Source organism: Grampus griseus, assembly GCF_964374135.1.
Source record: "Grampus griseus genome assembly, chromosome: X".
NCBI classification, from domain to species: Eukaryota; Metazoa; Chordata; class Mammalia; order Artiodactyla; family Delphinidae; genus Grampus; species Grampus griseus.
Genome location: NC_138999.1, coordinates 102,558,008 through 102,629,736, shown reverse-complemented (window position 1 = coordinate 102,629,736; position 71,729 = coordinate 102,558,008). Strand labels below are relative to the sequence as shown.

General features: G+C 43.0%; 3 protein-coding genes across 3 annotated transcripts; 2 read left to right on the top strand and 1 right to left on the bottom strand.

Moving 5' to 3' along the window:
- Positions 1–14,416: 14,416 nt before the first annotated feature.
- Positions 14,417–33,566, top strand: NKAP (NFKB activating protein). The gene is made up of 9 exons (XM_082681580.1): positions 14,417–14,934; positions 17,896–17,976; positions 22,458–22,528; positions 22,710–22,847; positions 24,964–25,027; positions 26,970–27,079; positions 27,177–27,252; positions 28,611–28,760; positions 31,813–33,566. Exons 1-9 carry the CDS (start codon positions 14,546–14,548, stop codon positions 31,985–31,987), a joined length of 1,254 nt encoding a protein of 417 aa, XP_082537706.1. The 5' UTR covers positions 14,417–14,545; the 3' UTR covers positions 31,988–33,566.
- A 26,583-nt stretch (positions 33,567–60,149) lies between these two features.
- Positions 60,150–64,005, bottom strand: NDUFA1 (NADH:ubiquinone oxidoreductase subunit A1). The gene is made up of 3 exons (XM_082681583.1): positions 63,801–64,005; positions 62,669–62,758; positions 60,150–60,302 (listed from the first exon to the last, which is right to left on the bottom strand). Exons 1-3 carry the CDS (start codon positions 63,900–63,902, stop codon positions 60,282–60,284), a joined length of 213 nt encoding a protein of 70 aa, XP_082537709.1. The 5' UTR covers positions 63,903–64,005; the 3' UTR covers positions 60,150–60,281.
- Positions 64,006–64,111: 106 nt separating this feature from the next.
- Positions 64,112–65,294, top strand: RNF113A (ring finger protein 113A). The gene has a single exon (XM_082681581.1). The coding sequence runs from the start codon at positions 64,213–64,215 to the stop codon at positions 65,242–65,244; it is 1,032 nt and encodes a 343-aa protein (XP_082537707.1). The 5' UTR covers positions 64,112–64,212; the 3' UTR covers positions 65,245–65,294.
- Positions 65,295–71,729: the final 6,435 nt, after the last annotated feature.

Below are 71,729 nucleotides of genomic sequence, written 5' to 3'. Positions count from 1 at the left end.
AGAAAAAAGTGAACAAACTAAAAACTCTTCCTAGATCAGAGAATTGAAGTCACAGGGCAAAGTGCTGCCCTGAAAACTTGAGAGACAGACGGATAAAGAGAAACACAGTTTACCAGGAACAGAAGCCCAAGAGCAGAAACCCACAGTTGGAGCCAGTATGAGTAGGGACACAGTACACTGTAATTGAGGAATTTCTAGAAGCTCAGTATGGACTACCTTGAGAGCTAACACTGAGGGCAGAGTTCCTTAAGGGGACTCCACACTCTCATGACTTTTACCTCTAGGAAGCGCCACCAAGTGGTCACTGTAAAGATTGGAGAAAAATCCCCTCTGGCTTACAGCAAGGGGAGAGGAAAACTAACCTTCTTTTTTTCTTTTTTCTTTTTTTTTTTCTTTTTTTTTTTTTGCTGCACCCCATGGCTTGTGGGATTTCAGTTACCTGACCAGGGATTGAACCCAGGCTCTCTGCAGTGAAAGCAAGTAATTCTAACCACTGGACCGCCAGGGAATTCCTGAAAGGTAAGCATTTTGAAATATGTCCAGAGCTCTGTTTTCTTCAACAAAGACTTGCCCCGAAGGGAAGTTATTGTACCAGAGCCTAAGTGACTTGCGTTTCACCAAAGCCCAGCTGACCAGGGGGCAAGGAAATACCCAATTCCAGCTCCTTCTAGCCTTCCTGTCTCAGCTAAAGGGAAGGGTGGGAAAGCTGAGAAGCACCTGTAAAGGTCACAGCCCAGGGAGATAGGCTCACTAAAAGACTGAGATCTAATCATAGGACTATAGACTGCTTCCCCTCTCCACAACCTTACCACCACATCAACAGTGCTCCTGTATAAGAGTGGATGGTAGCTGAAATAATCTGCAAGCATCAGACTCTATTTAAGAATTAGCCTTGAGGGCCTCCCTGGTGGTGCAGTGGTTAAGAATCCACCTGCCAATGCAGGGGACACGGGTTCGAGCCCTGGTCCCGGAAGATCCCACATGCTGCGGAGCAACTAAGCCCACGTACCACAAGTACTGAGCCTGCGCTCTAGAGCCTGCGAGCCACAACTACTGAGCCCGTGTGCCACAACTACTGAACCCCGCGCCTAGAGCCCATGCTCCGCAACGAGAGAAGCCACCGCAATGAGAAGCCCGTGCGCCGCAAGAAAGAGTAGCCCCCGCTTGCCACAACTAGAGAAAGTCCGCGTGCAGCAACGAAGACCCAACGCAGCCAAAATTACATACATTAAATTAATTAATTAAAAAAAAAAAAGAATAAGCCTCGGGACTTCCCTGGTGGTGTACTGGTTAAGACTCAGTGCTCCCAATGCAGGGGACCCGGTTCGATCCCTGGTCGGGGAACTAGATCCCACGTGCGTGCTGCAACTAAAGAGCCTGCCTGCCGCAACTAAGAAGCCCACCTGCCGCAAGTAAGACCTGGTGCAACCAAATAAATAAATAACTCTTAAAGAAAAAAAAGAATAAGCCTCTAAGGAAACTCAAAGATGACAGGGGAAACAAAACAAGGACACTAGTGGAAATTTTAGCCTCTGACACCTACTACTAACAGTAAACACAGCCTAATTCCTAGCCAGATAAACACAAAACCTCACACCAAAAGACCATCTACTTCAGTTCTTCAGTTCTTTTATCCAATACATCATGTCTGGCTTTCAACAAAAAATTATAATGCATGCTAAAAATTAAAAAAAAAACATATTCTGAAGAGCTAAAACAAGCATCAGAACCAAACTCAAATATGGCATAGATATTTGGAATTATTTGATCTAGAGTTTTTTTTTAATTTTTTTTTTTTTTTGGCCGCGCCATGCAGCTTGTGGAATCTTACTTCCCCGACCTGGCATCCAACCTGCGCCTTTGGCAGCGAACGCGCAGAGTACTAACCACTGGACCACCAGGGAATTCCCTGATCTAGAATTTAAAATAACTATGATTAATATACTAAAGGCTGTAATGAAAAATGTGGACAAAATGCAAGAACAGGTGAGTAATGTAAGCTAAGAGATAAAAACTCTAAGGAAGAATCGAAAGGAAATGATAGAAATCAAAAACACTGTGACAGAAATGAAGAATGCCTTTGATGGGCTTATCAATAGACTGGACAAGACAGGTAAGAATCAGTGAGGTAGGGCTTCCCTGGTGGCGCAGTGGTTGAGGGTCCGCCTGCCGATGCAGGGGACGCGGGTTTGCGCCCCGGTCCGGGAGGATTCCACATGCCACGGAGCGGCTGGGCCCGTAAGCCATGGCCGCTGAGCCTGCGCGTCCGGTGCCTGTACTCCGCAATGGGAGAGGCCACAACAATGAGAGGCCCACGTACCCCCCCCCAAAAAAAAATAAGTGAGGTAAAAGATATGACAATAGAAACATCCCAATAGACAATAGAAACATCCCAAAATGAAAAGCAAAGAGAAAAAAGAATTTTTTAAAAAACAGAACAGAGGGCTTCCCTGGTGGCGCAGTGGTTGAGAGTCTGCCTGCCAATGCAGCAGACACTGGTTTGAGCCCTGGTCTGGGAAGATCCCACGTGCCGCGGAGCGACTGGGCTTGTGTGCGACAACTACTGAGCCTATGCGTCTGGAGCCTGTGCTTCGCAGTAAGAGAGGCCACGACAGTGAGAGGCCCGTGCACTGCGATGAAGAGTGGCTCCTGCTTGCCACAACTAGAGAAAGCCCTCCCACAGAAACAAAGAGCCAACACAGCCAAAAATAAATAAATAAATTCATAAAAAAATAAAACAGAACAGAATATGCAAGAACCGTAGACAATTTAAAAGGTATAACCTAGTGTAATGGGAATACCAGAAGGAGAAGCAAGTGAGAAAGGAGTGAAAGAAATACTTTAATACTGGCAGAGAGTTTTTCCAAGTTAATATCAGACACCGAACAACAGATCCATGAAGTTCAAAGAACATCAAGGAGGATAAATATCCAAAAAACTACACTGAGGAATTTCATATTCAAACTGTAGAAAATCAAAGACGAAGAGAAAACCCAGAAAGAAGCCAGATGAAAAACATATTCCTATGGAGGAGCAAGGAGAAGAGCCACATCAGACTTCTCTTCTGAAAATATGCAAGCAAGAAGGGAGTGAAGTGAAATATTTAAAGTGTTGGAAGAAAAATACCACCAAGTAGAACTCTGTATCCATCAAAATTATCCTTCAAAAGTGAGGAGAAATAAAGACTTTCTCAGACAAACAGCAATTGAGGCAATTTGTCACCAGTATACTTGCCTTGCAAGAAATGTTAAAAATAAAAAAAAAAAAAGAAATGTTAAAAATGCTTCAGAGAGAAGGAAAATGATAAGGGTCAGAAATTCAGATCTACATAAAGAAAGGAAGAGTGTTAGAGAAATAATAAATGAAGGTAAAATAAAATAATTTATTTTTCATAGTCTTAATTGATCTAACAGATACAGTTTGCTCAAAATAATATTAACAAAACTGTATTCAGTGATCATAGCATATGGATAAGTGAAATGAATGACAGCAACGTTATAAAGTACAGGAGAGAGGAATTGGGAATACTGTGTATAAGGTACTTGCACTACCAGTGAAGTGATATAGTGTTATTTGAAAATGGACTTAGGCTCATTGTAAATGTATTTTTCAAATTGTAGGGCAACCACTAAAAAATTTCCTTAAGTATAACTGATACATTAAGAGAGGAGAGAAAATTGAATCATAATAAAAAGCTCAATTAAAACCAAAGAAGGCATGGGAATTCCCTGGCGGTCCAGTGGTTAGGACTCCAGGCTTTCACTGCTGAGAGCCTGGGTTCAATCCCTGGTTGGGGAATTAAGATCCCACCAGCCTCGTGGCCAAACAAAACAAAACAAAACCAAACAAAACCAAAGAAGGCAGAAAAAGAGTGGAAGACAAAACGGAAACCAAGAACAGTGACAATGAATAGGAAACAGTTACAAAAATGGTAGCTATTAATCCAAATATATCAATAATAATTTTAAAAGGGAGTGATGTAAACATGCTAATTAAAAGACATAGAATGTCAGATTGGATTTAAAAAAACAAGACCCAACTATATGTTGTCTATAAGAAACTCACTTGAAATATAAAGACACAGATAGATTAAAAGAGACAGAGAAAAATATACCATGCTAACACTAAACAAATAAAGTTGGAATAGCCATATTGATTTCAGACAAAGCACACTTCAGGACAAGGAAAATTATCAGGGATAAAGAGGGGCATAGCATAACAATAAAGGACCTCAGTTTTCCAAGAAGACATAATAATCCTTAATATATACGTGTTTAACAACACGGTCAAAATACATGAAGCAAAACCTGACAGAACCCCAAGGAGAAACAGACAAATTACTATTGTACTTGAAGACATCAACACCCCTCTATTAGTAGTTAACAAATACAGCAGGTAGAAAATCAGTAAAGATATAGTTGAACTAATTGCACCATCAGTAAACTGAATCTAATTGACATTTATAGACTACTTCATCCAACAATGGCAGAATGCACATTCCTCTCAAGCTCACATGGAACATTCACTAAGATAGACGACATTCAAGGCCATAAAACAGACCTCTAAGTAACACATGGGTCAAAGAGGAAATCTCAAGAGAATTTGAAAAAATATTTTGAACTAAATGGAAATGAAGTACAACTTGTCAAAATTTGTGGGATGCAATGAAATCAGTGCATAAAGGAACATTCATCATATTGAATGCATATATTTTTAGAAAAGAAGATCTAAAATTAATAATCTAAGTTTCCACGTTAGGAAACAGAGAAAGAAGAGCAAATTAAATCTAAAGTAAGCAGAAGGAAAGATATAAAAACCAGAGCAAAAATTAATAAAATTGAAAACAGGAAAACAATGGAGATAATCAATGAAACAAAAAGTTGGTTCTTTGAAAATATTAATAAAAGTGACAAATCTCTATTCAGGCTAATGAAGATAAAAAGAGAGAAAGTATAAATGGCTAATATCAGAAATGAAAATGGGGGACTTCCCTGGCAGCCAGTGGTTAAGACTACGTGCTCCCAATGCAGGGGGCACGGGTTTAATCCCTGGTCAGGGAACTAAGATCCTGCATGTCGCGTGGTGCGGCCAAAACATAAATAAATAAATAAATAAATAAATAAAAGGGGAGGTGCTATCAAGTACTCTTACAAAAAAAAATAAAAAGGGGGCCATCACTAATGATCCCATGGATATTAAAAGGACAATAAAAGAATATTATGAACAACTCTATGGCCACAATTTGCTAACTTAGAAGCAATGGACCAAGTCCTTGAAACATACAATCTACCAATACTCCTACAAGGAGAAATAGACTATCTGATAAACCTAAATCTATTTTTTAAATTGAATCAATAATTAATAACCTTCTTAAACAGAAAGCACTAGGCATGGATGGGTTCACTAGGAAATTCTACCAAACATTTAAGGAAGAAATGATACCAATTCTCTTCAATCTGGTCTACAAAATAGAAGGAGAGGCAAAGTTTCCTAACTCATTCTATGAGGTAAGCATTACCCTAATACCAAAACCAGACAATACATTACAAGAAAGGAAAACTGAAGACCAATATCTCTCATGAACATAGATGCAAAAATATTCAACAAAATATCAGCAGATCAAATTCAACAATGTATGAAAAGATTTATATTCAATACATGATGACCAAGTGGGATTTATCCCAGGTATGCAAAGCTGTTTCACACTCAAAAGTCAATTGTTGACTTTTGAGGCTAAAGAAGAAAAATCACATATTCATATCAACAGATGCAGAAAAAGCATTTGACAAAATCCAACACCAATTCATGCTAAATACTCTCAACAGGGAATTCCCTGGCTGTTCAGTGGTTAGGACTTGGTGCTTTCACTGCCGTGGGCCTGGGTTCGATCCCTGGTCGGGGAAATAAGATCTCACAAGCTGCGCGGGGCAGCCAAGAAAAAAAAATACTCTCAACAAACTAGGAATAGAGGGGAAGTTCCTTAACACAATAAAGGACATCTATAAAAAACTAACAGCTATCATCATAATGGTGAGAAACTAGATGCTTTCACCTTGAGATCAGAAACAAAGCAAGAATGTCCCCTCTAACCACTCCTATTGAAGAACATACTGGAAGTCCTAGGTAATGCGCTAAGACAAAGTGAAATAAAAGGTATAGGGGGCTTCCCTGGTGCCACAGTGGTTAAGAATCCACCTGCCAATGCAGGGGACAGGGGTTCAAGCCCTGGTCCGGGAAGATCCCACATCCCATGGAGCAAGTAAGCCTGTGTGCCACAACTACTGAGCCTGCGCCCTACAGCCCACGTGCCACAACTACTGAGGCCTGCGTGCCTAGAGCCCGTGCTCCGCAACAAGAGAAGCCACCGCAATGAGAAGCCCACGCACCGCAACGAAGAGTAGCCCCCACTCACTGCAACTAGAGAAAGCCCGCGCACAGCAATGAAGACCCAACGCAGCCATAAATTAATTAATTAATTATTTTTAAAAGTTCACTGTTATTTAAAAAAAACAGGTATAGGGACAGGGAAGGAAGAAATAAAACTGTCTTTGTTCTCAGATGACATGACTGTCTAGGTAGAAATTCCCAAGGAATTGACAAAAAAAAAACACCAAAAAACCCTCCTGGAACCAATAAATGATTATAGCAAGATTGCAGGACACATTCAATCATTTTCCTATATACCAGCAATTAGCAATTGGAATTTGAAATTAAAGACACACCATTTATATTAGCATGCCAAAACTGAGATACTTATGTATAAACCTAACAAAATATGTGCAATATCTCAATATCTATATATGGAAAACTATAAAACTCTGATGTAACAAATCAAAAGATCTGAATAAATGGAGAGATATTCTATGTTCATGGATAGGAAGACCTGATATTGCTAAGATGTCAGTTCTCCCCAACTAGATCTACAGATTGAACATAATCCCAATCAAAATTCCAGCAAGTTACTTTGTGGAAATTGACAAACTGATCCTAAAGTTTATATGTAAAGGCAAAAGACCCAGAATAGTCAAATTAATACTGAAGAAGAACAAAGCCAGAAGACTGACACTACCAACTTCAAGACTCACTATAAAGCTACTGTAATCAAGACAGTGTGGTACTGCCAAATGCATAAACAAATAGATGAATGAAACAGAATAGAGTTCAGAAATAGACTCACATAAATATAGTCAACTGATCTTTGACAAAGGAACAAAGATATTACAATGGAGAAAGAAACAACTGGTGCTGGAACAACTAGACATTCACATTTCAAACAAACAAAAAAACAAATCTCACATCTTTCACTTCTAGAAGATAATATAGGAGAAAAATCTAGGTAACCTCAGGTTTGGCAATGGGTTTTTAGATACAACACAAACAGCACAATCCATGAAGAAAAACTGATAACTTGCACTTCATTAGAATAAAAAATGTGTGCCCTGCAAACGTTGTTAAGAGAATGAAAAGACAAGCCACAGACAGGAAGAACATGTTTGCAAAACACATATCAGATAAAAGACTTGTATTCACAATATATAAAGAACTCTTAAAACTCAACAAAACAAACAATGCTATTTAAAAGTGGGCAAAATGTTTGAACAGATAACTCACCAAAGAATATAAAAAGTTGGCAAATAATATGAAAAGATGCTCAATATCATTAGTAATTTGGAAATTGAAAATTAAAACAAAATTTCACTACACACCTATTAGAATGGCTAAAATCCAAAACACTGACAACACCAAATGCTGGCAAAGATGTGCAGCAACAGGAACTCTAATTCATTGCTGGTGGGAATGCAAAATGGTTCAGCTACATTGGAAGACAATTTGGCAGTTTCTTACAAAACTAAACATACTCTTACCATACGATCCAACAATCCCACCCCTAGATATTTACCCAAGTAAGTTGACAAGTAATGTCTACACAAAAAAATTTCTCTTGAATGTGTGTAGTAGCTATTCATAATCACCAAAACCTGGAAGCAACCAAGATGTCCTTCAATAGGTGAGTAGATAAACTATGATACATTCATACAATGGGATATTATTCAGTGATAAAATGAAATGAGCTACCCTCCTACACTGTTGGTGGGAATGTAAATTGGTACAGCCACTATGGAGAACAGTATGGAGGTTCCCTAAAAAACTAAAAATAGAGCTACCATATGATCCAGCAATCCCACTCCTGGTCATATATACAGAGAAAACCATAATTCGAAAAATGCATGCACCCCAATGTTCATTGCAGCACTGTTTACAATAGCCAGGACATGGAATCAACCTAAATGTCCTTCGACGGATGAATGGATAAAGAAGATGTGGTACATATATACAGTGGACTATTTTAGCCATAAAAAAGAAAGAAATAATGCCATTTGCAGCGACATGGATGGACCTAGAGATTATCGTACTGAGTGAAATAAGGCAGACAAATATCATATAATATTGCTTATATGTGGAATCTACAAAAAAATGGTACAGATGAACTTATTACAAAACATAAATAGAGTCACAGATGTAGAAAACAAACTTATGGTTACCAAATGGAGAAAGTGGGGGAGGGATAAATTGGGAGATTGGGATTGACATATACACACTAGTATATATAAAATAGATAACCAACAAGGACCTACTGTATAGCACAGGGAACTCTACTCAATACTCTGTAATGATCTATATGGGAAAAGAATCTAAAAAAGAGTGGATATATGTATACGTATCAATATAAGTGATTCACTTTGCTGTACAGCACAAACTAACACAACATTGTAAATCAACTATACTCCAATAAAAATTAATTTTAAAAAAAGTAAATTAAATTTTAAAAAAAGAAAAGAGCTACCAAGCCATGAAAAGACATGGAGGAACTTTATTTTTTTAATATTTATTTATTTATTTATTTGGCTGCGCCAGGTCTTAGTTCTGGCACGCAGGATCTTTTAGTTGCAGCATGCAGGCTCTTGGTTGCAGCATGCGGGATCTAGTTCCCTGATCAGGGATCGAACCCGGGCCCCCTGCATTGGGAGCACGGAGTCTTAACCATTGGACCACCAGGGAAGTCCCGACATGGAAGAAGTTTAAATACATATTGCTAAGTGGAAGAAGCCAGTCTGATTCCAACAATATGACAATCTGGAAAAGGTACAACTGTAGGGGCAGTAAAAATTTCAGAGGTTGCCAGGGATGGGGGAAGGGGAAGAGAGCGAAAGAGTAAGAATGAATAGGTGGAGCACAGGGGGTTTTTAGGGCAGTGAAACTATTCTGTATGATACTGTAATGGTAGATACATGACGTTAAGCATTTGACAAAATCCATAGGAATCAGGACACAAAGAACTGAACCCTAATGTGAACAACAGGTGTTTGTTAATTACAATGCATGAATGTGGTTCATCAACTGTAACAAATGTACCAATGCAAAATGTTAATAATAGAGGAAACTGTGGGGGGCCGGGAGCTAGCTAGAGTGGAGTGGGAGTGTATGAGAACTGTCAGTACTTTCTGCTCAATTTTGCTGCAAACCGTCTAAAAAAAATAAAGTCTACTAATTTTTTTAAAAAGCAAGACAAGATCAAAGCGTGAATATTGCTAGCATCTCCGCTTGTTTGAATCCAATGTTTTCAAGATGTGCCTATTTTGGATTTTCGGTTTCTTGGTGTAGTTTATCTGATAATAGATATAAAAGTACTTCGTGTGGTGTTGGTTAAATTTTGCAAAACCTCATTCTGGGAAACTCGTGTTCTTTCATTTTTAAAGCAAAGGAAGGAGGAAGGGAGATGTGGAGAAGGAGAAGGAAAGAAGAAAAGAAGACGGCAGCCCGAGGAAATCAAATACCATATTTAACATTTGCCCTTAAAGGAATAGCAAATGTGCAGCACATTTATCTTTTAATATCATCACAACCAAAGTTTTATACCTTAAATGCCACAAATAAAGACATCAGTGAATTGGAATTAAGCAATGCAGGAGTGGAGGGCTGTATCTTCTTTGCCTCTGTATTCAACCGTCTTTCCCTTTTCTCCTCTTTCACACAGAGATGTGAATTGATAGTTGTTTAATTTTATTTGGAATCTGTGATACCACAACCATTGGCTGTGCTTCAGGATCTGAGTTATTTGCCAAGTTTTGCGGCTTCCTCGGTCTCCACCCTTCTCAGACATTGAGGATGAGCTTTCCCACGCTCAACACTAGCCTCTAGCAAAGCTGGTCAACATCCTATTCCCCTAGGGGCCTGGTGGGCAGCAAAACACTCAGATTCTCCATCCAAGCCATGCTCTGTGCAGTGTATTGTTCATTCTTTCCTCTATCTTTTGCATACACACACACAGACACTTTAGCTCAAATATATCCTGCAATGGTCACATCATTCCATTTCATCCTGTGTTAATTTGGGCCATCAGAACACTCCCATAAGCTCCAGCTGCTTTTCTACCTGTTGGCAGACATAGCTCCTCCCAGTGAGGGTAAGCTAGAGATAATTGTCCATTTACGGCACAGTTTTCCAATATGAAATTTATATTGGCTGACCCAAGAGTTTGATAAATTTACCATACATCTAGAGGCCTAATATCGTCAAACTCCTTCCTATAAATGGAGCATCAATTCATTATCAGAGAAGAAATCCTGGTGTTAGAGGGACTGACAAAGCTGGCACCATAGCAGAGTTACTAGAGACCACAAGTATGTATCAACCAAGAAGTATTTGGGAAGAAAAAAATTTTTAAGTATGTAGTTCAGCTTTTGAGCCTGCAAATGCTTTCAAAACAGATTAGTAATTTAAAACTTTGTTTTAGTCTTGGAACTTCTTAAACAATCGTTCGTATAATTGGAAAGCACCTACAAATTCAAATGGACGCAGACTACAAAAGAGTCCCCCTAACTTGTACCACCTCAACCCCCATTTCCACAACCCAGATCCCAGCCTTAGTGCTCTGGGTGGTAGTCATGAACCTGTCCAGGCAGCTCAGATTATGAAGAGAAGTAGTTAGCGAAAGCCGAATGCCCTCATAGCCCATAACACACAAATGATTTAACTCCTGCAAAGAACGAATCAATGTGAGTGTGAATGATTCCTTGTCTTGGCTGGGCTGGGCTTCCACAGGACTCAACATCTGCCTGACTCCATTCACTACCTACACCTACCTGTGTGCTCTGGCTTCTTCCTCACTTCCTAGTCAAAAAACACAGGCTGCTCCAAGGAAGCTGAACAATAAGCGTAACATGCAAATCAGAGGTGTAGGGGTAGGATTTCTCATTGGAACTAAAATGCATGCCTACCAGCCATTGGGCAGGTAGACCAAGCACTGTTCCGAAGTTGGCTTTTACAGGCAATTGATGTGAAAGTGTACAGCCAGGTGTCACAAAAGTTAGGCATAGGTTTTCCACTGAAAACTGTCTTATTAGAAATTTCCCTAAATCCCCATCCCAAATAACATAACTTCTCTTACTCAATTCAGTTATTGGTCCTCACCCCATGGCTAATTGTAGTTACATAGAAGATATCCAGTAGTGTGGTCTGCTTTTTCCATTTAACATTATATTGTACATCTTTCTCTTAAATTCCAAAAAAAGGAGATTTCCAATAATCAATGGCATTAGTTTTCCTGGTCTGATAGGTTACTTCTTAAGAGGAAAACCCCAGAGGCCATCTAACTACTGATAGACTGGATTCAGAATTTCCACAGCAGTGGCAGGTGAGGGGCAGGGCAGGGAACTGAGTATAGGACGGAAGAAGACAGGGAGGGTGGAAGAGAGATTGATTGAGATTAGAAAGGGGAAAAATGTTCTACCACCTTTCATTGACCTCTAAGAATCTGGGCTTTTTAGATATCTTGGTTTGCACCTCAGCTCTGCCATTTACTTGATTTATGGCACATTTGTCTCTCTGAGACTAATTTTTTAAAAACATTTGAAATGTAGAATATTAACCCTGGTTGTTATACGGAATACAAATAATACATGTAAAGTGCTGTGCACGTAGAATGTGCTCAATATAATGGTGTCCATTACTATCATCATTATTGATTTCCTACCATTAAATGTACTTTACAACTGGAAATAATTTTAAAAAAATAATTTCCAGAGCAAACTCATTGTGCCTTCAAAAATTAAGGTCAATAGAAAGGAAACCATCAACAAAGTGAAAAGACAACCTACTGAATGGAAGAAAACATTTGCAAATTATATGACCAATAAGGGGTTAATATCCAAAATATACAAACAGCACATACAACTCAATATCAAAGAAACAAACAACCTGATTTTCAAATGGGCAGAGGGGGGCTTCCCTGGTGGCGAAGTTGTTAAGAATCTGCCTGCCAATGCAGGGGACACGGGTTCGAGCCCTGGTCCGGGAAGACCCCACATGCTGCCAAGCAACTACGCCTGTGCACCACAATTACTGAAGCCCGTGCGCCACAACTACTGAAGTCCATGTGCCACAACTACTGAAGCCCGCGCACCTAGAGCCCGTGCTCTGCAACAAGAGAAGCCACTGCAGTGAGAAGCATGGGCACCGCAACGAAGAGTAGCCCCCGCTCACCACAACTAGACAAAGCCTGCGCAGCAATGAGGACCCAATGCAGCCAAAAATAAATAAATAAATATTTTGGAAAATGGGCAGAGGACCTGAACAGACATTTTTCCAAAGAACACCTACAGATGGCCAACAGACACATGAAAAGATGCTCAACATCGATAATCATCAGAGAAATGCAAATCAAAACCATGAGATACAACTAATATAATATTGTAAATCAACTATATGTCAATAAAATTTTTAAAAATAAATTTTAAAAATTAGTATAGGGGCTTCCCTGGTGGCACAGTGGTTGAGAGTCCGCCTGCCGATGCAGGGGACACGGGTTCATGCCCCGGTCCGGGAGGATACCACATGCCGCGGAGCGGCTGGTCCCGTGAGCCATGGCCGCTGAGCCTGCGCGTCCGGAGCCGCTGCTCCGCAATGGGAGAGGCCACAGCAGTGAGAGGCCCGCGTACCGCAAAAAAAAAAAAAAAAAAAAAAAAAAAAATTAGTATAATTAGTGTCTTAATGCTCTTTCATTTAAAACAGTATAAAATGAATAGAAATAATGACCATTAATCATGTATTGCTGAGCTAGTATATATCGACTGAAGAAAAACACACAACCTAAAAGTTGCCAGTTATGTTTCATTTGGGGACCTTACTGAGGACTATAGCCTGGGAGACAGCCTCTCGGAGAGCTCTGAGGAACTGTTCCGAAGTGGTAAGGGAAGACCCACGATATATAGGAGTTTTTGCTGAAAAACAAAAACAAAAAACCTGTAGTTGAACATCAAAAGATTACTGCTAATCAAAAAACAACCAGACATCTCAAGTTAATGACTTTAGTGCTTTTCTCTGTATGGGAAGATGCAAGAATCTGGGCTCATTGCAATTATTCCTTAGATATGCATCTTCCCTATCTAGGGCCACTATCCTGTTTTTTCAACACCCTGAATTCCCCTCAGGGTTAGGGTGTGGGGGTCAAGGCGGCTGCAGTGGCTGGTGGCTTGAGGGAGGGCAACATTCCTAGTTTATTGGTATGGCAGGCAACACTTCTTTTTTTTTGTCCTCACATATGATGGGACTAGTTTAAGGAGCTAGACAAGGAGAGGATTATAAATTCCTTTTGCTGGAGCACATTGGTGGCGATGGGTGGCTGAGGGGTAAATATGCAGTTTTCCTCTGTGCTGCGAACCTAACTGGAATGTTAACAGGCTCAAATCAGTAATACAGAATTTGTGACCTCTAAGCTAACTGGCCAATATGGGGCTTAGACATTGTAGCTCTCCACCAATTTAGATAAACCCCCTTTAATTTGCTTGGAATTGTAAAGAAAAAAAAAGTGTGTGTGTGTGCACGCGCGCGTGCACGCGCACTTATACATACATACATAGACACATTTATTTATTTACTTATTTAGTTACAATGTACTTATTGTTCATACGGCCGCTCAGTGACATGTGTCCTGTGGTCTGTCGTCCTTCCCTTCAACTATTTCAACTCAAAGCTGAAAAAAGTACAAGGTCTCGGGCTTCCCTGGTGGCGCAGTGGTTGAGGGTCCGCCTGTCGATGCAGGGGACACGAGTTCGTGCCCCGGTCTGAGAGGATCCCACGTGCCGCGGAGCGGCTGGGCCCGTGAGCCATGGCAGCTGAGCCTGCGCGTCCGGAGCGCCTCTCACTGGCCGCAGCAGTGAGAGGCCCGCGTACCGCCAAAAAAAAAAAAAAAAAAAGTACAAGGTCTCCAGTAGAGCTTAGATTTGAGCAGCCTCAGTCGGAACCCGAAGGATGAGCCGATCTAGTTGCCCCACGGCTTCTTTATACGGATACACACATCCCGTCCCATTGGCAGGACCGCCTACGTCCGGGGAAGGAATTTGCCGACGTACTCGGAACTGTTTCCAAGGTTTTCTCGGGCTCGGGTGGTGTCGCGGTTGCTGGTCCTGGGAGCCAAGGCAACGGTATCTTCCCAGCTCGCGAGAGCGCCCCCTTCTCCCACGGCTTCGGGGACCCAGCAACAGCTATGGCTCCGGTGTCTGGCTCCCGCAGCCCGGAGTGGGAGGCCTCGGGCTCCGGGGGGAAGAAGCGTCGCAGTTCTTCGAAGAGCCCTAAGCCCAGCAAATCCTCTCGCTCCCCGCGGGGCCGCCGCTCTCGCTCGCACTCTTGCTCTCGGTCCGGGGACCGGAATGGCCTTAGCCATCAACTGAGTGGCCCCAACCAAGGCTCCCGAAACCAGTCCTACCGCTCCCGCTCGCGGTCACGCTCTCGAGAGCGGCCCTCCGCGCCGCGGGGCGCCCCTTTCGCTTCTGCCTCCTCGTCCGCCTATTATGGCGGCTACTCACGCCCCTACGGGAGCGACAAGCCATGGCCTAGCCTCCTGGACAAGGAGAGGGAAGAGAGCCTGCGGCAGAAGTGAGTGAGACGAACGTACCTTATCTTTCGTGAGCCCACCAGCCTTCAGTGTCCGATTTATCGTTCATCTTGCTCCCGACTATACCCATTTCGCTCTCTCTCCCTGACTTGCGCCCATTTTCATCCCTTCCTTCAGTCCACCCACGATAACAGCTTATTCGCCTTTTCTACTCTAGGTTTTCACTCATCCCCGGGCCCCTTCATCTAGTGCGCTGGCCTCCCGCAACCCCCTCCTGCCTCCTGGCTTGTAGCGGACATGGCCAAGAGCCTCAGACGTCCCGGAATTATAGCATTTACTTGGTGTGTCGTTATCATTCGTGAGCATGTTTTATTCCCCACTAGACTGAGCTCATGGAAAGTAGGAGCCCGGTTTTATTGATCACAAAATTCACCGTGCCTAGCACTTTGTAGGCGCGCAACTTTTGCTTGTTGAATGATCAAACAGGTTTGAGATGATAGGGTAAGTGAGTGGAATTGTTTTGTAGCGATTTGGGAAGGGTTGAGATTAAGGCTTAAATTGGAGGGGAGGAAAACCTCTGAAACAAGATGTTTGAATAAATGTAGGAAAAGTGATCTGCTAAACTGTAGATTGGACTACACTAAGAAAGATCTTGTTAAGTGGTCTCAATCTTGACCATGAAAAATTAGGTCAGGGTGAGATCAGATCTCTAATGAGACTGAGTATTGGAGTGGAAAATGAATAGTTTAAGAAGGAGAAAGGAAAAGGGTTATAATTATTGCTTTGTAAGTTTAAAAAATTTTTTTACTTTTTAAAAATTGATTTATAGTTGATGTACAGTGTTTTAAGTTACAGGTGTACAATATAGTGATTCACAATTTTTAAAGGTTATACTTCATATATAGTTATTATATGCTTTGTAAGTCTTAATATCTAACACTTATTGGTTGTTAAATTGTGTATCAGTTACTGTACTGAGTGCTTTACCACACTGTATGTGTTTTTTAAAAACCAAGAAATTAAAAAGTATAACAGGCATTTAGGAGCAGGTTAAGGTTCCAACAGGTGAGAGATGTCTTCATGAATCTTTTTCTTCCAGGAGTGGGAGGTAATAAAATGTAGTGATGAAGAGGACAGGCTCCAGAATCAGACTGCCTGAGTTTGAAGCCATCCTTTGCTGCTTAATAGTTGTGTGACCTTGGGCAAGTCACTTAACCTCTCTGAGTTTCATTTCTTCACCATTTAAAAGGGGATAAAATAGCACGAAAGCTTTTTAAGAGTTGTAATGACTTAGTGCCTGGAACATAATAAATAGTCCTTAAGTGTTAGCTGTTAGTGTTCTGGGCATGGGAGCAGAAACAGTACAAACAGTCCTGAGTTAGGTTGGAGACCTACTTTTCCAAATTAGAATTTCCAGAAAGTTACCCCCAGGCTGTGTCGATCAAAAAGCATCCAGTTTTCTTATTAGACATTCTTCACCAAAAGATGTCAGAATTCCTTGGATGAAATTCGCATTTGTACATTTAGAAGATAAATAATTTATCTTAAGAGTACAGATGAAGTCAGGTGGTGGGAGGGATAAGAACTTGACTGCTTGTTTTTTTCAGCCTGTCAAGCATTCTTTGTCCTATATGTATATATTCAAAATTTGGCTGTAAGTATGTCCCTTATTAGATTTTTTTTAATCTTTATTGGAGTATAATTGCTTTACAATGGTGTGTTAGTTTCTGCTTTATAACAAAGTGAATCAGCTATACATATACATATATCCCCATATCTCCTCCCTCTTGCGTCTCCCTCCCACCCTCCCTATCCCACCCCCCCATCCCATCCCTCTAGGTGGTCACAAAGCACCCAGCTGATCTCCCTGTGCTATGCGGCTGCTTCCCACTAGCTATCTGTTTTACATATGGTAGTGTGTATATGTCCATGCCACTCTCTCACTTCGTCCCAGCTTACCCTTCCCCGTCCCCGTGTCCTCAAGTCCATTCTCCAGTAGGTCTGCTTCTTTATTCCCGTCCTGCCCTTAGGTTCTTCATGACCATTCTTTTTTTGTTTTTTTTAGATTCCATATATATGTGTTAGCATAAGGTATTTGTTTTTCTCTTTCTGACTTACTTCACTCTATGACAGACTCCAGGTCCATGTTACTTCAAGTGGGAAACCTGAATCTGACTCTGCCTGATTACACCTTTTACCCTGAATAAAGAAGAAAAATAATTTATTTTTTAAAAATCAAACCAATTATATTTATTTTGTAAGGTTTTTTTTTTAAACAAGTAGCATCACAGCAGCTAAACTTTGAGGAATTAAGCCTTAGTTTTTTTGTGTTTTGTGTGTGTGTTTATAAGTAATATCAAAAATTAAGAGAAGAAATCACAAACATAAGACAAAACAAAAAATTTTGTGTCTTCCAAGAGTAGATAGAGGATTTACTCCTTTTTGAAAAAGGAATTAAAGGGAAATCAGAGAAAACAAGTGCTGTATCTTATTGAGTACAGTTTTTGTCAAATAAAACTTTTCTTTCACTTTCAGAGCTCCTTTTATTTTCTACTTCTAATGCTTTGTTGTTATTTTCTTCATTAATTCCTGAGTTTCTGAAAACAGAAGTTTTGACCTTATCAAAAGTAGAGAATTCTCTTTACTTTCATAAGGATACATAAACAAATGAAGTTATTTCCAAATGTAAGACTGTCTCTGTCACATATTGCAGAAGGTGAAAGGAGCAATTAGGAGCTATGTCATGCATGCGGTGGAAGGACAGCCTCCCAGGCTGAATTTCTGGCCTGGCCTGTCAGGCTGTCTGTAGTCTGTACCATTTGATAGTACCGTCAGAACATCAGATCCTAAGTGTTGAGTTTACATTTAAACCAAGTTTTTATTAGTTTAAAGTTTAAACTGTAAAGGGAAAATGGAACTTAACTGGACTCCTTTGACTTTTATTATATATTTAGGAAACAGTTTAGCCATGGTGTTATAATTTACCTGCTTATCTCTTCTAGGAGATTAAGTGAGAGAGAGAGGATTGGAGAATTGGGAGCTCCTGAAGTATGGGGACTTTCTCCAAAGAATCCAGAACCAGAGTAAGTGATTTAAAAATATATTTTTTAAATGCAACATTTGTTTAAATCCAGAGTCTGTTGTCAAATTTTTTGTTAAGAACTTTAACTACAGCTCTTTTTTTCCCTCTTTCTTGTGATTTATGCTCTTCTACTCGTTAAGTTTTTAAAAAATTGAACATACCTAAGGATTAAAACATGCTCCTAGTGGATTTTAGCATGCTAATTGTTCTCTTTAAGTTGTAATTCATGAGGTGCTAATTTCCTATTCATAGAAGGGTTCAGTGTTGAAACAAATACATTTATATTATTTTGAATTATTTTTTCTCAATCCCGTAACTGATTGCATGTCAGACATTAGCATTACAAAGCGTTTTTTTAAATGAATATACTGATATGGGTTTGTTTAGTTTCCTGCATACAGTATTGTTGAAGGCCTAATGCTTTTTCTTTTTGCCTATTTTTTTTTCTCTTTGGTGTTGTTCATAAGCTGCTTCTTCCCTCTCCTTTATTTCTGTGTTTTCTTTAGATTGAGTTGAGACAATGTGCTTGACAGGTAAACCTGTTATTTGTAACAGGGTGATAAAGCATTATTATCTGAAAGTTCTTTTTTCTTCTTAAAAAAATTATTTTTCCCACCACCTGTTTTTTTTTTTTGTTTTTTTTTTTTTGCTGTACGCGGGCCTCTCACTGTTGTGGCCTCTCCTGTTGCGGAGCACAGGCCCCGGACGCGCAGGCTCAGCGGCCATGGCTCACGGGCCCAGCCGCTCCGCGGCATGTGGGATCTTCCTGGAGCGGGGCACGAACCCGTGTCCCCTGCATCGGCAGGCGGACTCTCAACCACTGCGCCACCAGGGAAGCCCACCTGTTATTTTTTTTATTGAGGTATAATTGACATACAGTATTAGTTTCAGGCATACAACATAATGATTTGATATTTGTATATATTGCAAAACAATCACCACAATAAGTCTAGTTAACATCCATTACCATACATAGTTATAAATTTTTTTTTCTTGTGATGAGAACTTCTAAGATTTACTTTCTTAGCAACTTTCAAATATGCAATACAGTATTATTATTATTTTATTTTAATTTTTGGCTGAGTTGGGTCTTTTTTGCTGTGCATGGGCTTTCTCTAGTTGCGGCGAGCGGGGGCTACTCTTTGTTGCGGTGCGCAGGCTTCTCTTTGCGGTGGCTTCTCTTGTTGCAGAGCACAGGCTCTAGGCGTGCAGGCTTCAGTAGTTGCGGCTCGCGGGTTCTAGAGCGCAGGCTTAGTAGTTGTGGCGCATGGGCTTAGTTGCTCCGCGGCACGTGCTTCTCGGACCAGGCTCGAACCCGTATCCTCTGCATTGGCAGACGGATTCTTGACCACTGCACCACCAGGGAAGCCCCAGCATTATTAACTGTAGTTGCCATGCTATACATTACATCCCCAGGACTTATTTATTTTATAACTAGAAGTTTGTACTTTTTTATACCCTTCACACATTTTACCCATGCCCCACCCACTGGCAACCATCATTCTGTTCTCTGTATCTGTGAACTTGCTGGTTTTTTGTTTTTTAGAGTTCACATATAAGTGAGATTATATGATATTTGTCTTTCTCTGTCTGACTTATTTCATTTAGCAAATGCCCTCACAGTCCATCCATGTTGTCTAAAATGGCAAGATTCTTTCCTTTTTAAGGATGAATAATATTCTACTGTGGTGTGTGTGTGTGTGTGTGTGTGTGTGTGTGTATTTCTCACAGTTCTTTTTTATCCATTCATCTGTTCATGGATATTTGGTTGTTTCTATATCTTAGCTATTTTAAATAATGCTGCAATGAGCATGAGAATGCAGATATTTCTTTGAGATACTGATTTCATTTCCTTCAGATATATATCCAGAAGTGGGATTGTTGGATTATATGGTAGTTCAATTTTTAATTTTTTGAAGAACCTCCTTACTGGATTCTATAATGGCTGTACCAATTTATATTCCCACTAACAGGGTACAAGTGTTCCCTCTTCTCCACATCCTCACCAACACTTGTTATCTCCTGTCTCTTTGATAATATTCATCCTAACAGGTGTGAAGTGATATTTCATTTTGGTTTTGATTTGCATTTCCCTGATCACTAGTGATGTTGAGCATCTTTTTATGTACCTATTGGCCATCTGTGTGTCTTCTTTGGAAAAATGTCTATTCAGATCCTCTGCCTATTTTTAAATCACATTGTTTGTTTGTTTGCTATTGAGTTGTATGAATTCTTTATATATTTTGGATATTAACCCCTCATCAGATGTGATTTGCAAATATTTTCTCCCATTCAGTAGGTTGCCTTTTCATTTTGTTGATGGTTTCCTTTGCTGTGCAGAAGCTTTTTAGTTTGATATAGTCACACTTACTGATTTTTGCTTTTGTTACCATTGCTTTTGGTGTCAAATCCAAAAAATCATTGCCAAGACCTATGTCAGGGAGCTTACCACCTATGTTTTCTTCTAGGAGTTTTATGGTTTCAGGTTTTACATTCAAGTCTTTAATCCATTTTGAGTTAATTTTTGTGTAATGGTGTAAGATAGTGGTCCATTTCATTCTTTTGCATGTAGCTATCCAGTTTTCCCAGCACCATTTATTGAACCGACTGTCCTTTCCTCATTGTATATTATTGGCTCCTTTATCATAATTTAATTGACCATATATACATGGATTTATTTCTGGGCTGTCTGTTTTGTTCCATTGATCTATATGTCTGTTTTTATGGCAGTACCATGCTGTTCTGATTTCTGTAGCCTTGTAGTATAGTTTGAAATCAGGGCGCATGATGCCTCGAGCTTTGTTCTTCTTGCTCGAGATTGCTTTGGCTATTCAGGGTCTTTTGTGGTTTCATGCAGATTTTAGGACTGTTTGTTCTATTTCTGTGAAAAAATACCATTGGAATTTTGGTAGGGATTTCATTGAATCTGTAGATTGCTTTGGGTAGTATAGATATTTTAACAATATTAATTCTTCCAATCTGTGAGCATAGAAAATCCATTTCTTTGTGTCTTCTTCAATTTATTTCATCAATGTCTTATAGTTTTCAGTGTACAAGTCTTCCACCTCCTTGGTTAAATTTATTTCTAGGTATTTTATTCTTTTTGATGGAATTGTATTCTTAGTTTCATTTTCTGATAATTCGTTATTAGTGTATAGAAATGCAACGAATTTCTGTGTATTGATTTTGTATCCTGCAACTTTACTGAATTCATTTATTGGTGCTGACAGTCTTTTGGTGGAGTCTTTGGGATTTTCTATATATAATATCATGTCATCTGCAAGTAAGGACAGTTTTACTTCTTCCTTTCCAATTTGGGTGCCTTTTATTTCTTGTTCTTGCCTAATTGCTCTGGCTAGGACTTCCATTACTATGTTGAATAAAAGTGGTGAGAGTGGGCATCCTTGTCTTGTTTAGCTTTTCACCATTGAGTGTGATGTTAACTGTGGGCTTGTCATATATTGTCTTTATTATGTTGAGATACTGAAACTTGTTCTAACAGATGCCTTTAAAATACTCAAAGAGGGCTTCCTGGTGGCGCAGTGGTTAAGAATCTCCCTGCCAATACAGGGGACATGGGCTCGAGCCCTGGACCGAGAAGATCCCATGTGCCGCAGAGCAACTAAGCCCGTGTGCCACAACTACTGAGCCTGCACTCTAGAGCCCATGAGCCACAACTACTGAAGCCTGCGTGCCTAGAGCCTGTGCTCTGCAACAAGGGGAGCCATCGCAATGAGAAGCCCGCGCACCACAACAGAGAGTAGCCCCTGCTCGCCGCAACTAGAGAAAGCCCGCGCGCAGCAACAAAGACCCAACGCAGCCAAAAATAAAAATAAATAAATAAATTTATTTATTTTAAAAGAATACTCAAAGAATTAGAGTTGAAAGGAATCCTAAAAATAATTTTCTAGGCAATTTCTAAATTATTCCAGATGTGATCTTCAGAGGAAGAGACTGTGATATGGAAATTCCCTTTTTAAGCTATTGTAGAATGTTAATAACACTCATTTTCAGAATTCTCTTACAACAGGATGAAATCTCTGTAGCTGTAGTGTGTTAGATTCTTGCTCTGGGGAGACAGAACAGTTGCTGCTCTACCGTATGTCTGTTCCACAAGTAGAATGAAATTATGAAGTCTTCCCTCAGCCTTCTTATCTCCAGTTTCTCTCCTCTTTCCTTATGGTTCCTGTTTCCCTGCATTTGCCTTGTGGTTTCTTCGAAAATATAAATCCTTCATGCTGCTTTCAGTGTGAATAGCATTTTGTTAACTCGAAAGCTTTATGCAAATGTAAATGATTATTCTACTATTATGAAGGTGGTTGGCCGATAAGCTGTACTGTTACAAAAGCAGTCCGGTGCTGGCTTTGAATGGTTCTTGGACAATCAATTTGTTACTGAAAAATTTTAAGTATGTATTTTTATACTCTGTGGTCCATATTTTATCACTTTCCTGATTCTTACTACAGTTTTCTTTAAATTCAGCTCTGATGAACATACACCAGTAGAGGACGAAGAGCCAAAGAAAAGTACCACTTCAGCTTCTACTTCAGAAGGTATTTTTTAAATATAGGACTTTTTTATTGAGAAGTTTAAAAAATACGTTTATAAATAGTTGAACATTAGACTTTACTCAAATCGCCTGTCATCAATTCCTTTTCAGTATTTTTAATACAATAAAATTGATGCTCAGAAATACTTCTTTAGAAGTTAGTTTTTTATTTGTATTTTATGTAGAAGAAAAGAAGAAGAAGAAGTCTAGTCATTCAAAAGAAAGGTCCAAGAAAAAGAGGAAGAAAAAATCATCTAAAAGAAAACACAAGAAGTATTCTGATGATAGTGACAGTGACTCTGATTCTGAAACAGACTCCAGTGGTAAGAAAGCCAACATCCTTCTGTGAGCCTTACTTCAAAACTAGTTGTACTTCTTGAAAGCTTATTTTAGAAGCAGGTTCTTAAAAACAATAATAGCCAAGAGTTTTGAACACTCACTGACTTTGTGTTGGGCACCCTGCTAAGTGCTTGATATGCATTATTGCTATTTAATCCACACAGTCACTGTAGGACACATCTTAGAGATGGAGAAATGGAGGCCCAGAGCAGAGCATTAAGTACCGCACCCAAGGCCACACAGTTGGGATTCAGACCTAAGCCGTGTGACTCCAGATTGGTTGTGTGTAGCTGTACAAGGCATGTGGCACCGAACCATGTTGGGGTTAGTCTGTGAGACGTGTGGTGCTAAACCAAGCCACAGGGGGCTGCCTCAGCCCAGTGGAGCAGCTCTTTTGTGAGATTCTCACACTTAGTGGGCACCTTTGTGCAATTTTCAAAAAGGTACACCATAGGGGACTCCCTCTGGCCAGCAGCTGATTTATGTATCACACTTCCTGTGGGGCGGCACATCACAAAAAAGTCACCTTTTTGTGCCCTCTCCTGGCTGATGACTGACAGAGGGTGCCTCCTCTGGGGACACGTTACACTAAGGCACCCCTTCCTCTGATGTCACCTGGGTTTCCTGGCCCTCACTGTCACCTTTCTTCCTCACTGCTAGAAGCCTGAGCTTTCTTGAAGCGCAGATCTGAGCATGGCGGTCCCTACTTAAAATCCTTCCGCAGTTCTCCATGGCCCTCAGGGTAAAGTCAGATCCCAATTGTAGAGGAATAACTGAGGACATGGAAAGGAGACGTGACCCATGAACCCCTCGGCAGACCGAGGGTTAGCGAGTAAGCCAGAACTGCAGGCAGTCCTGGATACTTTGGGCGCTGATCCATGAAATGACCTCAGTATAATCAGAATGATGGGAACACAAGGAGATGTCCTTGTGCTGCTCGTGAGCTCAAGGATGAAGCACGGCATGTCTTCAAGAAAGCCCACTGTTGCTTGTCTAATCAATACAAGCATATATTGCTGCTTTGGCATTTCTGGAATGTTAAAATTTTAAGTCTTAAGATGTAAACATAGATAATGCTTAAATAAAAGTCACCACAGCAGGATGAGACGGCGCTGTATTGCCTGAGCGAGCAGCAGCCCTCTACTGCTGTGCTTCTGCACAGTTCATCTCGTGTGATGAGCTTACTTTCAGCCCTGTCATAAGAAAACTGCAACACCAATTGATCTCTCACATCACACGTACCCTGTGGCTCTCCTGCAGCGTCCTCTTTGGCCTAAGGATGACTTTCCATCTCCTTGATACTGCACGTCCTTTCTCTTGACTCTGTCGCTTGATACAGAGAGTCTGTCTGCCTACAATGCCGGTCTCTCCCTGCATGCGGCTTGGCTTACTCATTGCTATGATGGGCATGCATTACGTTTGTAATGAAACTGATTTTAAAAATAACTAGCTTAAGAGTCACCTTTTCCTGGTCAACCATTCCTCAACCACTATCCCCAAATCAGCCTGATTTTGAGACTCCTCTGTATGCCCAGAGCACCCCATGCTTCCCTCTCACTCAGATTCGCCTCTTTCCCTGTGTCTCCTCCACTAGAATGAGCTCCTGGAAAGCAAACCCCCAAACACACACATCATGAAAATACTCAAACATTGAGAAAACTAAAGGGAGTAGTATAATTAATGCCATGTACAGTACTTGTCACTCAGGTTTAACATTTGTTAGCATTTTGACGTATTTGCTTCAAATAGGGATTTTTTTGTTGAGATAGTCAAGGCAAATTACAAATATCACACTGCCACCCTAAATATTTCTGTATACACCTCTAAACAATAAGGACATTTTTGTATCTAACCACAATACTATTATCTCATGCAATAAGGTTAATAATAATACCCTATATAACCAAATGCAACTTTAATTTCTATGTCCCCCGTGCCTAGCACATTTCCTAACAAGTAGAAATAAACGTTTGAATGAATTTGAATGAATTAATTTCTCTGTAACAACAAATGGAAGAGTAATAAGATATTTATCTACTCAAGAGTATTGGGGTTTTAGAGTTAAAAATTTTTTAAATTATAATGTGCTTTAATTTGCAGATGAAGATACAAAAAGGAGAGCAAAGAAAGCCAAGAAAAAGGAAAAGAAGAAGAAACGCAGATCGTCTGTTTTTTCTTTAATTTTTATTATGGAAAAGTTCAAAAATATAGAAAATTATATAAAATAGTGTAATGGACCTCCATGTAACCATCACCCAGCTTGAACAATTATCAACTCATTGGCAGTCTCTGCTGCCTACCCCCCCACTATTTGAAACCAATACCAGATATCATTTCATCCATAAAGCTGCGAGTTTCTCTAAAAGATAGGCATTCTTTAAAAAAAAAAAAAAGTACAATACTGTTAATCCGCCTAAAATGTTTAACAGTAATTGTTCATTCAATTCTCAGTAGTTTTTGGTATAGTTTATTCAACTTAGGATCCAGACAATGTACATAAATTGTGATTGGTTGATATGTCTCTTACATCTCCTGAAATAGGTAGCTTCCCCTTCCCTTTTTGTTCCTGCAGTTTTTTTGTAGCAGAAACAAAATCATTTGTCCTGGAGGGTTTCCTGCGGTATGGATTTTGCTGGTTGTATTCTTACAGTGTTCTTTTCACATGTTTTCTGTCCTTTGTATTTCCTATAGATTGACAGTTAGGTCTAGACACTTGATAAGGTTCAGATTTGAGTTTCTGGCAGGAATACTTCATAGGCGGTGCTGTGTACTTGCAGCAGGAGGCAGATAATGTCTGGTTGTCTCTTTTTGTTATATTAACTGGCATCACTAGTCATTGTCTAGGTCCCTTATATCATTGCCAAATGGTGATGGTCTACTTCTGGCTTTCTTTCTTCATGTATTAGGTAGAATAATTCTATATGAGAAACCTACCCTTATTAACTATTTGGTTACTCTGAAGTATAGTTGGTATAGTAAGGGCAGAATAATTGCTTCCTTTTTTTGTTTTATGAGTTTTCAAATAAATGAGTTGGGGTTTTTTAGTATCATTATGAACCCAAGAATTCAAACATTTGATGTATTTTAATCCATTACACTGAAAATTGTTGATGTTCAAATTGGTAAGAGCTGTTTTTTTTTTAATTTTTTAAATAAATTTATTTTATTTATTTATTTTTGGCTGCATTGGGTCTTCGTTGCTGTGCGCGGACTTTCTCTAGTTGCAGTGAGCGGGGGCTACTCTTTGTTGCCGTGCGCGGGCTTCTCATTGTGGTGGCTTCTCTAGTTGAGGAGCACGGTCTCTAGGCGCACGGGCTTCAGTAGCTGTGGCACGCGGGCTTCAGTAGTTGTGTTTCACGGGCTCCAGAGCGCAGGCTCACTAGATGTGGCACACGGGCTTAGTTGCTCCATGGCATGTGGGATCTTCCCAGACCGGGGCTCAAACCCATGTCCCCTGCATTGGCAGGCGGATTCTTAACCACTGCGCCACCAGGGAAACCCAAGAGCTATTTTTTAAACTGCTTTATTTCTGCTATCTTTCTACAACATGAGAACTGTATTTTATTGTTCCCTTAGGGATCTTCTTTTTTTTTTTAATAAATTTATTTATTTTTGGCTGCATTGGGTCTTCGTTGCTGCGCGCGGGCTTTCTCTAGTTTTGGTGAGCAGGGGCTACTCTTCGTTGCAATGCCTGCGGGCTTATTGCGGTGGCTTCTCTCGTTGCGGCGCACAGGCTCTAGAGCACAGGCTCAGTAGTTTTGGCGCATGGGCGCTAGAGTGCAGGCTCAGTAGTTGTGGCGCACGGGCTTACTTGCCCTGTGGCATGTGGGATCTTCCTGGACCAGGGCTCAAACCCGTGTCCCCTGCATTGGCAGGCAGATTCTTAACCACTGTGCCACCAGGGAAGCCCCAGGATCTTTTTTTTATAGTGAAACATGATTTGGTTAAATAAGTTAGATTTTTTTAATTAAAGTTCTTCTCTAATAAGTTTGAATTAGCTGAGCATCAAGATCATTTCAGTCAGTCCTTCATTGCCTTGAAAAAAATAAGATGCCCTTTAGCATGGGAATATTAAATCAATTTATATCAAATTATAATCATTACAGGAAGAAATATAAGAAAAAGAAGTCTAAGAAGAGCAGAAAAGATTCCAGTGATTCAAGTTCTAAAGAGTCCCAAGAAGAGTTTCTGGAGAATCCCTGGAAGGATCGATCAAGTAGGTTCTTCTGCTAGACTTCGACTCAGAACAGATAAAACATTAAATTAACTGATTAGTCAAAATGTGAATATGTTTCTGAACATCTTTTGTGCAGAGCCTGAAGAACCCTCAGATTTGATTGGCCCAGAGGCTCCCAAAACACTTGCCTCTCAAGATGATAAACCTTTGAAGTAAGTAAGAGTGTGTTTATAATCTCTAAAGTACCTTCCCAAATGTATGGTCCTAACGTCCTCTTCCAAGCTTATCTTCCTCTACTCCCTTATTTAGACGCCAGGTTCCAACTGAGCTGAACTAAAACTTCCCTGTATTCACTGTGCACTTTCACCTTATTTCTTCCCCCAATGTGCCTTCCCTTCTTTCCCCAGTCCTGATTTCTTTACTACCCCCAATTTCTTCCTGTTAAAATGCTTAACATTCTTCAAAGCCCTTTTCAAAAGGAGGGGGCATATGCTGATTGCTGATATCGTCCCTCCACAGGTAGGTGTGATTCCTACCCCTCTTTATTTTTTATTTCTTTATTTTTTACTTTGTTTTATTTATTTGTTTGTTTGTTTGTTTTGGCTGCATTGGGTCTTCATTGCTGCACGCAGGCTTTCTCTAGTTGCAGCGAGCGGGGGCCACTCTTCATTGCTGTGCACGGGCTTCTCATTGCGGTGGTTTCCCTTGTTGCAGAGTACAGGCTCTAGGTACACTGGCTTCAGTAGTTGTGGCACGCAGGCTCAGTAGTTGTGGCTCGTGGGCTCTAGAGTATAGACTCAGTAGTTGTGGCGCGTGGGCTTAGTTGCTCCACGGCATGTGGGATCTTCCCGGACCAGGGATCGAACCCATGTCCCCTGCATTGGCAGGTGGATTCTTAACCACTGCACCACCAGGGAAGTCCTCCTACCCCTCTTTAATCCTTTAGTCCTCATAGCGTTTTCTTTCTTTTGTGCAATGTGTTACATATTCTACGTTGTATTAGTGTTATATCCTTATTAATATGTAAGTGCCATAAGAACAGAGATTATTTTTATATTACAAGCTTTGAGTTTAATAGCTATTCAAGAAGAATTCAATGAATTGAATGAAGCGATGGTAGTTTTCAAAGTCCCCTTGAATGAAAGTTATTTGAGAACCGTTACTGTATAGCATTATTATTGGTTATAAGTCTAATAAATATGTTAATTTGAGATATATTATTTCTTTACTTTTTTTTTAAAGGGAAAAAGGTAAAAGGAGTTCGCTGGAGGCAGAAGCAATAAAGGCAATACCTGTGGGGAAAATTGATCCATAATTGTAAACCATGAATATATGCTCACTAACATCAGTTCTTTTATTCTTCCAAAGTATCTCTGCATTTCTGGGTTAGTGATATAGGTCACAGTGCAGTGTTCCCTAGTTAAGTTGAAGTAATTTACATTGGACTTCCCAGCATGCTGCCCAGCAACTGTTATTCCTACTGTTCTCTGAGAGAAATGGTTTTTTGTGCTCTCTTTAGATGATGAACTTTTTATAATGAACCTTTTCTGAATTCTATATTACTTCGTAGCTATGGCCATGCTCTGTTACCTGGTGAAGGTGCAGCTATGGCTGAATATGTAAAAGCTGGAAAACGTATCCCACGAAGAGGTGAAATTGGCTTGACAAGTGAAGAAATTGCATCATTTGAATGCTCGGGTTATGTAATGAGTGGTAGCAGGTATGTTCTTGGCATTGAGGTCAGTTTCCTTTCTCACTACCAAAATTATATTTTGGTGACATTTTCATTAAGTGACCATTCCTAATGAAAAGAAAAGTATAAATATAGGCTTAATATTGGTTTTGTTAGTATAAATGTAGTTGTCTAAAATTCCAAGTAGGTATGCAACTCGGCTGTGTCTCCAACTTCAAAGAATCAGTCTTTTCAGTGTCCTAATCCATATTTTGGTACAGATAGTTTATCCTCCGGAGGATATAGTTAAATTCAGCTATTTATCACTGCCCCACGAGGAATGTGGCATTCTGGTAGTTAGGAAAGCATTTACATAAGAAAGTGTTTCCTGTTTTCTGAGTTTGCCTCTAGTTCTCTGTGGAGTCAGAGAACTTGGACTCTCTCGTTCTCTGGACTCTGAGAATGAAGAGCAGAAAAGGATTATGACAGAGATCAGTTTTAGCATGAGAAAAGGAATACAAAATTGGGAAGAGAAAGCAAAGTCCCAGGAAGAACAAGGAGAGTGAACTAATAGGGTATCAGTACCAAGATCAAACTGAATTTTGGATTTTTTAAAACTTCATAAACTTTTAAAAGTGGGTAAACATTTTTAAGTGAAATTGGAGGCAAATATTTGTGGAACCCCTGAAGCATCTCCAGAATCTTGGAATTCTGAGGACTGATATTTGAAAACATTATATCTAAGGACCAGTAAGACAAGAAAAAGAAATTAGAGGCATAAGAATTAGAACAGAGGATATAACACTGTCATTTTTTGTGAATGATATGATTTTTTACATAGAAAATCCTAAAGACTCTTCAGATGAATTACAGATAATAGGAAGGTTTAACAAATAGTTGGATATAATGTTAACACCCAAAAATCAATTGCATTTCTATGTACCAGCAACAAAGAACTAGAAAATGTAGTTAAATAAAAAGAAAACATTTATAATAGTATCAGAGAATATGAAGGACTTAGGAATAAATCTTCACAAAAGATGTCCAAGACCTTTACAGGGAAAACTATAAGACATTATTAAGAGACATTAAAGAAGACCTAAATAAATGGAGAGGTATCATGTTCATGAATAGGAAGGCAATATTGTAAAGTTGTCAGTTCTTCCAAAATTAATCTGTAGATTCAGTGCAGTTCCAATCAAAATCACAACTGAGATTTTCATGAAACGTAATAAGATGGTTCTAAAATTTATATGTTAAGACTAGCGGGCCAAGAATAGCCATCTTACTTCTCTGAAGAAGAGCAGGAAGGTGATTTGCCCTACCATATATGAGGGCTTATTATGAAGCTTGCAGCACTTTGGAAAGAGTGGCATAACAAATGAACTGTTCAACGGAATAAAATACAGAGCCCAGGGGCAGAGCCATACATGTATGGAACTTCGTTATATGAAAGAGCTGGTATGTCAGATCAGTGGGGAAAGAATGAACTAGGCAATAAATGGAGCAGGAAGAAAATGGTTATCTGTATGGAAGAAGCTGAAAGTAGAACCCCGTATCACCATATTTAAAAATCATTGCAGCTAGATCAGGAGTTAAACATCAAAAACAACTTTAATACTCTTAGTATAAAATAATGAGGAGATTTCTATTAGATCTTGGGGTGGGGAAGCATTTCTTAAAGAAGACCAAAAAAATGCACTAACTATAAAATAATATATTGATAAATTTGCCTGAGTTAAAAATAAGAACTTTTGTTCATCAAAAGACATCTTAAAATAAGTAAAAAAGACAAGTTCCAAGCTGGGATAAGATCTTGTAATACACACAACTGATAGTTAGTATTGAGAGTATTTAAAGAATATCTATAAACAATCCAAAAGAAAAGTGGGAAAATGACACAAACAGGCATTTGTCAGAAGGAAAAAATATATGGCCTACACATACAAAAAAGATGTTTGTTATCATTGGAAATGGAAATCAACATATGGAAATACCATTTTACAGCCATTTGATAGAGAAAAGTTCAAAGTTCTAACAATTCCAAGCATTTGAGAGGATGTGGATCCACAGGCTCTCTTAAGTGTTGCCAGTGGTGGTATAAATCGGTACAACCATTTTGGAAAACATTCTGACATTATCTTGGAAAGTTGAGCATTCACATATTTTATGACCCAGCAACTCCATACCTACATACCCAAGAGAATCTTTCCCATGTACTAAGAGATGTGTACATTGATGTTTATTACAGCATCATTCACATGGCACTTTCCGTTCCAGATAAACTACTCACTATACCCTGAGCAACCTAAATACATTGTCATCTCCTTGACTTACCACCTGCCACTCCCCCACCTTCACACTAACCTGAAATGATTCTCCCCTCTTTTCCTTACTCAGTTTGCTCTGTTTTTCTAGGCATAGTTGAAGCTTCATCTTGAATTGATTGTGCAGGATTGGGTACATATACATAAAAGAGGCAGGTTTTCATGAAGTTTTCCTTCTAAATAGGCAGATCTTTTGAAGATGATGTAAAAGTTTCCCTCTGCCTCGACCCCTATACTTTACTGATTTGGTCCTTGTGCTAAAATCCCTTCTTTCTTTTCTTTGAGCTGCAACTGAATTCTAAGGAAGTTAAATCCACCCACAAAACTCACCCAAAAATTCAGTTGTAAATTTAAACCTGGTTCTTTTGGTTGTATGATAAATTAGAACTTTGGAGAAGTTCCACCTGCTAGATGACAACTTAAATCTTATCCTACTATCAAGTCTACATATCACTTAGGAAGTTTAATAATTTGCCTGTTCCTAGTTGTTTTACTGGAAATAACAGAACCAGACTTAGGCCCTTAGTATTTGAAATTAATAACATTCACCCTATTGACAGAACCGCAGAGATCATTATTTGAATACTAGAAATGAATCAAAGGACATGTCAGCAGATAAAATGAATGATCTTTTGAAAATCTAACCCATTACAGAAACAGATTCTATTTGTCGGCTTTTTAAATAGACTACTCTGTATTAAGAAAGGATTAGTGAGGAAGCACTATGAAAATAATTACTGAGAAATTAAGCCAAAAAATAAAATTATCTCCAGGCATCGCCGAATGGAGGCTGTGCGACTGCGAAAAGAGAACCAGATCTATAGTGCTGATGAGAAGAGAGCCCTTGCATCCTTTAACCAAGAAGAGAGACGAAAGAGAGAAAACAAGATTCTGGCCAGCTTTCGAGAGATGGTATACAGAAAAACTAAAGGGAAAGAGGACAAATAAGGATTTTCTGATTGTTCATCAGACATTTTTAACAACAAAAAAGAAAGTTTGGGTTCCATATATACACACAAAAAGATTATCATGATCTGAAAAAGCTTTACAGTGCTACTGTGCCTTCTATTTAATTCTTTCAGTCCTTCTATAAAAAGCTGCTTATTGATGTAACTTTAGCAAGCTCTTTGGGTTATTTTGGATTGACCAGAACAACCTTCTGGTTTAAAAATCCAAATTATGAATGAAACTCTGCTGTGTTGGGGGAGGTGGCATTGAGAGAAGGTGCTGGTGAGGTGAGAAACTGCACTCTCACACCACGGGACAGTGCTCCCATTAGCTCTACATGGTGCCCACTCCCCAACCCGTACCAACTGAACTTGGGAGAAATTATCATTCCTCTATGTTGAAGGTGTTATAAATGGACTTGATAGAAACACACAGGAGGCCACTTTTGTTAACAAAATGAAGGCATGGCTGAAAAAAGCAAATCTGGAATTTGAAGGTTGACTTGTATATTACAATATTATTGTCAGCTCTGGAAGTAATGTGTTTTGATTTTAGTCCCTACCTCCACCCCAAAACCAACAAACCAAAAAGCAAACTAACCCACAGACTTGTTGAATTGAAAACGTGAACATTAGTTTTAAAATTCTTAATAGGCTAATTAAAAATGGTTATTTCAAATATAAAATATTGGGAAGTCTCCTGTTGTGCCAGTGTAAGTATACATTATTTCCATCTGAGCTGTGTTTAGATCATTATTTGAATACTAGAAATGGATGGGAGTCAACAATGATCAGGAGTTTAATAAGGAAAAATATAATGAGTCATTGTTTTCATTGTTTTAACTTGGTTGCTTCATAAGGATGAAGCTAAAATGATGTTAAATGTTTTTAAAGTCTGTCCTTTGTAATAAGCAGATTTCATTTTAAGCATTGTTAAACTTTTCAGTTTATTTTTTACATCTGTCATTCAGTTTAATCTGTAACTTCATATAGAACCCCTCACTTTCTCACTTTTTTATGGCTACTGTTGGCTTTTAAGTTTGGAGGAAATGGAAAATTCTGGGACTGTGAGATCGTGATCTTTTTCCTTCCCTCCTTTTGTTAAAGTTTAGTTGTTAGGACATACGAGCGAAGGGGGAGGGGATAGTAGAAGTTTTGACTGTTTTTGTTAAGGTTGTTTTGAGCTGCATTATTATGTGCCTAGGATAAATTTAAATTATCTGAGTGATGGGGAATTTCTGACTTTGCTGTTATAAAATGCCCTCTCTCCTTATAATAGTTTAAAGTTTTTTTTAAAAAAAAGTTTTTTCTTTTGAAGAGTACACTGCGTTTATTTAACCCCATAAATTATAACATCTTAACACATGTAAAATTTTTGTAAAGTGCTTTGAAAGATATATATTTTTTTTAACAAGTGGAAAATAATGTTCTTTAAAATACATCAAACTTTTAGTGGAAAATGATATTACCAGAAGCATGTAAGGATTTGTTCATCCTCTTCAAGAAATGGGATTTTTATGTAAAATATATATGTAGCACTGAATGCCAAAATGATGGGTATGTGTTATTGGAATTAAAAATGAGACTTGTTAATAAACCTATCGGGATGGTGTCTTAAGTCAAGAACGACCTTGAGAGGGGAGAGGGAGGGGCGTTGGGTAATCAGTGCTTCCGGAGGTGAACTTCCTTGCCTTGTGATAGGTTTGAGTTAGTGGTCAGGACAGTCATTCAGACTGACAGTCCCTCAAACTTCTGCGGCTTCAGTGACAGGGACAGGAACGTGGTTGACTTGAACATTCTTCAGGCAGCCAAAAAGATTTCCACGCAGGAAGCTTCAGGGTTTTCAAATTAGCTGGGACACCTCCAATGTGCAGATGCTCCTGCGTGTGGGCAGTGGGGATGGGGGGTGCCGTCCAGCGGTGGAACTATAGTCTGCGTCCAGTTTCAGGTGCAGGATGTGCTGTTTTATGGTGACTGTCACTGAGTGCCACTGTCTGTCACACAGAGATTGCTTTGGTGTGACCGATGTCAGGATCCCACCTGCCTCACTGCCCACAGAGGCCATGACCTTTCCTGCCTCCATATAAACACATAAGAGCTCCCTGGGTTGACTTCCGATGTGAAATAGAATTCCAGTGAGACTTTTCGGGCGAATGCTGAAAACAAGCTTAAATTCTGGCCCCAAAAGCACGGAGTTAGCTAGGATGACATGACCTCCTTCTTGAGAAAAATAGATGCCTTTCTCCAAAGAGCCATCCAAGCAGGGAGACACCCCAAAGCTTGCAGAAGCGGTGTCCAGGGGTTTCAAATCCAACTGAAAGTTCCTCAGGCATCCCACAAAGCTGTTTTGGGGGAGGGTCTTTGGTTTTCCTGACGGAGACGATCCCAGGTAAACTGGTGCTCTGAGGCTGACGGTGGATTTTCCGGGCAAACTTCCCTCCCGGGCCCTCAGACCATCCACAACCAAGCGCCCCCTTTCTCCATCTTGCCCAAATGCCACCGTGTGCCACTTCCCATCACTGCACTTTGCTTTTGAGCTTCAGTTTTTTCCTTCCTGTGCCCAGTGCAAAGACCAGACGTCCTTTCGAAAGATGAAGAGCCATAAAGGAGTTCTTAGTGGACACGGGGAAGATGGTGGAAGAGTAAGACGCGGAGATCACCTTCCTCCCCACAGATACACCAGAAATACATCTACACGTGGAACAACTCCTACAGAACACCTACTGAACGCTGGCAGAAGACCTCAGACCTCCCAAAAGGCAAGAAACTCCCCACGTACCTGGGTAGGGCAAAAGAAAAAAGAATAAACAGAAACAAAAGGATAGGGATGGGACCTGCACCAGTGGGAGGGAGCTGTGAAGGAGGAAAGGTTTCCGCACACTAGGAAGCCCCTTCTAGGGCAGAGACTGCGGGTGGCGGAGGGGGAAAGCTTCAGAGCCGCGGAGAAGAGCGCAGCAACAGGGATGCGGAGGGCAAAGCGGAGAGATTCCCACACAGAGGATCAGTGCCGACTGGCACTCACCAGCCCGAGAGGCTTGTCTGCTCCCCCGCCAGGGCGGGCAGGGCTGGGAGCTGAGGCTCGGGCTTCGGTTGGAGTGCAGGGAGAGGACTGGGGTTGGCTGCGTCAACACAGCCTGCAGGGAGTTAGTGCACCACGGCTAGCCAGGAGGGAGTCCGGGGAAAAGTCTGGACCTGCCGAAGAGGCAAGAGACTTTTTCTTCCCTCTTTGTTTCCTGGTGCGCGAGGAGAGGGGATTAAGAGCGCTGCTTAAAGGAGCTCCAGAGATGGGCGCCAGCCGCGGCTAAAAGCGCAGACACCCATCCCACTTCTAACCAGCGATTGAAGGAGTCGGCTGCTCCTCAATGGCCTCGGGGTTCCGTGGGTTCAGTTGTGACTAGGACGGAGCTAGCGGGTTAGAGCCTGGGTGAGGGGTTTGCTAGAAGTTGGCTTTCGGTGGGAGCTAGGGTGTCTCCGTGGTGACAGCATCCGTGGCCTCCAGAGACACGGGTTCAAGACCTGGTCCGGGAAGATCCCACATATCATGGAGCAACTAAGCCCCTGTGCCACAACTACTGAGCCTGTGCTCTAGAGCCTAGGAACCACAACTACTGAGCCTGCGTGCCACAACTACTGAAGCCCGTGTGCCTAGAGCCCGTGCTCTGCAACAAGAGAAGCCACAGCAGTAAGCCCGCGCACCACAACGAAGAGTAGCCCTGCTCACCGCAACTAGAGGAAAGCCCGCGTGCAGCAACAAAAACCCAATGCAGCCAGAAATAAATAAAATAAATTAATTTTTTAAAAAAAGCGCGGACCCCAGAGACGGGCATGAGACGCCCAGGCTGCTGCTGCTGCCACCAAGAAGCCTGTGTGCGAGCACAGATCACTATCCACACCCCGCTTCCGGGGAGCCTGGGCAGCCCGCCACTGCCAGGGTCCCGGGATCCAGGGACAACTTCCCCGGGAGAACGCATGGCGCGCCTCAGGCTGGGGCAACGTCAATCCGGCCTCTGCCGCCACAGGCTCGCCCCGCACTCCGTGCCCCTCCATCCCCCCCAGCCTGAGTGAGCCAGAGTCCCTGAAACAGCTGCTCCTTTAACCCCGTCCTGTCTGAGCGAAGAACAGACGCCCTCCGGCGACGTACACGCTGAGGCAGGGCCAAATCCAAAGCTCAGCCCCTGGGAGCTGTGAGAACAAAGAAGAGAAAGGGAAATCTCTCCCAGCAGCCTCAGGAGCAGCGGATTAAAGCTCCACAATCAACTTGATATACCCTGCATCTGTGGAATACGTGAATAGACAACGAGTCATCCCAAATTGAGGAGGTGGGCTTTGAGAGCAAGATTTATGATTTTTTCCCCTTTTCCTCTTTTTGTGAGTGTGTATGTGTATGCTTCTGTGAGAGATTTTGTCTGTATACCTTTGCTTCCACCATTTGTCCAAGGGTTCTATCCGTTTTTTTTCTTAAAAATTATTTTTTATTTTAATAACTTTATTATTTTTATCTTATTTTATTTTACTTCTTTCTTTTTTCCTTTTTTCCCTTCCATCCCTCCTTCCTTCCTTCCTCCCTCCCTCCCTCCCTCCCTCCTTTCTTTCTTTCTTTCTTTCTTTCTATTCTACTTCTATTAATTCTTTCCTTCTACTTTTTCTCCCTTTTATTCTGAGCCGTGTGGATGAAAGACTCTTGGTGCTGCAGTCAGGAGTCAGTGCTGTGCCTCTGGGGTGGGAGAGCCAACTTCAGGACACTGGTCCACAAGAGACCTCCCAGCTCCACATAATATCAAACGGTGAAAATCTCCCAGAGATCTCCATCTCAACACCAGCACCCAGCTTCACTCAACGACCAGCAGGCTACAGTGCTGGACACCCTATGCCAAACAACTAGCAAGACAGGAACACAACCCCACCCATTAGCAGAGACGCTGCCTAAAATCATAAGTCCACAGACACCCCAAAACACACCACCAGACATGGACCTGCCCACCAGAAAGACAAGATCCAGCCTCATCCACTGGAACACAGGCACTAGTCCCCTCCACTAGGAAGCCTACACAACCCACTGAACCAACCTTAGCCACTGGGGACAGACATCAAAAACAACGGGAACTACGAACCTGCAACCTGCAAAAAGGAGACCCCAAACACAGTAAGATAAGCAAAATGAGAAGACAGAAAAACACACCGCAGATGAAGGAGCAAGATAAAGTCCCACCAGACCTAAGAAATGAAGAGGAAATAGGCAGTCTACCTGAAAAAGAATTGAGAATAATGATAGTAAAGATGGTGCAAAATCTTGGAAATAGAATAGGCAAAATGCAAGGAACATTTAACAAGGACCTAGAAGAACTAAAGATGAAACAAACAATGATGAACAACACAATAAATGAAATGAAAAATACTCTAGATGGGATCAATAGCAGAATAACTGAGGCAGAAGAACGGATAAGTGACCTGGAAGATAAAATAATGGAAATAACTACTGCAGAGCAGAATAAAGAAAAAAGAATGAAAAGAACTGAGGACAGTCTCAGAGACCTCTGGGACAACATTAAACGCACCAACATTCGAATTATAGGGGTTCCAGAAGAAGAGAAAAAGAAAGGGACTGAGAAAATATTTGAAGAGATTATAGTTGAAAACTTCCCTAATATGGGAAAGGAAATAGTTATTCAAGTCCAGGAAGCACAGAGAGTCCCATACAGGATAAATCAAAGGAGAAATACGCCAAGACACATATTAATCAAACTGTCAAAAATTAAATACAAAGAAAACATATTAAAAGCAGCAAGGAAAAAACAGCAAATAACACACAAGGGAATCCCCATAAGGTTAACAGCTGATCTTTCAGCCAAAACTCTGCAAGCCAGAAGGGAGTGGCAGGGCATACTTAAAGTGATGAAGGAGAAAAACCTGCAACCAAGATTACTCTACCCAGCAAGGATCTCATTCAGATTTGACAGAGAAATTAAAAGCTTTACAGACAAGCAAAAGCTGAGAGAGTTCAGCACCACCAAACCAGCTTTACAACAAATGCTAAAGGAACTTCTCTAGGCAAGAAACACAAGAGAAGGAAAAGACCTACAATAACGAACCCAAAACAATTAAGAAAATGGGAATAGGAACATACATACCGATAATTACCTTAAATGTAAATGGACTAAATGCTCCCACCAAAACACACAGATTGGCTGAATGGATACAAAAACAAGACCCAGGGCTTCCCTGGTGGCGCAGTGGTTGAGAGTCCGCCTGCCGATGCAGGGGATACGGGTTCGTGCCCCAGTCCAAGAAGATTCCACATGCCGTGGAGCGTCTGGGCCCGTGAGCCATGGCTGCTACGCCTGCGCGTCCGGAGCCTGTGCTCCCCAACGGGAGAGGCCACAACAGTGAGAGGCCCGCATACCGCCAAAAAAAAAAAAAAAAAAATTTTCTTAGGAATTCCCTGGTGGTCCAGTGGTTAGGACTCGGCGTTTTTCACTGCCTAGGGCCCGGGTTCAATCCCTGGTTGGGGAACTAAGATCCCACAAGCTGCGCAGGTGGCCAAAAAATTTTTTTAAAATAAAAATTTTGTTCTCTAAGAACATTACTTTTTGTTACTGGTTCCTAGAGACTGAATGGGTTTGTTCTCTGATTTTCATTCAGTAGGCAAGGTAGTTTAAATGCAACAATTTTGTGATATATGAATATTGTGGATTTTCATTGGATTCTCCTGTCTCCTCCACAGAGTAGATACTCAACAAATGCTTGTTGAATAAATGAAAGAAAATATATTAATTTATTTCAGAACTTTATCATATCTTTCATCAAGTTTTTTTCAGGAAAGATCTGCCAAAGAATAGCTTCAGTAGCATGTTCTTTGGGAAAGAGGAGGGAAGAATAAAAGGGCTAAAAGTATTTTATTTTCAGCCTATTAGAGTTACTGCTTCAAACTGTGTTTTAGTCACCTGAGCCATAAGTCAAATGGGAGGGCTATTGTATTTGAAATATATTTTTTGTTCTCCAAGGAGACTTACCTAGTTTCCCCCCTCCTCACCTGTTGCTCTGATGAGATTTTCCCTCCTTTTTAATTTATTGCACAAATGCAGCAGTTAGAAAATAAGAAGAAAGAAAAATGACCCACAGTCTTACCCCATCAATTGTCTTTAGTATTCTGTGTTCCCTTCCAGTGCTTCTGTACATAAATACATATTCTGATGTACCTGTAAGTAATCACTCATAATTTTGTCTTTGGTGTTTTAAAACCTTGCAGCCAGGCAAGACAACCTCACAGGAATGGTAGGAACGATCTGGTGTGAGGATGGGAAGAAGACAAGAAATAGTAAGGGTGGCGATTGAACCTTCCCTGTTTCATTGCACCCAATCCTCAAGCCACCCTGGTGCCATCACAGTTGTGATGCTGTGCTGTGTCAGGCAGCGCACCCAGTTTCATAGTTTCAGAATGTATTGTTTAACAGTGAGGCTTAACTTGCAGTAAATAAAGGGGTCTGCGAGTAGGGAAACTCTTCAGACTGGTTATATTATGAGCTGTAGAACTGTTGCCATTTTTCTGTTCCCTAGTTGTGCCCATGAAAGAGGTGTGTCCAGGCTAGAGACTTAGGCTCAAATGGGGGAACAGGCAGCCAAGGACCAATCTCAGTTTGGTCTGACAGGTGAATTTTAGCAACTCCCTAAACTCAACTTTTGTACCTGTAAGACTGAGTGATGCAGACAGTGATGGGAAAAACCTTTTAGAAAATAGAAGACAACTTACTGGTTACTCTGCTAATGTGATGGAAGTTGCCAACTGGAAAATGAATGAATGCAAAGAAAACCAGTGCAGCTGGATTGTGTGCCACAAGTTTATTATTCAATACTATTCTGTGGTTCAATGTACAGTATTGTATTTTTAACACACTCCGATGAGAAATCTATTCCTAAAATATTCGGGAAGATTCTGACTCTGTTTAATTGGAAGATATTTGAATTCATTAAAATATATTTGCCCTCAATAATGTCCCTCAGGCATTTTTCTTGAAAGTGAGTCGTTCCTGGTCTGCAGAGGAAGAAAAACAAACACAACAGAAGCTTTTAAAATGAAACAAAACATTGAGCCAGGGATTGATTACCTGTTTACTCTGTTACATTTCTAGTGAGCAAAATGCCTTTTGTGGGTGGGGGACAAAGGTCGTCTCTGTTCCTTAGGCCCATTCAATAAAAGGCTTAATGAGTTTATATGTAAAGATTCTTTAAGAGAGAGCTGTACAAATAAAAGGAATTATTATATGTGAGTTAGTTCCATGTGACTGTGAAGTTTCACATAGAAACAGTAGACATGACCTACCTTGGCCCCACCCTACTCCAGCAACTAATCCTCACATTTATAATCACTGAAAAACGAGACACTAAAAATAAAAACAATTTTCTAGAACAAAGGCAGACTCCTACTTTCAGCCCATCTTAATGGAGTAGGTGGTCCAAAGAAGAAAAGTGACCATTACGTAAATTACCTGTGGCTGTGGGCCTGCTGGGCTCCTGGAGTGTGATGAGTTTTCCCACCACCCTTTTAAAGTAAGTCTCTAAATGTTCATTACCTGTGAACCACTGAATGGCTCTCAAAGACGTAAGAGACATCAATGGGTGTATCCTAAGAGAAAAAGACACCTGTCAGCCAAGACCAGTCACGGCAACTCATGATTCTTTCCATTGCTACAAGCATCCATAAGTAGACTCCTCAATTTCTAGAATTCATTTTCCCTGTGAGTTGGAGGTCTGTAGGTAGTAGTTCTTTTTCACTCCAAACCTGTGTTCCCCAAAAGATCTTTTTGGCAACAAATACCTTAAGAGTATCCACAAAATTGAAAACAAGCCAAGAGAGGCTGTGCTCTCATTACTAGGAGCATGAGGAAGTCATGTGCCTTCTTTACGTGCTCCAGTTTCACTCAACCAACTTACCTCGTAAGGATGGCCTAAGAATGAAACCATATAGATGAACATGGTTCAAAAACATTTTAAAAGCAGCATAAAAATCTAGGTTGTAATGCCGTCTCAGTGGTCCCCATCCAGTGTCCCCTCCAAAATTATACTCGGAATTCTGAGCGAGAGCCAGGTTCCCAAGCCCTCTCTCTGTGTGGTCTCTTGTCATGGTCTCATTCACCTCCAACAGCCTCACGTTCCGATCTTAGAGCTCGCCAGTTAGCAAGACAGCTGATGGCAGGATATATGACCAGGAGAAGTGAGAACTCACAGATTTTACCTCTTTAGATCACTCCAGGTTCCAAACTCTCCAACTAGGTAAGTTTGTACTAGGATAGGATGAATATAGGACATAGTTGGCTCACTGTGTGGTCATATATAAAGCCTTAGAGTCAGGCAGAGCCTCAAATAACTTTGAAAGGATGAAAGCAGAGGGGAAATAACATTTTTATGTCTGCTGTATTCCAGGCACTATGCTTGGTACCAACCCTGTCCTAAGGACCCTAGCCTTGGATTCATACATGTTATTTGGACTCCTTTCACACCAGCTATCAACATATTTCATATTCACGGTCGACCTAGTGGCTACAAGCAGTCATTCCTTCAAGTATTTATTGAGTGCCTGCTATTTACCAGGCTTTGTTTTACAGCAAGACAGAAATCCCTGCCTTCCTGAAGCTTACATTCTGGTGGGGGAGCAGGGTATAACAAGATAAGAAGTTACATAGAAGATCAGAAGGTGATAAAGTGCTATGGAGGGAAAGCAAAATCATGGGGGTGGGGTAGAAAGTGCAGTGGAGGAGGTGAGCCAGCAGGCTGTGCACGTACCTAGGGGAGAGGGTTCCAGTCAAAGGGAACAGCAAGCGCAGAAGCCCTGAGGAGGGACAATACCTGGCTTATTTAAGGAGTGGCAAGATCAGAGTGGCTGGAGCAGGGTAAGTGAGGGGGAAGGAGTAACGGGAAAGTCGAAATAACAAGGAACCAGATCACCCAAGGCCTGTAGGCCCTCATTACTCAAAGTATGGTCTGTGGACCTGCAGCATCAGCATCACCTGGGAGCTTCTTTGTAATGCAGAAGTTTGAGCCCCAGACCTGCTGAATCAGAATCTTCCTTTTAACAAGACCCCTGAGTAATTCACATGCACTTTGAAGTTTGAAAAGCATGTTGGAATGTTCAAAACAGACGCGTGACGTAACTTCATTTTTCCAAGGCTCACTCGGCTGGCTGAAAAGAGACAGGATGTGGGTAAGGGTGGAAGCAGAGAGACTAGTTAGAAGCCTATTGAAATAACCTTGGTGAGAGATGATGGTGTCTTGGCCCAGGGTGGTAGAGGTGGAGTGGGAAGAAACGCTTGGATTCAGGGCCTTTTTTTTTTTTTAATTGTTTTTTGGCTGCGTTGCGTCTTCATTGCTGTGCGCGGCTTTCTCTAGTTGCAGCAAGCGGGGTCTACTCTTAGTTGCAGTGCGCGGGCTTCTCATGGCGGTAGCTTCTCTTGTTGTGGAGCATGCGCTCTAGGTGTGCGGGCTTCAGTACTTGTGGCACGCGGGCTCAGTAGTTGTGGCTCACGGGCTCTAGAGCACAGGCTCAGTAGTTGTGGCGCACGGGCTTAGTTGTTCTGCGGCATGTGGGATCTTCCCGGACCAGGGCTCGAACCCGTGTCCCCTGCATTGGCAGGCAGATTCTTAACCACTGCGCCACCAGGGGAGTCCCGTCAGGGCCTATTTTTGAAGGTAGGACCAACAGGATTTCCTAATGGATGTGAGTGAAAAAGAAGAGTCAAGGATGACGCCAAGGATTTTGGCCATCAGCTGAGATGAGAAAGGCGCAGGTAGGTCGGACTTGGAAAGGCAAATCAGAAGTTCAGTTTTGGATACAATAAGTGAGATGTTTATTAAACATCCAAGTTGCAGAAATCTGGGCTGGAGATAGAAATTTGGGAATCATGAGCTAGAGGTGGCATTTAAAGCCAGGAGACTGGATAAGATCATCAAGGAGGTTAGGCTAGAGAAAAGATCCAAGGCCTGAGTTTTGGGACATTCCAACATGAAGAGGTTGGTGAGAGGAGGAGAGGCTAGTAGACCAGTAGAGAACGAATGGTCAGTGAGGCAGGAGGAAAACCAGGAGAGAATGTTGTTCTAGAAGCCAAATGGAATATTTCATGGAGGAGGGAGTGATCAGCTATGGCAAGTGCTGCAGATGGGCCAAGCGAGACGAGGACAGAAATATGACTGTTCTGTTTCACAAAGAAGGGGCCCATCAATGGCCTTGACAAGAGAAGTCTCTATTCTCGTCGAAGCCTCACCGAAGGGAACAGGGCAGAAAAGAAAGCGCTTACCGGAGGTTTGTTTGTGTTGATCTTGATGGTGAAGTAGACACTGGCACTGATTCGTGGTATGGGTCTCCGAGCAGTTGGGATGCTCCAGTGTACACAGTAGATGTAGTGGAAGCTGTGAATCACATCTTCCCTCTTTAAAAACTCTGTGTAGTGCACCCAGCGGCCGTGATACTTCCAGTGCTGTTTCATAGGAAAAAATAAAAAGCACACAAAGGAAGAAAAGCAGACTTGTGTTCAAGCTGTCTAGACGAAGGCAGCGCACAACAGTAGGGGTTACAGCCCTGCTTCTGGATCCATTTCTAACACTTTTGACTGGGATACAAACTACAGTCAACCCCCGCTTATCTCCACAGGTAGGGGAGAGAAAAGGTGGAGCTAAAATGTCAAATAAGTGAATAGTGCAGACATTGCTTGAGATTGGGCTTTGGAGCTCAGGGGCCCACGCTCAGTGTGTGTGTACATACACACCACACACACATACACGCTAACCTCCTTCCAGACCTTTTCTTGGAAGGCAACTTTGGTTAATTGGAAAATAATTAGAAAGTGCTTAGAACACGTGTTCTGCTCACTGTACTCCAGAAGACCTAAAGGTGTGACTAGAAAGTAAGGGGGCTGATTTCACAAGCTGTTTTGGAAAATCAGACTCAATTCATTGCAGCCCTAGGTGGTAGGTAAAATAAGGTCAGAAAAGGAATAGATCAGGCAGGGGATCATTCAGATCTCTCAGATCCCTTGGAGAAGCTTCCCCCTCCAAAGCACAGATCTTACTAACACCTATGGTCCGCACAAGGCATGATGTAGCCTTGAGTCTGAGCACCAGGCCTTGAATGCCAGAGGTGTTCAACAGGTTCAACAGAACACCGTTGCACTGGCTATTGGGGCACAGAAATCTTCCTAAAAAAGATCTTGAATTAAGATGCAGGTCCACAGAAGGAAGGAAGTAGGATTGTCTAACAATCCCACTGATGTAGAGAGAGAGTTTGGGAGGAGATGGTAAAAAGACTTTAGGCCTTCCTTTAAAAAAAAAAAATGTAGGCTGGCCTTCTGCCTCAGCTAACTTTATTTCAAACTTATACCCAATTGGCTGTTTCAGTTAGCCAGAGAGGAGCACCAGACCCTAGATTCCTTGAGATCAGTTCTGTGTCTTCTTACATAGATCATTTTCCCTTTCATTGAAGGAGTCTGACAGCCAACCCCATGAGGCCCGTTGGAGCATGTCTTTTTTTTCCCAACCTTTCTGTGTTACTTGATATACTTTTTCAGGCCTAATGTTTAATCTGTCACACAATCACAGACTTTGTAGCATTGGAGTGGTCCCTAAAGATCATCTAACAAGGCCCCTCACTTTGCAGATGAGGATCCTGGGGCCTAGAAATAGGAAGGGACAATCCCACACAACAGCTGGGACCCAGGCTCCCGAGCAGCCAGCTCGGAGGGCTCCCGAGCAGTGCTCTCTCCACCCCATCAGATGTCTCAGTTCTAGGATTTTCTAAAGCAGCCTTAGACACAGTAAATTCAGCTATCTCCATCAGGCCACTCTCTTCCCATTTTTATCTCTGTGCAGTGAGTGTGTGTTATCCCATGTTTTATCATTTTTACATAACATTGCTTCATATACTCACTTCCAGGAAGCAGTATCTCATTGTGCTACTCTACCATGGATGGCTTAGCCAATTACATATTACTGGACACTCAAAATCAACAGGCACCTGGAAGTATATGCACAAAACTGTTATCGATGATAAGTGACATTTGAGGGAGTAGATCTGGGAACTTTCATTTTCTACTTTGTGTCTTTTTGCTCAGAGTTTTTTTTTTAATAATGATGTCTTATTGTAAAAATATTTTAAGTATGGTGATAGGCATGGGGGATTTTCCAGTTTTTCTTATATTAAGAACTTATTTGTATATTCTTGTTGCAAGATTGCATTCCTGAAGAAAATTAACCAATTATTATGCCCACTGGCAATGTATAAGTGCATCAGTTCCTCCCCACAAACACACAAGCCTTGTGATACCAGATTTAATCATTCTTTTTTTTGGGGGGGGGCTGCACCGCATGGCATGCGGGATCTTAGTTCCCAAGGGATTGAACCCGTGCCCCATTTCACATTGCAATGCCTTAAAATCTTTTGAATTTGCATTTTTCATTGATAGTAAACTGCATTATTTCTGTCATCAAAAAGTACTTTTCCTGTTAAGGTGGAAGAAGTATATCAGACAGACCTATGATCAAAACTTCATTTTGCTGGTTAATCAGAAAGACTTTGGGGCTTCCCTGGTGGCGCAGTGGCTGAGAGTCCGCCTGCCGATGCAGGGGACACGGTTTCGTGCCCCGGTCCGGGAAGATCCCACATGCCGCGGAGCAGCTGGGCCCGTGAGCCATGGCCGCTGAGCCTGCGCATCCGGAGCCTGTGCTCCGCAACGGGAGAGGCCACAACAGTGAGAGGCCCGCATACCGCAAAAAAAAAAAAAAAAAGAAAGACTTTGAACAAATTGCCCAACCTCTCTGAGCCTCAAGATTCGTCATCTGTAAAATGGGTACACTGAGGTACCTATACACAGGTTTGTTGTGAGGATTAAATGAGATAATGCATGTGAAGTGCTTAGTGGTGCTTGGCACATAGCAGTGCTCACTCAGGAAATGGTAACTCCTAATTTGCTGTCCCCTGGTGTATGGTGGACTCTGGGAAATCTGCAATAGGCTTGAGAAAGTTCTCCATCAGAAATGCCTAGCACTTAGATGATAGACTTCACTTCTAGGGCTTGCTGCATTAGTGGGGCTGGGAACAGGGTGATTTTATGTCAGGAGTTATATAGAGCTTTTACCTTTTCCATCACCTTCTACTTTCTAATTTTCTGTGTCCTCACAACAGCCCTTGACTTAGCTTTTCATCTGTGAAGAATAATGGTATGGAGAGAATAAATCTGTTCATGTATTCAACACATATTTATAGAACATCCTCTATGTACCTGACCTTTCTAAGGCCTGGGGACAGAGCAATGAACAAAAGTCTCTGCCCTCATGGATCATGTGGTCTGGTGATGGAAAAAAGGCAATAGTGTAAATAAAATCTAATATCATAGGTAGAGGTAAGTGCTAATGGAAAAAAAAATAAGAGGAGAGATGGGTGCAATTTTAGATGAGGTGGCCAGGAAATGCCTCAGTGAGCAAAAGGCGTCCTAACAAAGACCTGAAGAGAGGGAAAGTGCGAACGATGAGAGTAGATCTCAGGCAAGAGGGTTCCAGCAGAGGGAACAGCAAGTGCAAAGGCCCTGAGGTGGGAGCATGCCTGGCAGTTGAACAGCAAGGAGGCAAGTATGGCTGGAGTGAGGAAGGTGAATGGGGAGAAGGTGGTGGGTGATGGAGTCTGAGCAGTCAGTTGGGAGGAAGTGGGGATGGAGACTCAGATTATGTCGGGCCCTATAGGCCACGGTCCGGACTGACCTTTGCCTTTTACTCAGAACCAGTAGGATCTGCAGGGGAACATTTTCCTGCTTGTTCTGTGTCCAATTTCAGTCTGATTCACAGACTTTGGGTGCAGCAGGCAGTCACTTTTGCCCCAACCCAAATGGGAGATGTGCTCCAGAGCAGGAAGGCCCAAGAGTAACTAGTACTTTGCACCGTTTCTCTTCACTGTGCTCTTGATACCCCTTGCAATGGCAATGGCGAGCCGTGCCGCAATCACGGATGGAGGGTGTGGAGCCAGGAACCCCTGACCTTTTTCCTCCTTCCCACCTGACCAAGCCTTCCTGGGCCTGGGAAAGTGCCCTTAGGGTGGAAGGCTTGGATGGGCTGATCAGAGGAACAGAGACAGCTGGAGACTTCTCCCAGGCTGGGGGAGTTTGCCTCCACCAATTTCAACTGGTTTCTCTTCTAAGGAAATACAGTGAGTGGGGATTTCAGGCCATTCTTCTTCATCCACCCCGCCCGTTATGCAAAGCCACCCAGGGCCTTCTCCCCAGAGCTGCTGGGATAAGCCACACAAATAGGTCAGAGCCAGGACCAGGAGGAAAAAGAAAAGAAATTCATGAGCATGTGCATCTGACTGTACAGTGAATACATTCCAAAGCTAAATCAAAAAGACTCGTGATCTGTGTGCATCCCCTCTGTTAATATGAGAACTCTAAAGCTGGGGCTGGAGAACCCCTGTTTTAGAGGGGCATCTCCCTCCTTAGGCCACTAGGCCCCCATTTAGAGCAGCAGCATGGGGAAATTGCTTAGCTGAGAATATCCGATTTTCCTAGGGAAGTGTACGGTGAGGAAGACACAAACACTGGAAAATACAATTGGCTTTTCACCTTCAAAGACTATCCCATCTTGACTTTGCAACCCAGATGAGGACAGTTTTTACTTATTCAGGTCGCCTGTGATATCATTGCTTAGGCTTCCTAGAAGGACTTCCACTTTGCATCAAACAGGAGCCTTTTTTTTTTTTTGCGGTACGTGGGCCTCTCACTGTTGTGGCCTCTCCCGTTGCAGAGCCCAGGCTCCGGACGCGCAGGCCCAGCGGCCATGGCTCACGTGCCCAACCACTCCGTAGCATGAGGGATCTTTCCGGACCGGGGCACGAACCCGTGTCCCCTGTATCGGCAGGCGGCCTCTCAACCACTGCGCCACCAGGGAAGCCCAAACAGGAGCCTTTTAATTGTTCTTCCCCTTTGTGCTGAGCTGGAGTGGTCAACGGACTTACCGAAACGAAATCCTCAATTTGTTTACGGCCCCTTTCTTCTGTGAATTCACCCTGTGTGATCCAGTCGATATTTTTGATGGGCTTTTTGGCTTCTGCAAACAAGGTATGAGTTTATTAGTTGCCTCCTAGTGTGCTGTTACATAATGAGACCATCCTTTATGCACCCCAACAGCATTACTACCTTCCACGAACTTGATAGCAGCAGCGATGACATTCTTGGCTACAGCTAGAGCTAGTTCAGTTACATTTTGAGTGTCTTCTGTATCCATCATCTGGCTTGTAGGGACCTTTATCCACATCTACTTCCTTCTGAAATTTGACATTTTTAGTCACATTCATTTTCTTTTGGCTTGGAAAAAAACTCAAAAAGTTACTTTTTGCGTGTGTGTGTGTGTGTGTGTGCACGCGCGCACGTGTGTACACTCTCGTCTAAGTACAGACTATCTCTTGAAGAATCATAAGACACAGGAAACGGTGTTGAGGTCCATATTCCTGAAAACCAAGGATTTGCCAATTCTCATAACCATGAAGACTTCAGCAAGACATAGCCGAATGATTCCTAACTTCCTTAGAGTTCTAACAATATTGATTTCCAGTTGAGTCTTTCTTAGAACTTCAACCCCTGCTTTAGGCCACTGAGGGCACGCTACTCTTTAAAAAAGTGTATCAAAATGATTAGAGGCAGTACAGTATAGGAGAGGTTCGTTTTTCAGGTTTTTTTCTCTTGGATTTTCCAGGTATACAATTATCCACCGGAAACTATCATTTTTTATCTCTTTTCCTATAATATATGTGTTAGCTTTGGGTAACACTTACAGAAAAATGGAAGTGAAAGTGGAGATGGTGAGCCTGCTTCTTTTGCGTCGGGCTTCAGTGTGTGTGCTTTCTGGTGTCACACCAGTAAGTATGATGCTGGCTCATGGCTTGAGATTTATTCAGAAAACATTTGTCTGCTCCTATTTTAGTAAGATGTTTATAAGTGATAACTAAAATTTTCCAAATGCTTTTAGCATTTGTTGAGACTGTGGAGATTAGAGTTATCAGGGCTGTGAAGGGTTCATCACAGAGCTAGAAGTCTTTGCACGTTTTCCATCTTTTTCCCTTGAGTCTTGGATTCCTTCTTTCCCTGCTATACTGAAGTCTCCTCACGGAGGAGTAGTCACTCACTTCTAGCGCCAGTTATAAATCCCTTGTAGGCAATCCCTGCATGGTGGGCCCTGCGTGAAAGTGGCTCGCTCACTCCCAGGGGAGCTATTTATTTTTGTAAAAATAGCAACTCCCAATTTGGGGTGTTTAATGGGCCTCGTTCCATTTAGCGCTTAGCACAGCGCTGTGAGATCATGGCTGGAGACCTTCCCTGTGCCCTTCCAGGCCCACTCTCCCCACCTCCCCCACTCTCTGCCCTGGAACGCTGACCTGCTGGGACTGCAGCAGTGGGCTCTCCCATGCCCTCTGGCTGAAGGGAGAAGAGTGTATTCACCGGGGTTCTCCGCCTCCAGGGTCACCTGTGGCTGGCTGAGTGGAGGAGGTGTCCATCTGTCCTGGGGCAGCTTGCTCACAACTTGTCAGTCTGGTGAGGGTAACCTTCCTCTCCCCTCAACCCCATGGCCCCACTGTTACCAGCCCCTCCTTTCCCTACCCTCTGCTCACACCTTTGTAAATATTCCCTTTACTTAACACTTCTCCACCTCTCCTATTTTCTATATGCCAACAATTTCCTGCTGGGGCCCTGAGTCATAAAGAGAGGGACTCCTGTTACCATGTGAGATGAGGAAGCCAAGCTCACACCAGACCATCCGGCTCCACAACCTGTGCTCTTAATCACCCCACTCTCCTCCCTCCAAGGTTCACAAAGAGTCCTGGGGCCCTGATCTCACATTTCCGTCTGCCGTCCAGAATGTGCGCACTCTCTTTCTGCGAGCCTCTTTCAAGAAGGGTCACCCTTTGTTCCCTTTCTGGACATCACGGGTCCCAAGGTGTGGTGAGTGCTGTACAAAGCAACCCCAGTTCCCCTGGCCGTCAGGCCAGAAATGGTGTGAACAGCCTTTAAACATTCTGGGAATAATACTGACTCGTGTTCATTTGGGTTTCATGTCAGCATTTTAAGCTCGTTTGCCTCTGCCTCAGTTCCCTGTTGCGGCAACTGGTGGACAGCGTCATCCTCTGGAGGAAAGTGGAATCTTCTCAGGCTGCCCATCCCAGAGTGAGGAGGACCTGAAGGGTGGCGGTAAGGGTGTCTGGAGGCCCTTAGCTCTAGAGAACTAGCTCTCCCCAGCCCAAGGCCCATGCCAATTTGGCCAAAGCAATTTGCCGTAAACTCTATAGTTAGACAATAGTTTTTTGGTAAATTGGTAAATTCGGTAGGCTTTGGTGAGTTAACCATACAGCAACGTGATCCTTCAGAAAATGGCCCATTTGGCTACTTGGCCATTCAGCGACTTGGCTTTCAGCAAACTGCTTCTTGACAAATTGACTGGAAACCAAATCTGTGCCCTTCGACACCTAGCAAATGAGGTAGGGGCCTTGTCTATGGAAGGACCCAGGGTGCCCTGTGCTCCAGTGGCAGAGGGAAAGGGGGGAGCAGGGCTCAGCAAAGTTCAGATGTTACCCTCACACATCTGTGGGCACCAGTCTAAAGCATCCCTCCAACCTGCCTCTCTTAGTTCTTTTTCTCCCCTTCCCTTCCTAATGAGAGGCCAGATGGGCAAAATGGGTGTGAAGGGCCAGGGCCAAATTTGTGGTCTGAGCAATGAATGGGGAGAACAATTGCAGGTCCTTTTTGTGGAACCCTCCCACCCTTAATAACCCTCGATACCTGAGTGACCAGATCCTTGTCTGGAACAGTAGTAGCCCGGGAAGCCTCAGAAAGTCTCTGGGCAGCTTTTCCCCAGGATTCCCAGCCAGAATGTTTACACGTGCTGCCAAGGCAACACCAATTTCAACCAATGGGAAGTAAAGCCCAAATGTCTGACTGCTTCTGTTAGTGAGAGAGGGGGATAGTCAGTCACAGCAACAATCTGACCTGCAAAGCAGGACCAAGCTGTCCTGTCCACACCCAGCTTCTCCCCAGCAGATGGGCTCGCAGGGCTGTGCCAGGAGGAATAGTAAACCTGCAGCTGGTATGTACTGGGGGTCCTTATTATGTGCCAGTCACCATGGGAAGGGCTTATTTACTCCTCACAATAGCCCCATTAGGTAGGTGTCAGTGCTTTCATTACAGTCGAACAGAGGCACAGAGAGTATTAAACAAGTTGCCCCAAACTCAAACCCAGAGCTGTCCAACTTCACTGAGCTTTTATGTATTTATCCCCAAATTCTGAGGTTAGAGTCTCCCTTGTGTGCTTGATTTTTTTTCAAAGATGTCTTTTATGAATCAAGGGTGAGCTTATATTGTAATGGTTATCAGCACAGACCCAGGGACAATTTACTTAACGTTTCTTAGTTTCTTTGTCTATAAAACGGGGATAACAGTGCCTATGGAATAGGGTTCTTTATGAGGATTAAATCAGATAATTCACGTAAAGACTGAGAACAGTGCTTGGTACATCATAGCCTCTCTCTATGATGGTTAGGTATTATTTCTAGTAGTATTAATAGTAGTAGTAGTAGTATAAATAGTGTTCTTTTAAATGGTGAAATCAAAAGTCACTGGCCCTGTGTTAGAACCCAGTTTTATTTTATTAATTCTCTTAATCCATGAAAGCCCTAAGTCTCAGAACCCCTGCCCTTAACCACTGTGCTTTATATATGGAGTGGTTGGTTTCTTACCATAAGACAGTTGGTCTCAATCCCAATAAAGAAAGGAAAGTGCTTTGCTAAGTGTCCTCTTTATCCAGGATGAAATGCTGAGCTCACTGCGTGGAAGACACACACAGATACAGGACCCCCACACAGAGACTGCTGAGATGGTTGTAGTGAGGTAGGGATGGACTGGGGATGGCCTGGGGTGGGAGGTACTGTGGCTTAGATGGAGGAACTCGGACTCTGATCACAGACAGGATTTCAAACCCCAGCTCTGCCATGCACTGGCTTTGTGACTTCAGGCGGGTTGTTTCACCTCTCTGAGCTTCACGTGTACAATAGGGATCTTGATAGGCATCACTTCACAAGGCTGATAAGAAGATGAAAGGAAGCGATTCATGCAGAGCGCTCAAAACAAGGACAGGCACACTCTAAGTGCTGTTGACTGGAGCAAAGAAAAGCACAACCTAAAAGTTTTAAGTTCTGTTTTATTCAGGGACCTTACTGAGGACTACAGCCCATGAGACAGCCTCTCAGAGAGCTCTGAGGAACCATTCCGAAGAGGTAAGGGAGGAGCCACGATATATAGGAGTTTTTGCTGAAAAAAAAAATGTTGTCAAACATCAAACGATTATTGCTAATCACAAAAAACATCTCAAGTTCATGACTTTAGTGCTTTTCTCTGTATGTGAAGATGCCAGAGTCTGGGCTCATTGAAATCATTCCTTAGATATGCACCTTAACTATCTATAGCCAGTATCCCGTTTTTCTCCTTTCTGAATTCCCCTCAGGGTGCACCATGTTGGGCTGGGGGTGCAGCTGCAGTGGCCCCTGGCCTGATGGCGGGCAACATTGTTTGTTTACTAGAATGGCAGGCGACTTTCTTTGTCCACAGTGCCCAATAACCATTAGGTACCACAGTCATGACGATGAAGAGACAAACCATAACGGGGAGAATCAAAAAGTACAGCAGGGGCTTCCCTGGTGGCGCAGTGGTTGAGAGTCCGCCTGCCAATGCAGGGGACACGGGTTCGTGCCCCGGTCTGGGAAGATCCCACGTGCCGCGGAGCGGCTGGGCCCGTGAGCCATGGCCGCTGGGCCTGCGCGTCCGGAGCCTGTGCTCCGCAACGGGAGAGGCCACAACAGTGAGAGGCCCGCGTACCGCAAAAAAAAAAAAAAAAAAAAAAAAAAGTACAGCAGTCAGAAAGAGCCGGTCACTTCCCCAAAGCTAGGAGAACGTGCCTAGGATAACAGGGGCGGGTGTGTCTTGAGCTCTCACTGTTTAGGCTTGATGCCCAGCAGCCAAAGCAGGAGGAGGACTCGTGTGGACACTGCCCTTGGTGAGCCCACAGGCTCCTGATCTACGAAAATGACTGATGATAAGGACTGGCGTCAGTTCTGTTTGCTGATCTGACTCCCACAAGGTCCATCAGACCAACTGCCATGAACCTTCTAGTGCCATAACAGGCCCTGGTCCACACCCTGTCCTCCTCCTGGGTTCCCTGGGGGAAAGAGGGGAAACTGGAAACACTAGGCCCTACGTAGATGCATTCCAAAAGAGCAGAGCTCCAGCCTCCTGCATGCCAAGCTTTTGTGGGCAGGGGCAGCAAGACCTCTCCTAAGAAGCCCTGGGGCCATTGGTGCGAGGCCCAGGGTGAGGACCTGGCCTGGAAGGGCGGGCAGTGGGATTCTTAATTGCCCGGAGGAGAGAGACTTGCAGGCCAGCGATGAGAAACTCCTAGAAGACAAAGTGTTTGCGTGGGGGAGCCAGGAGAGATTTCCCAGACGATTAGAAAGGCTCCTCTTTGAAGCAGGAGCTGCAAGTGGGTGGGCCAGAACTTGACCTCCTACCCGCAGCCAGGCCGCTCACTGAAGCGACAAATTCTGGCCTCCAGGCTGTCCAGGTTGAGAGGGCTTTTGAACTCTCAGGCAGCACTGAGGACAGGTTCTTCCAAAGCATGCCCTCCTCCGGTGCCTCCTTCCCGGCACAGCTGAGTGTGGAGAAGTGGCACAGAGCCCGGAGCGGCGCAGGTGGGGCCCGAGGACGGGAGCAGGAAATAAGCCTTGGCAGCCGCTCTCCAACACACACGGCGCCTGGTCCAGCCTGGCCCCTGCAAGAAGGTGGAGGCTGCATGCAAAGATGTGCCCCGCGGACCCAGACCCGCCACGAAGCCCTTCCAGACCCTCACGGCAGCCCGGTGAGTGCGCGGAGCATGCCCGGTCCGCTTCAGGGAGACCATCGACCCACGGGGTCAGACGGGGTCAGACGTGTGAGCCCGCCTCCCGGGCTTCCTTCCTTCTGCCAGGGGAGGGAGAGGGCAGGGGCCTCACTTGCCCCCCCGCATATGGGAAGTGGGGCGAATTTGTACCCAGGATGCGGTGCTCACTAGAGCGAGGAGTTGCTTCCGTCGCTGTCAGCTCCTTCCTGAATTGAGGGCAGTTGGGGGGTGCTGGCAGGGGCGATTGACGTCAGCGCACGAGGAAGGAGGCCACACCTTGGGCCTTGGATTCTATTCTTTCCCACCTGTAGCCCTTCAGTCATGTCAGTTCCCTCCCAGTTCCTGCTCTCGCCTCCTCTTGTACCCTCACGCTCACCCCGTCACCCCCTTCCCTTATTTATCTTGTTACTCTCCCACCCCGCCTTTCCTCCTCCCTGCCTATGTCCAGCAGGGCTGTCAGTTCTCAGCGATGAAGCTCGGGCTAAATGCTGACGTTCTCCTGTCAGGTGAGCCCAGTCAGCCAGCACATATCTTCTAAGTACTGCAAAGTGGACAGGTGGCAGGACAGGTGGCAGGCAAAGTGGACAGGTGAAGTGAAGCTGAGTGAGACAAGGTTCCCACCCTCAATGCACCTACAATGTAGTTGGGAAGATAAGGTGTGCTCACGTGAAAAGAGAACCAGTGAGTCAAATGTAGCAAGGTATCTTGGGTTGGGGCAGGTTCTAAGTGTGTGGCAGAGTGACCTCACTTCCAGTCTAAAAGGCCACCAGACTGTCCCGAGAAGGGAGAGGAGGTGGTAGGAGCCCAGGGCCTTTCCTAAACTGAGGCCCATTCTCCATCCATAAAGGCCACACAGCCTGAGTACTGTACTGTGCCAGTCAGTCCCAGGTTGGGTGGATCCCTGACAGTCATGATGTCATGAAGACCACTCAGAACGTTCCAGCTTGAGCATATGCAGGTCTGCCATAGGGCGAGTGCCTCACTGAACAGTGCCATGCTCAGAACACAAGTACTGTGGCAGAGCTGTTCCCGGATGGCTGGACTTTCGATGGTGATGCCTTGATGTTCTGTTCCACGGTCATAACCACACTGGGCTGCCCCCAACAGACACCGGATGAAAACTCCAGAGTTGCCCTAGAGACCTGACCCACCTTGCCCCAAAGACCAGGCTCTTAGAGATGAGAGACCGGAGTGGGCTTCTGGGGGCCTGTGCTGTTTTCTGGCCTCTAGAAACAAAGGGTATTAAACCTAGAAAGAAAAAAATCTGTCTGCTAAGTGAAAGAGACCCTCTCCAGCCGTGCAGTAGGTGGCACGCACGGGGACAGGCAGGTATACCAAAGAAACTCCTAAACACACGGGAAAGATTCTTGTTTTCTTGGGGGCAGCGATGCTCAGTGTTTCCATTGTCTTCCCTTTTTTCCTATTGCCTTTGGTATTACAGTCCTTTAGGGTCATAACTGAAATTGCATACTTGTTTGTCAATTTTATTACCTGACTACGCTCTAGCCCATATATCATAATTGGTTTCTCCATGTTTTCTGGAACTTAGGAAGACGCCTGCCAAGAAACAGAACAACAGATGAAACAAAATGTGTTCAAACTAGTAAAGCACCAGTTACATGGGTTTACACAAGTAAGATCTGCTAGGCCATTTTCTCAGTGATGCCCTGAAAAGAACACTTAGGTCTTTAGTCGTCAATCAAGATTTGCGGAAATCCCAAAAGCAGTGACTTGGCTCCGCACTGCTAAAGAGACTTTGCGGGTGGGAGAGGTATATTATGCCCAACAGCATCAGACACAGAGGGTACACAAACAGGCCAAAGAAACCTTTAACAATTAAAGATTATGCAAACATAGCATTGGATTTATTCCTTACAGAAATTTCCTCATCTTTTATCAACAGTGCCCCATATGTGAAGGTCATAAGAACATTCTGAACCCCTCAGGGTCTAGCTCAGGCTCTACTCCAGCTTCATGTGGGAAGCAAAGGAAGAGCACATCCCAAAAGAATATTCCCGAGTATGCAAACCTCAGAGATGAAATATTGGGTCAGGGGTGTGTGGATGAAGGCAGCATTACACAAGCACACGGGGACCCAAACCAAGAAGCTGAACGCCAGTGTCTTTAGATACGTAAAATCTGCATCGACATACTTGGGAAAGAAAAACCTCGATAACCGTTCTGTGTGTCTCGTGTCACAAAAGTGTAGTAGAATCATTTGAGTTCTCAGGTCACAAAAGTATCAGGGTGATATGAAATCCTGAAAACCAAGTGGTGTTTAACTCTCTACCCTCCTCCCATCCAAAGGCTCCCTGTTGAGGACGGCCAGCTTCAGTCCCATCCGGTCACCACCTTCTCCTAGAACAGAGCAGGCCGCGTCTGCCGAGAGGGGTAACCGGGCACTCGGTCCTCACGGTGGCAAGAAACTGCATTTTCCTCTCTGCTCTCAGAACACACCTTTAGAGCAATGCGTGTCCTTATAGAGGTTAGTGTGGTCTGTTGTCTTTGTTGCGGTGTTCTGCGAATCCCTAGGTGTGATCACTCATTCTAAGAGAGGACCCAAGACTGCTGCCGCCACCTACACTTGGTTCCGCAGAGGGCCTGACGGTCCTCCTACCACGTTCAGGTAAGTGCCTTTGGGCGACCTGGGAGTGGACTGGACAGCTGTTCCAGGGGTGCTTGCAGCGCCAGCAGTGATCCCCTCCACAGGCACAGGGCTGCCCAGTTACAAACTACTCCACATACATGATGTCCTGACTATCTCAGATACCCAGGGACGTGTGCCGAGCGCGTATTATTTTCCCTTGGAAGATAGGAGGAGACCTGAGCCTCAGAGCAGTGAAGTGACTTGCGTGAGGTCACACAGCTAAAGGCGGCGAGCCTCCTGATGTGCTGATTCCCCCAAAGTTCCGAGTCTCCACAGCCCTTCAGAAAAGAAACGGTTTGTTGTCTTCTCGACTTGAAGCACGTCACTCGCAGTGAGTTGGGATACATCCATGGGAAAACAAATGCCTCCAGGGATGAGATAAAGTTCAGGTTTACAAATGAGCCGAGAGAGAATCTGGGATCTGAACTCTAATGAACAGAGAACGAGGAACGAGAGGAAAAGGGGAATTACTCCCATAGACTCCTGACCTGAATAAGTAGGAATTTAAAAAAAAAAAAAAAACAGCAACATTTCGGGACTTCCCTGGCGGTCCAGTGGTTAAGACTCCGAGCTTCCACTGCACGGGGCACGGGTTTGATCCCTGGTCGGGGAACTAAGATCCCGCAAGCCGTGCGGAAAAAAAAATAACACTTCCTGGCGTGTTGCTTGATGGAGACCCTGCTGCTTTCAGAATTTCTCGATCTCAGCAGTGTTGACGTCGTGGGCTCCCTAAAACTGTCCTGGGAGGGGCTGGCCCCTGCACTGTAGGCTCTACCCACTAGATGTCAGTAGCACCTCACCCGACTCCCCACGTGACGGTGAAAACGTCTCCAAACTTGGCAAAAGTGAAGCACGTCTTTAAGTCCGTGCTCTGCAGAGCAGCCCGGCAGATGGATGCACGTCCCCACCTCACTCTCCTGCTTGCCACCCCCAGAGGCTTCCAGCTGCCCTGGACAAAGTCTGACACCCAAGGGAGACGGGCCAGGCCCTTGGTGTTCTGGGCCCTGCCAGCCTCTCTGCTCCCTCTTCCCTCTCCTTCCTGCCTCACTCTTTGCTCTAGTTCTGCACAATACTTGCGGCTCTTTCCCACACAGCCACGCTAGTTTGTGTCCTCACACTCGCGCTGCTTTCTCGCCTCAGTTGCTTATCTCGTAAATGCTCCCCAACCTTCAAGACTTCGCTTGGTGTGGGCATCACCTGGAACTTACCTGAAGCCCTCTCCCTTCCCTCCATCTGAAGGTTGGGTCAGATCCCAGCTGTGTGCTCCCACAGCACCTTCTGCAGACCCCTGTCATAGCACTCACCACCCCATCCTATAACTGCCTTGCAGTCCTCCGGACTGAGCTCCAGAAGGGCGAGGCTGTCTTATTCAAATCTGGGGCACAGTACCTGGCATGTGGCATTCACTCAGCAGTGTTTATTGAAGTGAGCCACAAAGAACAGTTAAAAGTACACTAGGTTGGGAGTCTAGACACCAAGATTCTAGTCCCTGGTCTGCTACTAGCTAGCCAGGTGATGGCTTCCCATGGCTGAACCTTTGTTTCCTCATCTGAGGAATCAGAATTTGGACTAGATGTCTAAGGGTCCTTATAAGTTGGAATTGCTGATTCTAGAGTGTTGTCTTTTTTTTCATAAATATTTCATTTAAAAGTGTTTCCCAAAGGGCAGGGCCATCCTCTTCCAACCCCCTTCTGAATGTGTATGGCTTCCTCTAAACTTTTTCAAATTCTTTCCTACTATTTCATTTCACCCTAGAAATAATGAGGGCAGCCTGACAGATATAATTTCAAACAAGAACCATTCTTCCAAACAAGTGACATAAAGGTAAACTGTGTATCAAATGTTACCATCACAGAAGACAGAAGAACACGTGTTTGTATTTCTACATGCATAGAGACCCTTTGGGGTACTGTGACAGTGGGGCAGGTGCTGGGCAGGGGACTGGAACAAGTCTTTTCACTGAATACCTTATATTGTTGGATTTTTGAGCTATGTGAATACAGTATCTGTTTTAAAAGTTAAAGAATAAAGCCATATGTATAAAATTAGCTACAAGGATATATTGTACAGGACAGGGAATATAGCCAATATCTTATAATAACTATAAATGGAGAGTAACCTTTAAGAATTGTGACTTTGTTGTGTACCTGAAACTTATATAATACTGTACATCAACTATACTTTAATAAACATAAATAAAAAATAAAACCAAATGAATGGCATCGTTTACCAAGCATCCTTTCAACTGGCCTTAAAAGCAGGTGACCAATGGACCCTAGGTCAGCAGCCAGACCACATCTGTCATAGCTGCTGTAAGAAAACCCTTCTGGCTAACTGCACTTTCAAAAAATCAAGAGAAATGCAGGCTACAACGCACCACTATAGTCTTCTAGCTTCAAAGTGTGCATTTTAATCTGGTTTACTCCCTGGCAGTGGAGTATAAAAATAAGGCTAAATTTCATAGCAAGTGCCACAAAAAAGGGAGTGAAAAATTCGGACGCTAATGCTAAACCTGACCAACTGATTTTCTGTCACTTTGTAGCCCCTCGCTATACAGCCCTGACATTCATCTAAGGATGAATCCTCTAGTGGATGAGCCCTGCCTAGAGGTACAGTGGACAGAGAACAGACCTAAAAATCAATAGATTTAGTGACAACTTTAGTAATGTTGTCAGTAAGTCTCCTGTATTCCTATCTGTACTACCTGCCCTCTCTCTTCCTTTCCAGAGATAGTTCTCATAACAGTCAGCAAAATGAGCCCTGTGTAGCACTAAATAAAGACTAGAGGTTGTATTAAATTTGTAACCATGACCACAGCTTTCCTTAAACAGTTTCATCATCACAGGGTGGCACAATATACAGTATTCCTCTAAGTGGGACTGCCACCGCCTTCCTCTGTAAGCCCTGTCCTGTAAGATGAGGTCAATGGAAACTATACAGTGCAGGTGTGTTTAAGGTCACCAGCAGATCAAATGTTAAACTAAATAAAAGATGGGGATGACAAATAACTTAGTTTTCTCACCCAGACGTCCTGTGGTCACCTGGGGTGTTGATCTGTACACATGGAGTATCACCATCTTCACAGTAGTTACACCCTTTCAGATCTTCATATTATCTGAACATGCAATTCTTTATTTCAAATGGTCGGTACACTCATTTTAATAAACATAATCACTGTTGTTTCTGCTCTACACAGCAATCTAAAATAAAAATCAACACTTAAGTGAATACTATGTGCTGGATACAGAGTGCATGAAAGTTGAAGGTGCGGTCTGGAATTTTAAGCACATAGGATTCACCCAGAAAAGGAACTAGAAAAAAAACAAAGTACTACTTTTTCTGTATTCTCCTAGCAATCTCTGAAGAAACAATGGTTTTCAGTAATATTACAATAGCAGGAACTACCATTTGTGACACATTAGGCACCAGGCACAGTGATCGGCACTTGGTGTACATTATGTCTCTAATTTTACAAGCCTCAGTTGCCTTTAGTTTTTTTAAAGTGATAAGGCTACATTGGGTAGACTGCTTGATCTTGTGTAGTACCATTCTAAAAAGTAAAGAAAACCTCTGATTTTACTTTTTTGTTTTATTTTTATTACACACTACAAAATACACTGCATGCTACACAATACACTGCATAACCGTCTAGCAGGGGTAGATAAGCGTAACTGAGTTATTTTTCATCAATCAGGAAAATGCTTCCTTAATCAATGTTCTCCAAACCCTGAAAAACAGTTTAAAAAGGATGATGTGAGAATTCTGTTCCTGTCAAAGATGTACATGTACTATAACCTACAATGATTCCTATAACCTATAATGGCTCCTAATTTTCATTTTCTGACAGTAGCAAACATACCACTTTATATGAAAAGACAACCCCCCCTTCCACTTGCAATCAAGACTAAAGTAAAGCAACTATTTACCACCTGGATCCTTCTACAAAGCACCCTCAGCGTCAGAGGACAGTAAGGTAAATCCATTTTATAAAATAACAGCCAACATCAGGAAAGATATTATTAGCCCCATTCTACTTTTTTACAGGTGAAAAAAATGGAGGCTCAGAGAGATTTAAAGTCCCTCGTTTAAGTCAGTAAGGAAGCAGTAGAGCCAGAATTCAAGTTCAGGGACCCCCAACTCCAGAACTCTTGCCCTGTAAGCATGACACTATTCAGAAGACCACTCTATCTTACTCAGTTCACAACCAAATACTTCAGAAACAACAAAGTAAAAGAGTAATCAGTGATGACATTTCTTCCAGGTGTTAAAATAACACATTCCACGTATTCCGTTTCAATTGAAGGAAGAATCACCTTGAGAGAAATTAAAATTGCATAGTCCTAGGAGCCACCTTGTAAAAATCCTAATTCATTTGGTCCAGTCAGGGTCCTAGGAATCTGTATTTTATCTCACATGCCAGGTGATCCTGATGGCATACTTTTTTTTTCTTTTTTTTTGGCTGTGCGGCTTGCAGGATCTGAGTTCCCTAACCAGGGATCGAACCCGTGCCCCGTGTCCCTGCCCCTTGCAGTGGAAGCTCAGAGTCCTAACCACTGGACAGCCAAGGAATTCCTCCCCCACTCCCCCTTTTTTTGGTTATTCTTGAACCATACTTTGAGAAATACCACTCTAGATGAGTAGATATCTATCATCATGTTCATCAGATTAGATTCTCAAATAGCACTATACTGAGAGGCAGATCACATAGGTTGAGTCCTTATACTATAATTTAATCACTCTGACCTTCTGTTTTCTAATCTATAAAATGGAATTAATATTTACCTAGATTTGCTGTGAAGGGTGAATCAGCAAGGAGAAAGTATAAAATAGTAAAATTTTTACAAGAATAATGAGGATGAACTCCTACAATATATAAGAACATACTATTAAGTTGAACCATATGAAAATGCTATTGCTTGGCCATTTTTTGTTTGTTTGTTTGTTTGTTTGCGGTACGCGGGCCTCTCACCGCTGTGGCCCCTCCCATTGCAGAGCACAGGCTCCGGACGCGCAGGCCCAGCAGCCACGGCCCACGGGTCCAGCCGCTGCGCGGCACGTGGGATCCTCCTGGACTGGGGCACGAACCCGCGACCCCTGCATCGGCAGGCGGACTCCCAACCACTGCACCACCAGGGAAGCCCTGCTTGGCCATTTTTGACCCACAAAAACAGCAGTTTCATATGATTCAATCAAATAAAAAATTATAGTAATTCTTTAATGTACTGGTGCAGGAACTGGCAAACCAATGGAGTATAGAAGAGTGCATTCATGAAACAGACCCATGTGTATATGGAAATTTAGTTTACTAGAGTGGTATTTCAAATAAAAAATGGACTTTTCCATATGTAGATAACTGTGACAACTGGCTGTTTCTTGGAGAAAACTAAAGTTAAATCCTTGCTTCACATTATACCCCAAAATGACCTGTAGACAGGTCAGAGCACTAAATGTAAAAAAGACTTTAATGGTATTTGGAGAAACTGTAGAAATATATTTTTAGAATCTTGGGTACAAAAGTCATTTGTAAACAAGATATAAAACCCAAAATCCAGAACGATAAAAATATGATAAACTGAACATCAAGATTAAAAACTATCTGATCAGCTCGGTGTTTTGTGACCACCTAGAGGGGTGGGATAGGGAGGGTGGGAGGGAAGGAGATGCAAGAGGGAAGAGACATGGGAACATATGTATAACTGATTCACTTTGTTATAAAGCAGAAACTAACACACCATTGTAAAGCAATTATACTCCAATAAAGACGTTAAAAAAAAAACTATCTGATGAAAGCCACCATAAAGTAAAAAAGACAGCAGACTGAGAAAAATATTTGCCACATATAAAAGAGACAAAAGATTAATATCTGTAATATATATATAAGAAGCCTTATAAATCAAAAAGAAAAAGACAACAGAACAAGAAAGGATATAGGCAGATGATCCACATAATAAGAAATGCAAAGGATCATTAAATATGTAAAAGACAGTGCTATTTTAGTTTGCATTTTCCCAGTCTGCTGTAAGACCTTTGGCAAAACATCAACCAGAATGCACCTCAACCCTGACAGATGGGCTAGCGTCAGAGCCATCTTACCTTTGATACATAGTAACGATTAACTCCAGAGATGCGCCTATCTCTTTCCATCAAATTCCACTGATATGAATAATGGGCAACCCTTTTTTCCTACAATTAAAAGAAATTGTTATTGTAGTTTACAAAGATGAGTGACCCAATAGAGGGATATTTATAAGTGACATTCCAGAAAAATGGAATCACTGATATAAAAACCAAATTAACAATATAAGACCAGAATCCTAAATAAAATCGGACCACTAAACTTTAGAGCTAAGATGGTAACCATGAGTTCTTACACTTTCTATTTTAACCAGCATCATTTTTTTTCTTTCCTCCTTTCTTTTTTTTTTTTAAAGTCATGACTACTTGTTCCCTTTGGGGACCCTAGTGAGAAGAAACGACAGTGGTAGATCACAAGTGAAAGACAATCACAAAACCAGAAAGTAAGTACATTTATACTCTGAGATAATGTGAAGGACTAATTAGAGAGGAAAATCACAAATCCTAATGTGAAAAACAGGAGCATGACCTAAGTTCCTAAAGGCTTGCAAGAGAAAGTGGGAGGATAAAAAAATGTCAAGGTAAAAAAAACCTAATTAAGGGGAATTTCCTGGAGGTCCAGTGGTTCGGACTGGGCACTTTCACTGCCCGAGCGGGGTTCAACCCCTGGTCGGGGAACTGAGATCCCGAAAGCCGCGCGGCGCAGCCAAAAACAAAACAAAGGCTAGAAAAAAGTGAAAAACATGAAGATACCAAGATATGGATGCGAGAAATTAAAACCAAAATCCAGCAAGAAAGGAGACCAGAGGTCAGAGGGAGTGGGGCCAAGACTAATCGACGCCTCTCTCCTCTGCCTAGCAGTTTGGACCTACCTCTTTCAATCTCCTATCTTTCCAGCCCCCAAAACTCTACTCCGCCCTCCTGCCCACGCTTCCCCTAGCAGCCAGCTGTTTCTTGCTAAAGTAGAATACGGGTCCCGTCGGCTTCGTTCCACAAGCCTCTGCTTTTAGGCAATAAAAAGAAAAAGGGCCGATCTCGGTATTCCCCATCTCGGAGAGAGGCTCCGGGTTCTAATGGGTTCCCGACCCCACCGCCCATTTCGTAACGCCAGCCGGTGGAGTCAGCCGCCGGGCCGGAGAAGCCGCCTTACCTTGCCCCCGTTAGTGAACCTGTGGATGCGTGCAGTGGCCATTCCCGGGATGAATAAGCACACGGCCATGACGGCGATCCCGGGGAGAATCTCGAACCACATCGCGACACCGTTACCAAGGCCAAACACTTCCTTCCACGCTCCTTAAAGGTGACCCGGCTTCAATCCCTTTCCCGTAACTTCCGTGGCAGCGAACGAGCGGGGCGGAGTCATGTACGCGGAGGAAGCTACGGAGCGCGGCAGGGCCCAAGCGTGGCGCGCGCCTGCGCTCTCGCACACTCTTGCTCCCACAGTCATCGTTCCGCAGCGGATTTTGCACCGACTCGCGGTCAAGTGCAAGACGTGCAGTGACGTGAAGCAGCTCCGCGCCACCCAGCAGGCCACAGCCGTTTCGGAGCTCGAAACTCTTAAAATGGCAGAGCAACTTTCTCCAGGAAAGACGACAGACCAGGTGTGCACCTTTTTTTTCAAAAAGCCTGTGCGAAAAGGGGCTGCAGGCCGCAGAAAGCGCCCGGTCTGCAAACGAGAGTCCGGAGACAGCAGCAGCAGTGACGAAGGCAACACTGTGATCCGCCCGGAAAAGAAGCGGGCGACCCACAATCCGATGATACAGAAAACCCGTGGCAGTGGTAAACAGAATGCGGCTTACGGCGACCTGAGTAGCGGAGAGGGGGAGGGGGAGAACGAGCCCGAGAGCCTCGGCGTGGTGTATAAGTCCACTCGCTCGGCGAAACCCGTGGGGCCAGAAGATATGGGGGCGACTGCTGTCTACGAACTAGACACAGAGAAGGAACGTGACGCGCAAGCCATCTTTGAGCGCAGCCAGAAGATCCAGGAGGAGCTGAAGGGCAAGGAAGATGACAAGATCTATCGGGGAATCAATAATTATCAGAAATACATGAAGCCTAAGGATACGTCTATGGGCAATGCTTCCTCCGGGATGGTGAGGAAGGGCCCCATCCGAGCTCCCGAGCATCTGCGTGCCACCGTGCGCTGGGATTACCAGCCCGACATTTGTAAGGACTACAAGGAGACTGGCTTTTGCGGCTTCGGAGACAGCTGCAAATTCCTTCATGACCGTTCAGATTACAAGCATGGGTGGCAGATCGAACGTGAGCTTGATGAGGGTCGCTATGGTGTCTATGAGGATGAAAACTATGAAGTGGGAAGTGATGAGGAGGAAATACCATTCAAGTGTTTCATCTGTCGCCAGACCTTCCAAAACCCAGTTGTCACCAAGTGCAGGCATTATTTCTGCGAGAGCTGTGCCCTGCAGCATTTCCGCACCACCCCGCGCTGCTATGTCTGTGACCAGCAGACCAATGGCGTCTTCAATCCAGCGAAAGAATTGATTGCTAAACTGGAGAAGCACAGAGCTCCAGAAGAGGATGGTGCTTCCGATTTCCCAGAAGACCCCGATGAGGGTCCAATTCCCATTACTTAATTTTCCCATTATTCTCAAATCTCAAAATAAATGTTTTTTTGTTTTGGAAATCTTAATTTGTGTCCTTCCTTTCTAGGGAAAGTGAGAGTAAAAGGCGGGTGGTGAAGTAGGGTGCTGGATGGATGGCTTGTAAAAGCACCAAGGTAGGTATAATCTGGATTTTTACCTGGTATAAATGCTGCCTGTGTGTAACAGATACTTTTCAAAACCCTTTAGCATAAATTTGGGGGATGGGAGAAGTTCGAGAAAAGAGCTAGAATTTGCTTGAAGTGACCAAAGCTGTGATGAAAGCAAGAACTGGACCTATTTATTATATCACATTTTTGCATCACTTAATAATTTACAAAAGTACTTTCATACATTATCCGTCTTGGGAGCGCGTACTACTTCAAAATACACCCCAGCCGGGCTTCCCTGGTGGCGCAGTGGTTGAGAGTCCGCCTGCCGATGCAGGGGACGCGGGTTTGTGCCCCGGTCGGGGAAGATCCCACATGCCGCGGAGCGGCTAGGCCCGTGAGCGATGGCCGCTGAGCCTGCGCGTCCGGAGCCTGTGCTCCGCAACGGGAGAGGCCACAGCAGTGAGAGGCCCACGTACCGCAAAAAACAAAACAAAACAAAATACACCCCAGCCAAGGTGTGTCTGTTGGGGGTTGAGGGCAGCAGTGGGAGTGGGAGAATTGGGTCGGGAGACTGGTAGCTATAGCCCCACAGCCTGTGCGTATGGGAGATGCTCCTTGCTCTCCTTAAAGCACCTTTAGGTAATCCCCTGCCATGGATGACTGAAATGGCCTATGCTCCGTGGTCCAGTATGACAGCCACTACACTAGCTTCGTGTGGCTGTTCAGCACTTGAAATGTGGCTGGTAGCCACCGTTTTGGACATGCAGTTCTACACTGAACTTGTGAACCTGCAGAGGGCAAAAATCTAACATTTTATGATCCATTGTCTGAAACTGTGTTCTCTCAGACCCTGTAATAGAGCTGATCACGCCCTATTAAAGTTAATCTATGTACCTGTGTTCCCAACTAGTTTGTGAACTCCTCAGTGACCAGGCCAGTGCTTGGCATATAATAAGCACTTAATAAATAAACCCACAGAGGTTTGAAAAAGGAGATCAGGGCCAAAGCCTTGAACCCAAGCCGAGGAGCTTTGACTATATTCCGTTGGTAATGACGAGATAGAGACTTGGGGAAGGGAACACAATCAGACTTTTTTTTTTTTTTTAATGTTACTGTGGTTGCAGGCTATTGGATAGATGGCAGGGAGATGGAAGGCAGGGAGGCCAGTTAGGGAAAATGACTAGTAAATTTTTCTTGATCTGACTAGAATTTGGGCTGATCCCAGGAAACAGATGTAAGAATAAATTGTGGGTTAGTTTCTATATTCATATTCATTAGTCCATTTAAAGATATTCTTTGAGCAACTCTGTCAGGCACCATGCCTGGCATACAGGATATTAGCAAACAAGATAGACATAGCCCCTTACCTCATGGAGCTGGACATCAAACAGTGCAGGTGTGATGAGTACAAGAACAAAAGTGCAGTGGGTTGATCTCTCAGGATTAAGCCGATCCCAGACTTTGGGAGAGTTCAGAATCAAACTCACTTGATATAATGTGATAACATTCTTTAACAGAATGTATTAAGTACAGTGGGGATACATGAGAAGCCTAGTGGGAAAAGGGCTAAAGAAAGCATCACACAGAAAACAGCATTTAAGAGATGAGACAAAAAAACAGCAGAACAGGAAAGAGGAAGTTGTAGAGGCAGATGGAGAAAGAGAAGCTTACACTGAGGTGGAACGCAAAGGAAGACAGTGTTCTAAAAAGTGTCATGGAAAGAAACAGGACAATGACTAGCAAAAATCAGTGGTGTACTCAAGGTATTTTTCATGTTTACAAAGTTTATGATTAAAGTTTTTAAAAGAAATATTTTTATCACGTTTAATTAAATGGTGCAACTTCATTTCATAGGTGAAAACTAAATAGTTATTCCTACAAATTAAAAAAAAATTAAACATGGAGGGAGTTCCCTAGTGGCCTAGTGGTTAAGACTCCGGGCTTCCACTGTCGTGGCCCGAGTTCAGTCCCTAGCTGGGGAACTGAGATCCCGCAAGCCTCGTGGCGTGGCAAAAAATAAATAAATATGGGGGGGGGGAAGAAAGCATGCCAGCAGAGATGAGTTGCAGCTGGACTCTGAAGGCGCTAACCTAGTCTGAGAGCTCAGAGGAGGCTCCCCTAGGAGATGACCCTCAAATTGAGACCAGAAAGGGGGGTGGTAGGAAGAGTATCACAGTCAGAAGGTTAGTATACACCAAGGACCTGAAGTGAGGGACTGGCTTCAGCTAAGAACTCAAAGCAGACCAGGATGCTGGAGGCAAAAGACAGATGGTAGTCAGTGCCAAGTCAGCCACATTGCAAGTCATGTTAAGGACTCTGGACTTTATCAGAAGGGCAAAGGGATGCCATCAAAGGGTTTTAAGAAAGAAAGTGAGATGATCAGATCTGAATTTTAAAAAGATAATTCTGCAGTGTGGGAAATGGATTGTGGAGACTGGACACAAGCCAGAGAGATCAGTTAGGAGGCTCGTGCACTAGTCCAGGCGATATGATGGCAGACTGGACTAGACCGGAGGCTGTGGACATTCATTTAATAAATAGTTTTTGAGCACCCACTATATGCCAGGCATTGAGTTAAGCACTGGAGATACAGCCAAAGCAAAAGCATTCAAGTCCCTGCACTCTAGAACTTACATGAGAGAGACTAACAGAATTATACATGCATAATATATAATAGATTGAGCTAAGTGCTATGAAGAACAATGAAGCAAGGTAAGGGGATGAGAGTGCAGGGTGGGGGGGCATGTTATTTTATATAGGGTGGTCAGGGAGGGCCTCTTCTGATAAGGTGACATTTGAGCAGAGACCTAAATGAAGCAGATATCTGGGAGAAGAGCATTCCAGACAGAACACCAAGTGCAAAGGCCCTGAGGCAGGAAAGTGCCTGACGTGTCCTAGGAACAGTGAGGAAGAAATGTAATTATCTGTTTTGGGAGCCCGTACAGAGTAGACTGAAGGAAGAGGAAAGAACTCTAAGATTAGATAAGAAAGGTAATGGCGGGGGCGAGGGCAGACTGTGTACAGCCTTATGAGCCATTGTACGAACTTGAGTTTTTATTCTCAGTGACATGGAGGGTCACTGGGAGGTTCTGAGCAGAGGACTAACATGATCTAACACTGGCTTTAAAAAGGATCCTTCTGGAACTTATGGGGGATAATGGAAATGTTTTATATCTTAACCGGGGTATTTGTTACACAGGTGTCTACATTTGTCCAAACTCACTGGACTGTACATGTATGTGCATTTCATTGTATGTGATTATATCTCATTAAGAAACACCTTCAGATCAAAGGAGAAAAAAAGAAACTGGTTGCTATGTCGAAAATAAACCAGGGCAGGAGGGTCAAGGGATGAAGCACAGAGATCAGTTAGAAGGCTACTGCTGTTGGGACTTTGCTGGTGGTGCAGTGGGTAAGAATCTGCCTGCCAATGCAGGGGACGTGGGTTCGAGCCCGGGTCCGGGAAGATCCCACATGCCGCGGAGCAACTAAGCCCGTGCACCACAACTACTGAGCCTGCGTGCTAGAGCCCACGAGCCACAACTACTGAGCCAACATGCTGCAACTACCGAAGCCTGTGTGCCTAGAGCCTGTGCTCTACAGCAAGAGAAGCCACTGCAATGAGAATCCTGCGCACTGCAACGAAGAGTAGCCCCTGCTCGCCACAACTAGAGAAAGCCAGCACAGAGCAATGAAGACCCAACGCAGCCAGAAAAAAAAAAAAAGGTTGTCCAGGTGAGAGATGGTAAGTGCCTCAAGCCAGGTGGTGGTGAGAAGGGGTCAGATTCTGAATGTAGTTTGAAGGTAAAACTGACAAGTTGTCTTGACAGGTTAGATATGAGGTGTAAGACAGAAGAGTCAAGGTGACTCCAAGATTTTTGACCTGAGCAACCAGGTGGAAAGTGGTACCACTTAGTGAGATGGAGAGAGGCACATAGAGAAAAGTGCATAAAACATAACTTTGCAGTATAACAAGTAGTTACATAGGAACCCCTTGCATAACCACCACCCAGGTCAAGAAATACAAAACTGACAACACTCAAGAAGCCCATCACATTATCCAGATTCTCCAGATGACACACACAGGTAACCACTACGCTGATTTTTATGGTAATCACTCCCTTGCTTTTTTTCCATTGATCTTCCTCTTTAGCTATTTATCTCTCCTTCCCTCTCGCCCAACCAAGAATAATGTATACTTAATGTCTTTTGTTTCTCTCCCATGTACTCTTCTTTGTAACAGCTTTATTGAGATATAATTCACATATCATATAATTCACCATTTTAAAATATGCATTTGAGTGGCTTTTTGTATATTCACCAAGGTTGTGCAACCATCACCACTATCTAATTTCAGAAAATTTTCAATACTTCAAAAAGAAAAGCAATACCCTACACCTGAAACTGACACAACATTGTAAATCAACTATACTCCAATAAAATTTTTTCTAATTTTTTAAAATTTCAAAAAGTTTGCTAATAAAAAAAAATAGAAAGAAAAGCATACCCATTAACAGTCACTCTCCATCCCCCCAGGCAACCAGTAATCTCCTGTCTCTACATATTCACCTCTTCTGGACATTTCATATCAATGGAATCATATAATATGTGGCCTTTTGTGACTGCCTGCTTTCACTGAGCGTGCTCTCAACGTTCATCCATGTTGTACAGTATATCAATACATTCCTTAAGGGGGCTGAATAATATTCCATTTTATGGTTATACTATATTTTGTTTACCCATTCATCAGTTGATGGACTTTAGGTTGTTTCCACATTTTGGCTATTATGAGTAATGATACATTCATGTACACACATTTCTGTGTGGATGTGCATCTTCATTTCTCTTGGGGAGATACCTAGAAGTGGAAATGCTGTCATATGGTAACTGTTTAACCTTTTTTAAAACATTTTTTTTAACTGAAGTGAAATTCACATAACAAGAAGTTAACCGGTTTAAAAGGAACAGTTTGGTGACATTACCTCTATATAATTCCAAAACATTTTCATCACCCCAGAAGAAAGCCTCATACCCATTAAGCAAATGATCCTCATTCTCTCCTCCCAGCATCTCCTGGCAACCGCCAATATGCATTCCGTTTCTGTGGATTTAGCTATTCTAGATACTTCATATAAATAGAATCATATAATATGTAGTCTTTTGTGTCTGGCTTTCACTTAACATAATGTTTTCAAGGTTCATTCACATTGTAGTATGTATCAGAACTTCCTTTTTGAGGCTGAATAATATTCCATTGTATGTATATACCACAATTTATTATCCATTCATCTGTTGATGGACATTTTTTATTTTCCACCTTTTGGCAATTGTGAATAGGGCTACTCTGAAAATGTGTACATATCTCTGAGTACCTGTTTTTCAATTCTTTTGAGTATTCACCTAGGAGTAGAATTGCTGGGTCATATGGTAATGCTATCTTTTTTTTTTTGGCCGCGTTTGTTCTTCCTTGCTGTGCACGGGCTTTCTCTACTTGTGGTGAGCAAAGGCTATTCTTCATTGCGGTGCACGGGCTTCTCATTGCGGTGGCTTCTCTTGTTGCGGAGCACGAGCTCTAGGCGCATGGGCTCAGTAGTTGTGTCTCACGGGCTCTAGAGCACAGGCTCAGTAGTTGTGGCGCACAGGCTTAGTTGCTCCGCAGTATGGGGGATCCTCCCAGGCGAGGGATTGAACCCGTGCCCCCTGCATTGGCAGGCAGATTCTTAGCCACTGTGCCACCAGGGAAGTCCCTGGTAATGCTATCTTTAACTTTTTGAAGAACTGGCAAACTGTTTTCCACAGCAGCTGTGCCATTTTATATTCCTGCCAGCAATGTAAGAGGGCTCCAATTTCTCCACATCACCAGCACTTACTTCCTTTTTTTTTTTTAATAGCAATCCTAGTAGCTGTGAAGTGGTATCTCATCATGGCTTGGATTTGTACCTCCCTAATGACTAATGACGACCATCTTTACATGTGCTTGTTAGCCATCTGTATGTCATCTTTGGAGAAATGTCTATTCAAGTCCTTTACCCATTTTTTAATTGGTTTCTTTGACTTTGGGTTGTTCAGTTGTAAGAGTTCTTTATATATTCTGGATACCAGGCCCATATCAGATATATAATTTGCAAATATTGTCTCCCAACCTGTGGGTTGTCTTTTTACTTTCTTGTTGGTATTCTTTGAAGCACAAAAGGTTTTAATTTTGATGAAGTACAATTTAACCATTTTTCTTTTGTTATTCATACTTTGGCATCACATCTGAGAATACATAAATCTGAAGTCATAGAGATTTACCCCTATGTTTCCAAGAGTTTTATAGTTTTAGCTCTTACTTTTAGGTTTTTGATACAATTTGAGTTAATTTTT

Coding starts and splice junctions, on each gene's coding strand:
- NDUFA1 (XM_082681583.1), bottom strand. CDS start 63,902: ATGTGGTTCGAGATTCTCCCCGGGATCGCCGTCATGGCCGTGTGCTTA. Junction 62,759..63,800: donor GGTTCACTAACGGGGGCAAG/GTAAGGCGGCTT, acceptor TTTTAATTGTAG/GAAAAAAGGGTTGCCCATTA. Junction 60,303..62,668: donor ATCGTTACTATGTATCAAAG/GTAAGATGGCTC, acceptor ACTGTTTTTCAG/GGTTTGGAGAACATTGATTA.
- NKAP (XM_082681580.1), top strand. CDS start 14,546: ATGGCTCCGGTGTCTGGCTCCCGCAGCCCGGAGTGGGAGGCCTCGGGC. Junction 14,935..17,895: donor GAAGAGAGCCTGCGGCAGAA/GTGAGTGAGACG, acceptor TATCTCTTCTAG/GAGATTAAGTGAGAGAGAGA. Junction 22,848..24,963: donor TTCTGAAACAGACTCCAGTG/GTAAGAAAGCCA, acceptor TTTAATTTGCAG/ATGAAGATACAAAAAGGAGA.
- RNF113A (XM_082681581.1), top strand. CDS start 64,213: ATGGCAGAGCAACTTTCTCCAGGAAAGACGACAGACCAGGTGTGCACC.